Below are 62,977 nucleotides of genomic sequence, written 5' to 3' on the forward strand. Positions count from 1 at the left end.
CTGCAGGAAATGAATTTTAAGTCAATATAATGTCCTCTGAAGTCATGGAAACCAGACTGTGTGTGTGTGTGTGTCCATATTCAAAGCCAAACAATCAAAAAACACATATTTTACTTCTTTGATTTGACTTTAATGTGATACGGGAAAGGCTAAAAAGAACATTTAAATTGTTACAGTTAAACTGACGTGCAGTTCAGTTTAAAACCAGATTCACCGCAGGTTCCTGTTTTTCAGAACATTAAAGCAAAGACATACAATAATAAAACAGAGAATAAAAAAGCCAATAAAACAAATGAACGAGAACAAAAACAGAAAACACACACACACACGACACAAAGACAAGGTCACATTCACGATAACAAAAGATATAAACTCATAAGATTCATTTTACTTTCATAGATTATAACGTGAAGTTGTTTCTAACATGGTGAAGAACGTCAGTCCAGAGGTTTGATCACATGATCTTTTGTTTGTTTGTCCATGTAGAAAACAAACAATCTGGCTTTTCTGAACCATTTAATTCATAAACCACCAGAGATAAATGTATCTTTTTTTACTATTCGTTCATAGTCATTTGAAATTGTTTTAATTATTATTTTATTATAATACTGTACGTATTTATATTTATTTTGAGAAGTATTTCATGAATTAACATCATTGTTATATTAGTATTATTATTGTTTGATCACATGATCTTTTGTTTGTTTATATAGAACTGGAATGAGAGACACATTTAAAGGTGTAGTCCTGATATTTTGTTGTTGTGTCGCGTAAAGAAGTGAGTTTTTCTGTCTGAAACACACAAAACACGACTGGTGTTTACATTATGTTCTATACATTTGTATAGTGATACATAGCAGTTGGCTCGATAGCTTGGATAGATAGCAGTTGATGGGATAGCTTGGATAGATAGCAGTTGGCTTGTTAGCTTGAATAGTTAGCAGTTGGCTTGTTAGCTTGAATAGTTAGCAGTTGGCTTGTTAGCTTGAATACATAGCAGTTGGCTCGATAGCTTGGATAGATAGCAGTTGATGGATAGCTTGGATAGATAGTATTTAGCTCGGATAGATAGCAGTTAGCTTTTTAGCTGAGATAGAAAGCAGTTGGCTTGGATTTATAGCAGTTGGCTTGTTAGCCAAGATAGATAGTAGTTAGCTCATTAGCTGTAAAATGGCAGTTTTGCCTTGAACAGCTATTGGTGTCAGAAGATTCAGAAACTTGTGAAATCTGTATCAGTTTCAAGAACCAGAAAATGGAATCAAACATCTGTGATGTTGGGGGACGAATGAAATCAGTGAAAAACACAGAGATCACACGTGTGTTAAAACCTGCTTTAACACACGTGACATTTCATCGACGACGTCCTGACGACACGTCGCCAAGAAAACACTTCAGTCGTCTTCAGAAAACACGAGTCCCTGTCCGACCGTCCTTGAGTGGCCCAGACAAAGTCCAGACTTAAGTCCTCGTGTAACATCTGTGGTGGAGACCCGGCGATGGCAGTTCACACACGTTTCCCATTCTAAATCTGACGGAACCAGAGAGAGAGGACGTGCCAGGAGGAAATGAGTACACGTCCGAAACCTGGGCCAGATAAGCTTCCACCTAGGAAGTGAGCGAGAGTTCGGAAGGAACTGGGAGATTTTAGCATCTCATCACGAAAGAATGTAGAAGATGGCAGTTTAAAGAGTAAAGCTGTAGTACGTAACATTTGTCTCTTACATCCAAAACATTGTCAAATGAGTTCAGACATGGCATTTTTATTTTGTTTTCGTGTCTGTGGTGACACGATACGCGATACACGGTTCATAATACCAATAATATCACGATGGACCCAGACGCGGTCCCAAACAGACCTGGACCTACAGTCAATAAATGATTGAAGTATTTTAAATTTTGACCAGCGCAGACTTTACAGTACTGTTGAGCGAATCAGGAAATCCACTGACCAATTGCATTTGAGTTAAGCCATCCCATGTGACGCCACTAAAGCCAATCAAATCTGTTTTACACATCGATGTCACGTTGTCCTGTGTTTTTTACCTCATACATTCCACACATGGAAATCCAATATTTGAACATACATCACATTTGCGTCTGTGTGCTGGCCGCTCTCTCTAATGTTTCAGTCAGAAGATCCAGGGATTTAGACCCGATGATCTTGTTTTTTCCCCCTCTTCTGCTTCTAACTGTCTTCAAACGTTGTTTGGCAAAACTCCACACGTCTTGATTCTCTAACTGTCTCACTGTGCTGCTGCTGCTGCTGCTCTAAAAAAGCTCTGATTGATGGAGTGCTGCTGTGTACATCATAATATAATTCCCTTCAATCCCAGGGTTCCAAATGTTCATGTATATAATGATATAATGGTTTGAGACGCAGCTTTGGAGCTTTTACCTCCAATGTGAGAAACTTAGCTGTGTTTGTTGTTTGCATTTATGTATAGATAGATAGATAGATAGATAGATAGATAGATAGATAGATAGATAGATAGATAGATAGATCGCTCATATGCTGTTAGCTTGGGTAGATAGTTGTTAGCATGGATAGATAGTTGTTAGTGTGTTAGCTTGGATAGATGGTTGTTAGCTTGTATACATAGTTGTTAGCATTTATAGATAGTTGTTAGCATGGATAGATAGTTGTTAGCATGGATAGATAGTTATTAGCTTGGGTAGATAGTTATTAGCTTGGATAGATAGTAGTTAGCATGGATAGATAGTTGTTAGCTTGGATAGAGAGTAGTTTGGGTGGATAGATAGTTATTAGCTTGTTAGCATGGATAGATAGTAATGAGCTTTGATAGATAGTTGTTAGCTTGGATAGATAGTAGTTAGCATGGATAGATAGGTGTTAGCTTGATAGATAATTGTTAACTTGTTAGCTTGGATAGATAGTTGTTAGCTTGGATAGAGAGTAGTTTGGATGGATAAATAGTGGTTAGCTTGTTAGCTTGGATAGATAGTTGGTAGCATGGATATATAGTTGTTAGTATGGATAGATAATTGTTAACTTGTTAGCCTGGATAGATAGTTGTTAGCTTGGATAGAGAGTAGTTTGGGTGGATAGATAGTTATTAGCTTGTTAGCATGGATAGATAGTAATGAGCTTTGATAGATAGTTGTTAGCTTGGATAGATAGTAGTTAGCATGGATAGATAGGTGTTAGCTTGGATAGATAATTGTTAACTTGTTAGCTTGGATAGATAGTTGTTAGCTTGGATAGAGAGTAGTTTGGATGGATAAATAGTGGTTAGCTTGTTAGCTTGGATAGATAGTTGGTAGCATGGATATATAGTTGTTAGTATGGATAGATAATTGTTAACTTGTTAGCCTGGATAGATAGTTGTTAGCTTGTTAGCATGGATAGATAGTTGTAAATTCTTAAATCTATAGACCATAATCAGTGTAAATCTAAAGTGACGTTTTCCAGGGAAAAAAGGTAGACCTTGAATTTCTGTAATCAACATTTGGACAGAATCGATCAAACTGAGGTGATTCAGACATGCTTCATTACTGAAGCTTTCAGGGAATCTGAACGACATTGGCAGGTTCTTGTCAGTGATTCTCTCTGCAGTTGGTCATTTAATCCAAACCAAATGATGATAGAGAGTACAGAGAACAGACTGGATTATTGCGGTGTGGAGCTGGATTAGCAGCTCCTGAGCTGGTCCCCACAGTCAGGACCTGTCGATTCACCACAGATCAGCTGTGTGGAGTTCAAAGGAAACGTTTGTGGTGAAAATCCATTGTGAGGCATCAGCGATGTGAGCTGCACTCGTACGCTGACGTTAGCACAGAGAGACAAGAGCAGACACCGGTGAGCAGCTGTGATGTGTTCTGTCACAGAGGATTCAGCGACGACTCGCACATCAACTTCACTTCATGTTTCATATTTTTCAAATGCTTTGCTTTTTTTCTGCACCTGCGACTTGAAGGACTTGATGATGAAGCTGAGCGAGTTCATCTCACTTAAAGCTGGAGCTGGAGGCAGATTCTCCAACATGTCGCAGTGTCTTTTGTTCTAGTTGAATTCTTCGAATGTTTATTTTTTTCAGTGTTTCATGTCTTTTCCAGGACCTTCTTCATAAATCATTTGCTCTCATATTGAATATATATTGCACATTTTCTAAAAATTCAGTCAAAGAAATCGCACATTTAAGTCGTTGAAACAATACTGGGGTCCATTCAGCAGCAGGAGGTGCAAAAATGAATGGTTTCTTGTGTCATATACACAAGTGTATATAGTATGAGTACATGTATATATACAGTATATATATATATATACATATATATATATATATATATATATATAGAAACCAAACTAGACATTTATATGGAAACTCTTGTGTAAATGTCACCATTTGAAATGTCAGAAAAGGAATAGGAACAAATGGGACTGCTAAGTGGGCTACCAATTTCAGGCTAGCAACATTTTAGCACACAAGTTGCTACGTGAAGCAATTTCCCTGTCCTCAGTCATTGTTTGTGCTTACGTAATAAAGACCTATACTCTCACAAAGCTAAGCTACGACTCATACTGGGCGCTATTTTTCTCCTTTTTACCCTCCTTTTTGTTAAGATAGCATCTTAGCTTACCGCGCTCTCTCTCCCTCTGTATTGAAGGCTAAAGATCACATTGAGTATGACAGAGTGAGACATCATTCCACAGCTGCTCAACACATGGAGGAAGCTGATACACATTTTCTCATGTCTGTAGGCTATATACATATGTATATATATATATACATATATACGCATATGTATATACTGTATATATATATACATATATATATATATATATATATATATAGTATATACACCTCCTTACAGCTAGCAGCTGAGTGAGCCACCGGTTGCTTAGAAATGTCTGATTATCGCATGGTGCGTTGTTCTGTTCACGTCGCCACAGAGAAAATCTAAACACACACACACACACACACACACACACACACACACACACGTGTTAATGTGTTTTTGATCACCTGCTTTTGTTTGATCTGGTCACGTCATCGCTCATGTGTGGCACTTTAAGGGAAAGTTGAGGGGTTTTTCAAGAGTACGTCGCGGACTGCTAAACATGTGTCCCACGCCGAGAACCAGCCACAAAACTTACTTCCTTGACTGAGCTGTGACAGTGATTGTGTACATGAATGAACATTTGTGTACATGTGTTGTTTCACACCTGTGGTCCCTGGAAGTTAACAGAATTAAAACAAGAAAACAACAAAAGTGACGACAAAAGACAAAACAACACTGAGACAACAAGTAAAGACATGAGGACAAACTGGACACTAAAGCTCCAACTGAAGACACGCTAAAGTCTATGATGTCTTAAAATGAATGCACACAACTTTATTGGTTAAAATCAGCATAGTGATGCTGTCGCCGCTTCCTCCTCGTTTTCTGCCTCGCGGCCTCACAGAGGAGCCATTTCTTTTCCCCGTTCACATAATGCTCAGCGCTCACCTCCTTCAATTTCCTCCTTCCTTCCTGTCCGTAATGAAAACATAAGCTCACAGTCGTGTGTGTCTGTCCTGGAGCCGCAGACAGACGAGCAGCAGACAGACGAGCCGAGACGCAGAGAGACAAAACGTCCCACAGTGGTCGTGCTTTTGTGTTTCTTCTGGGCCAATAAATCATCATTGAGTGTGTCTGTGCTCTGCAAGCTGCTGCCGAGTGTCGAACATCATCTGACAAGAGCTGAAACACAGGCGGCATTCTTCTCCTCCTCCTCCTCCTCCTCCTCCTCCTCCTCCTCCTTCTTCTTCAGCCCACAGCAGAACCATCACACACACACACACACACACACACACACACACGGCTGCATGTGGGTTAAAGCTGCTCTGAAGAGTCTGAAGCTGTTTTTTTGTGGTTTCAGGCAAATTATTTTCAATTTGCAAAACAGATTAAAAGAAATCAGATTATACGTTTTATTTTAACAAGAAAATGCTGGATTATATGATCATTCAGTGAATTTGTGTTTCCACTTCAAAGGCCACTGAGTATTTAATAACTGAACAGATTTGGAAATTATGGACATTTTTAATATATGTAAAATTGTTTGATTTTGTTTGTTTAAACTTTCAGAATAAAATTTAAGAAAAAGCGCAAATACGGGACTTTTAATTTGAAATTTCTCTAACACTGCACAGTAAAAATGTCTGGTTTGCAGTATGCCCTTTAAGGTCAGTTTGTTTGTGTTTTATGGGATGGCTGCCGTTGTTTCTTTTAAAAAGACTCCTAATAAACCATAGTTACAAAGTGTCGTCAATAATTCAAACACAGAAGCACAGAAAGAACAAACATAAATCCTTAAAAAGGGTTTGACTTTTGAAGATATTTTGATAGTTGGTTTCATGTGTGATCCACGAGGAGAGAAGATCAACCCTGTTAATCTTTCATTCTCTATATTTTCATGAGCAGTGATTGAAAGAGTTGGGGTTCTGTCTGTGTTTTATTGTGAAAAATTCTGGGACATCCATTTGTCCATATCCTGTAAACAACGATTTGAAATAAACATGCGTGTCATCAGCGTATGAAATGACCTCAACAAAGTGCTTTTTGAGATGATAATTACTCTCGTCGTAAATGTAGAGGCTGATTAAACGAATGACCTCTGACCTTAAGGTGATGAACAGGTGTAATAATGTGCGATGTCGGATGCGATTGTTGGCGTAATAAAAGAGTAAAGAAATCCAAACGGCCAGAATGATTTTGAATTCTTTCCTAAACGCAGCGACTAATCATCATGACAAAATGATATGAGCATTATAACATTATATTTATATTTATTTATTGGACAGTAAAAGCTCCGTCAGGCAAAGGGCTGACAGCAGCGGAGCCAGAGCAACAGAACAGGCCAGAAAGATAGAAAGCAGAGGTGGTGTAAATCCTAATAATGACATCTTTGATTTAACTCACAGTGACAGCGACAGCAGCTCATGGACCAAAGGTGTGTTTGAGATCTATGAGAAATAATCCAACCTTGACTTTCATGCACTCACTGGCCACTTTATTAGGTACACCTAAGGTATGTACGTACACATATATGAGATGCAAGAGAAAAGTTAGGAGGAAAAGGAGAACGTCACAGGAGAATGTGCCAGACAACACTCTGAGGCCGTAGTCTGACTAAGACAACTTGCCAACTCTGTGTATACGTGTTGTATCTCTCAACCGTTTCCTTTGCGTTACACAAAAACTAATTGTGTTGGTTTCGTACCTGCTGTACATGGATGGAGCATGACTCTTGTTGTTGTTGTTGTCCAAAGATCTCATGCACAGAAGTCCGACTCCAGTCCAACTCCAGTCTTACTCCAGTCCGACTCTAGTCCGACTCCAGTCCGACTCCAGTCTTACTCCAGTCCGACTCCAGTCTTACACCAGTCCCACTCCAACCCAGTCTTACTCCACCCCGACTCCAGTCTTACCCAGTCCCACTCCCACTCCAGTTCTACACCAGTCCCACTCCGACTCCAGTCCGACTCCAGTCTTACTACAGTCCGACTCCAGTCTTACACCAACTCCAGTTCTACACCAGTCCCAGTACACTCCACTCCAGTCCTACACCAGTTCCACTGACCCAGTCCGACTACCCAGTTCTACACCAGTCCCACGACTCCAGTCCCACCCAGTCTTACTCCAGTCTTACCCAGTCCCACTCCCAGTTCTACACCAGTCCCACTGACTCCAGTCCCACCCAGTCTTACTACAGTCCGACTCCAGTCTTACACCAACTCCAGTTCTACACCAGTCCCACTCCAGTCTTACTCCAGTCCGACTCACTCCAGTCTTACTACAGTCCCACTCCAGTCTTACTCCAACTCTTCTACACCAGTCCCACTCCGACTCCAGTCCGACTCCAGTCTTACTCCAGTCTTACTCCAGTCTTACTCCACTCCGAATCCAGTCTTACTCCAGTCCCACTCCGAATCCAGTCTTACTCCAGTCCCACTCCGACTCCAGTCCACATTATCTCTTAAGTTTACGCACAAAGCGTCAAACGTTGGAGCAGAGGGAGGTTTTTGAATTTACATGAATTCACAAAACGTGAGAAATGAATGTGAATTCACTTTCACTGTTTCTCAAATACAGAACTTTGAATAGGTTTTGATTCCCTGAGTTTCTTTGGCTGCAATTATTCATGAATGATCAGTTTAATCACAACAAAGGTCATTTATCAGGTTTGAGAAACATGGAATAAACACTCACTTTAATTAACTGACATGTTACTGAGTTATGATGATAATTAATGGTCGCAGTATAAATGTAAGTGTGGATAAATATGTGACGAATCATAATTATTATCAGAGAGTTTCTCATTTTCATACTTTTTATGAAATAAGAAAAATGAGAATTCTACTTTAATTTGAAATAGTCACGTGGTTTCATGTAAATCGATCTGTTTGACATCAGTGTTCATTATTTCTATTATTTTTATTTATTTATTTATTAACAAAAAGAAAAATGCATTGAAAACAAACACAAATCTCCACATTTTTACAGCTCGAATCTTCACTTTCAACCAAAGTCACTTTATATTTATCGATGTTTTTTGATCGATCATCTTTTAACACGATTTACACGTTTATTGACACAGTTTATTCCTTTAAACATAAACACTTTAAGCTCATGTTTTATTCTTTCAATAAAAAATTAAAAATAAATATAGTAAATAGTAACTAATATGTATGGGAGTTATGTTGTGGACTAAGTGGGTTAAAAAATATAAATCCTTTGTGGACAAACCTCAGATATAGTCTCTTATTTGTTTGCTCGCTCCTAATTTGTGTTAAAAAAAACAAACTTCTAAAAATTGTCTTCTGCAGCTGTTTTTATACAGATCAAAAATAAAGAACAAAACAAGAATAATCATTGTAATAATAATAATAATAGTAATAATAATGATAATAATAATAAAACCTGGTCATTGTAATAATAATTCTCTTTCACGTCTGTTTTACGTTTATATTCACGACCATTGATTTGGCTCAACTTATGAAAATAAATTAAATCAAATCTAAACATAAACATCATTCATTTCTTTAGTCACAATTTTGTAAATCAATGAACTCAATGAATGATTTAAAACAGGCAATTCTCTTATTTATTTATTTATTTATTTATAAGCGTTTCCTGTCAGCGGGTGATATAACGAAGCAATAATTGTCTAAAATATAATATATAAGATAAGATCTTCATGATAGAAGTTCTGAACACTTTTCAGTCACATTTAACCTTTGGTTTTGTTATAGTTTGATGTCATTTCTACTTGTTTTTGTGTTTTTCATCAGAATTTCTTCCTGCTGTGTTTCTGGATATTTGGTTAAATTCTCTGCGTCTTCATTTGAACGTCAGCGTTCTTTTCTGCATCATCTTAACTCTGTTCTGTGACAGACACACATATTAATATATGTATACTGCATATATATATATATATATGCATATATAATGTGAATGTAGACATTTGTTGTCCCTCTATCTGCTATTAATGTCTTCATAACTATGAAGACATTAATAAGTTGCTTTTTTCATTAAACTACTAACATATTATATCTATTTTGAATTTTGCAACACTGGGATATTATAAAGAGACAGACAAAACATTAAAAAGCAAGCTTAATTGTAAATAATAAACATTCTTTATTACAACATTTACGTTTCTGTTCAAATGAAAGTTTTTAGAAATCAATGTGACTTCTTTAACATTTTAATAATTAATATAAAGGTTTCTCCAATTAACTTTTTATATAAATACATACAATAATGTGTCAACTAACTTCATGTTTAAATTAAATTAAATTAAATTAAATTAAATTAAATTAAATTAAATTAAATTAAAGACCTTTTAACAGCATTTATATTTGAAAACTCTTTGAAATGCTTTAAATTATTTTAGTATTTTATAATATAATAATTAAATATTAGTGTTAAAAAAACTTGTGCTTCACTTTACTTCTTTTTTAAATGATTGTGCTTTTATTAATTATCAATGTAAATGTCTGTATTTAACAAAAGAAAAACTAATGGTTAAAAAAGTCATTGACAACCTCAGAAATGTTTAATTTCTACTTATATATCTATTTATTTATTATGTTAATTTATATTCAGACACGTGAATATTTGTAAATAAAGTGCTTGTGTAAAAATAACAAAAATTTAATTTTGTGTGTGTGCGCATGTGTGTGCGTGCGCGTGTGTGTGCGTGCGCGTGTGCGTGTGTGTGTGTGTGCGCGCGCGCATGTGTGTGTGTGCGCATGTGTGTGTGTGTGTGTGTGTGTGTGTGTGTGTGTGCGCATGTGTGTGTGTGTGTGTGTGTGTGTGTGTGTGTGTGTGTGTGTGTGTGTGTGCGCATGTGTGTGTGTGTGTGTGTGTGTGTGTGTGTGTGTGTGCATGTGTGTGTGTGTGTGTGTGTGTGTGTGTGTGTGTGTGTGTGTACTGCCTGCTGCAGTGGCTGCTCCTGCTGATGAAGTGCAGAGGCTCTGGAGCTCAGGAGGACATCCATCATCTTCATCAGGCTTAGGTGAGTCGCTCTCTCTCTCTCTCTCTCTGCCTCTCTCTCGCTCTCTCTGTGTCTCTCTCTCTGCGTCTCTCTCCCTCTCTCTGTGTCTCTCTCTCTGCGTCTCTCTGCCTCTCTCTGTGTGTGTGTCTCTCTCTCTTGCTGAACTCAACAGTCTGAGCTGGAACATATAAATACCAGCCCCTGCCTTCACCCACTCAAACCCACTCAGCATCATCAGCAGCATCAGCAGCAGAAGGAAAAGTGTGAATGTGTGAATGTGTCATTACTTATCAACATATTTCATTCAACTTAATAAAATGAAATAAAAAAGAATAATAATAAACGTATGTATATAGTACAAAGAAAATAGTGAAATACACAAATACATAAAAATGCAGTCAAGACTGGTTATTCTACTTTATTCTATATTAACTCATTTGATTGTCTTCTTTATTTTATTCTTTTACATTTTGCCCATTTTTATATATATATATATCCATGTATTTATATGTATCTTTCATGTTGTGTGCGTCTCATTTATATATTTATTACACTTGATAATGACCAGATCACACCTGTCCCTGGTTAGGCCTTTAAAATAAGATCTTTCCTGTTATTATGTTATAAAAAGTGAGTCACGTGTCACCACAGATTAACATGAACACGTGTGTGGCTTCACTGCTGATAACAGAAGAGCACAGACTCTTTATCGTTCTGCGTGGAAAAGGATGTAAAGTGTATTTTATCTACAGAATACAGAATCTGTGCTACAGAATAGCACAGAATCTTTACGGACAATGACATTAAATAGAATTTAATGTCACACAAGTCAGTGCAAGTAATAAACAAGTAAAGAGAGCTCATAAATAAATAAAGAAAAAGTTGAAACACTGCAACCCATCTATCTCTCTGAACTAGTTAGCATCTATCTATCGATCTGAGCTAGTTAGCATCTATCGATCTGAGCAAATTAGCATCATTCTCTATCTATCTTTCTGAGCTAGTTTGCTTCTATCTCTCTGAACTAGTTAGCATCTATCTATCGATCTGAGCTAGTTAGCATCTGCAGAGCTAGTTAATTAGCATCATTATCTCTATCTATGAGCTTTCTGAGATAGCATTTCTCTATCTATCTTTCTGAGCTAGTTTGCTTTTCTCTCTGAACTAGTTAGCATCTATCTATCTAGCATCTATCTGAGCAAATTAGCATCATCTCTCTATCTATCTTTCTGAGCTAGTTTGCTTCTATCTTCTATCTATCTATCTGAGCTTAGCATCTATCGCTATCTTTATGAGCTAGTTAGCATCTATCTCTATCTATCTTTCTGAGCTAGTTAGCATCTATCTATCTATCTCTGAGCTAGTTAGCATCTATCTTCTGAGCTATTTAGCTATCTAGCTATCTAGCTGAGATAGTAGCTATCATTCATCTTTCTAGTCTGGCTCTATCTAGCTAGTTAGCATCTATCCCATCTTTCTGAGCTAGTTAGCATCTATCTATCTGAGCTAGTTAGCATCTATCTTTCTGAGATAGTTAGCATCTATCTAGCTGAGCTAGTTAGCATCTATCGCTATCTATCTTTCTGAGCTAGTTAGCATCTATATCTGAGCTAGTTAGCATCTATCTAGCTGAGATAGTTAGCATCTATCTATCGATCTGAGCTAGTTAGCATCTATCTATCTGAGCTAGTTAGCATCTATCTATCTGAGCTAGTTAGCATCTATCTAGCTGAGATAGTTAGCATCTATCCATCTATATGAAATTTTCAAAGGATTAAAATGAAACGTTTTTACTTCTGTACGTGTGTGTGTGTGTGTGTGTTTCAGGACACAAACACATAATACACACACACACAGGTTGAATGTCAAAGGTCATATTGTGTATGGAGAGGATATAGGTTTTTTTTTTCTTTGCCTGTTTGTTCTCAAACATGCACAACACTCTCTCTCTCTCTCTCTCTCTGTCTCACACACACACACACATTGGTTTGTTTCACTGTCATTGTGGGGACCCCCCCAACCGTAATAACCCCCGAGTTTTAATCATCAGAACTAAATGGCTTACCCTAACATTACTTTAACCTGAGTGACCTGAGTTTGTCACCAGGAGTGACCTTTGACCTCGTGGTGAGTGTATTAATGAGAATATTAAAGAAGAGCGCGCACGCACACACACACACAGCTAACTGTGAGTAACTGTGACGTGTTTACGTTCGGGTGACAAAGATCTTTTTATGAGCTGTAGTTATTGAGTCTAAGAAAACAAAGGTGTGTGTGTGCGCGCGTGTGTGTGAGTGAGGTGAATCCTTGAATCCTTATGGTCTGACCGCTGCTGGAAACTGGAAATTAGACGTCACCTGCGACCAGACTCCGAGTGGACAATTCCAGCTGTCAATCATCTGGGTGTCCACTCCGTGCTATTTTCCTCTAAACGCGATCGTAATTTACAAAACTGAAATCACAACCATTCACGCTTCAGCAAAACGTTTCAATCAGGTGACAAGTGGAAGAGTTACTTTCTGCAACAACAGTATCGCCCCCTGGTGGCTATTCAATCATTTTTTACATGTTTTACATTAACTATATATATTCAGCTCCTTTGTTTGTTTTTCAAAAACTATACGACAACCCACGACAGCTTTGTGACGATGTTTCTAACTGATCGCAGTTCCTGTTTTTCAACCTAAGATGGCTGCTACTTTTACAGTTAACTGTACTGTTGTCTTTGTCGTTCACGGTCACATGTTGCTGTGACGTTTTTGTTAGCATTATTCCTTGTAGAGCGCTATTATCGGCTGGTATTGCTAACGAGCCAGAGGATTTTTTTCTCGGACTTCTCAACTGGAACGTGGTATTTTTCGTATTTTTCAGATTTTACACGCGGCCCCTTTGACCACAAAGCTAAAACAGGTTGGTGTTAAACAAAACTAATTTCTCTGTTTACCCGCGACTGTGCTCCATTAGTTAGCCCTCAGTGCTAAACGGAACAATGTTAACAATCAGGTCTCCTTGTTGAGTTATGAAGAATGAGTCTGCAGTGGTCGCAGCGCATGTCGTTATGCGTGTATAAAAACTGCATGTCTAATTTAAATTGATGGATTGAGCTATTATGTCATGGCAGCTGTGGCGGCGTGTTCTGTTTTCATGAGCTGATTTGCAGGAGCGGGAAAAACTGTGCTTTTGTTGACTTCTGTGCCACAGATGAGCTTTGTGCAAAAGTATTAAATATTTGGAATACAATCACACAACGTCGTAAACTTCATACGAGTGCTTTGAGTTGTTTTTCAAGGACCAAAATCTCGTCCGTCTTCTTTTTTACTACGATTCACCGCCGATTCTGTTACCTGTTAAACTCGTGCCCTCTTTGCCCACTTTCCAGATCACCTGGCCAGCACAGGTGCAGCAACATTTCCACGGATACAATTTTTTCACCGGTTCAAATGTACGAATGATTTACCGTGAAACAAGTATGATAAAAGTAGGCGGGTTTGTTTGAGCGTTTCGTTGATGACTTTTCTAGCTGGAAATCAAAGTTGAGGGGGCGTTCCAGTTGAAGCAACCCCCCCTAAACTCGGAAATGCTGACTTCCGACTACAAATGGAATGCACCACTAAGCCGTTTGAGAACCAACAACCACAGAATGGAAACTTAGCATTGACTTTTCCTGCAAGTGACTGCAGCCATTTCCACTAAATCACGTACACTCTTCAAATCTCCAACCCTGTCACATCCCAGCAGCAACTGAAAAATTCCATTTTTCCTGCAGCAAAGAAATGTTTTGACAGTGTGAAATAATCAAGTTGGAAGTATGAATGTATTAAGAGTCAGGATTTATTGAACAGCTTGTATGACAATTAACCATTTTTAGAAATAGAAAAATTCCCTAAAAAGGTCCAGGAGTCGTATGAGACTACAGACAGTTTGTCATTTTTCACAGGAAAAGAAAAGAAAAACCCTGACAATTTGTACACGGTCGCAATTAAGGTGAATTTGCAGCTTAAATATTATTACAAAATTAAATACAATAAAAAATACACAACTAAAACATGGGAGGCAAAAAAGCCACTTTCCATTAGTCTTGTCATATTAGTCAGCGTCATTTTCCACATTCAACGATTCCTTCTTGATTTGTGAGTGCACAGCTCGGTCTTTTTTATCTCATATATTTGTGAATTAAAGGTCCAGTGTGTAACATTTAGGCAGATTTATTGGCAAACATTGAATATCCTACCTGTAACTATAGTTCATATCATGGCGTGATTTTTGTGCTGCATAATTCTTTGTTTTTGCACGCGCTCGAGTCGTCTCTTCTCAGACTCTGTTGTGTCCTCAACAGCGCCCCCGTCTGTGCACATGCACAACTCAACACAGCATTATAAAATTAAAAAAAAAAGTTTGTTAGTCTAACAACTCTACAACCGGCAAAGTGCAATTAACGATAAAGTAGCACAGTGTTTTTACGATTAACGTGAGTGGCGGCCATCTTGGAATCCTACATTGGGGGGTTTTGGTGAGTTGGAAAATCCGACTTGAGGGGCCGTGCCAGCTGAAGAAATGCCTCCTCAGCGTGGAAATTCCGATTCATGAGTACAACTGGAACGCACCACGGAACTACGTCAAGGTTTGTGAGGTTTTTTCGACTTTCCAAGTTGGAAATCCGACTTGAGGGGGCGTTCCATTTGAAACTTGCAACTAGGAAAAATCGTAAATTTCTGGCTCCTGAGTACAAGTGGAATGGACCACTAGCCATTGTTAGCATTAGTCGATAATAATGCTCTACAAAATAGAACGGTACTATTTCAAGGTTTGTGAGGTTTCTTCAACTTCCCATGTTGGAAATCCGACTTCAGGGGGCGTTCCAGTTCGGAAATTCCGACTTCTAACAACAACAGGAATGTACCTTTATTCAGCATCTGTCTTCAACTTCCTCTCCACTTTCAGTGTGTGTATTTGATCTCATCTCCACTGGAAACCATTTGTTTTTCTTCTTCAGTGGTTGAGACGAGTAGTAGACGAGTGTTTTAGTTTTTTTTGGTTTGCTAACATTCGGTCGTCCTGACTCCGCAGCTGCAGCTCGCTGCGTTCGAGTGACTCTCACGAGTGCTAAAGTGTTGCGAGCTGCGTTACTGAGTGGTTGACAGTGGGTGGCGCAACAGACAAAAAAACATCAAACACAGGTCCAGAGTTTTCTAAGGACAACAGAGCCAGCAGCAGCATTTTTAAAACTTCCAAAAATGCCAGGGACGTGTGGACGACAGGCGAATCCGAAGCAGAATTGAGGCGTTGTTGACATGAATATAACCTGACACCTTATTCGTGATTTATGTAACTTTGTAAATCTGACTTGGTACACACGCAAGAAAAATAAAGAGTAACATTTAGGAAGAAAAACACAAGGTTTGAACGCTGATACTTGGACATTGTGGCTTTTAACGCAGGGTTTAGCGCCGGTGTAGCTTTGTCAGTAGTTGCACTGGTAAATACTATAGTAGTGTGTGGTGTGATCTTCAGCTAGCCTCGGTGCCTTGCGTCAGGTCTTTATCCGACAGGTCAAAGTTCAACAGGAAATCAGACAAGCTCGTCCCCGTCTGTCAGTGCAGTGTCGGACCTTGTCTTCATAACTCCGCCTCCTTCTTTTGCTTTCACAGCCGAGTCCACGTCGACTCAATGAAAACAAACATTTGGTAGCACAGTCGGCGTCAGAGCAGTGGATTTTTTATCGTTCTATTCCTCGACTTGACTCATTTTTTTTCTCTCCCCCAGAGTTCTGGATACTTCGCGGACTTCAGTGCAGTGCGAGGACGCCAGCGGGGTCAAAGTGCAGCTCATGCAGCGACGTGGCCGATCAGGTAAATGTTGTCGTAGAGGTGACCCACAAAGTCGTCCGAGACGTTGTGTGCAGCCCTGCGAGTGTTCCTGATGAACTCGCGCTTGGACATTTTGTTCTTGACGTGAGGACTGGTCAGGTCAATGGACAGCAGGATCAGACTGTAGCACAGCACGTACACGGCATCTGCACACAGGAAGTGGAGGCGGTGGTTAAAAACAGGACCAGAAAACCCCATTTGTTCTACGCGAAGTGTGCGGAGTGCGGCTACGTCCTGTCGTCACAATTTGGGGCAGTTTGAGGGATTTTAGCAGGAACTTGGTTCTTAAATGTCTTCGTTTGTCCAAAAACACAGAATCAGTTTTCATGATTTCTTTGTCACATGACACTGAAAACACGGAAGCGCTTGTTTTAATGATCAAAACTCTCAAGCCAATTATTGATCGGATCGATATTTTGTGTGTCGTAAAACAGCAGCGGTAACATTTAAGCATTTAGGTAACAGGAAGTAGCCTCACACCTGCCTGTACCTGTGCAGAGACAAATCGGGTTTCCAGGAAAATAGAAAAGTTTAACCCAAAAAACGACATAAATAAGGAATAAATATAGATTTTATTACACATTATTACAGCGATTTCCACTTTTCTGTGAAGGATTATTTAGTTTTTATGTTTTATGGTTGTGGTAGTGTTTTTATTCTTCTTTTTCTTTTGCATTTCCATTTGTTAATTATTAATACATCATTTTACATTAAAGGGTTTTAAATGAAATTAATAACATAGTTTCAACTAATCAAACGGCCAATATTTAACACACAAAGTTACTTGAGATTTGTATTTTAAATTTGGTTAAATTCAATTAAAGTTACTTATTAATCTCTTTTAATGTTTTAGGGTTCCCCCTTTCTGTTTTACATTTAAATATTATTATCATTTAACTATTGACATATTTGGAGGTTTCAAACTGAAATAACTGCATGTGTGTGAGTCTTAATAAGTGATGGAGCAGGTTCACTGTTTTTGACTGTGACCTCATTTTAGTTCATTTGTCGCTGATATTCAAGTAGAAAATGTTAATTGATAAATAAAATGTGACGCAAAGCCATGAAACGTGAAAACTAGAGCCACAGCAGCCAATAAGAGAAGAAAAGGAACATTTAGTGCACCGTGCTTCTATCTCCGGTATAATATGATACAGTGCGACTAATAAAAGGAGTCTGACTTGTGTGCATGTGCAGCCTCCGGCCTGGAACCATTACTCTAATCCTTCCAGTGCCACTCATCATCGGAGCAGGTTGTAGGATTTACTAGCAACAGGCTCAGGGATTGGTTTCCCGTACGCTCGGCTGACACTGGCAAAGCCCTCGGTTGATAAATGAATGGTCCACTGACTGAAGTGAAGCCAGGGATTACGGCAGAGTCGAGCGTCCCTGACGCTTATTATTCTGTGGTTCAGTAAAAATGCGTCGCACAAAGTGTAGACCGCTTCTACTGCAGCGGCGGCTAATGGTTATTTAGCTACAGGGGCTTAGAGGAGTGTGGCAGTGGCTGTGGATCAGTGGGTACAGGGGGGGTCAATCTTCCAGCCATATTGTTGGCGGTTTGATCCCAACTGGCTCTTCTAATCCCACCTGAATTAACCCCTAATCCGTCTCTGTGTGTGTGATGTCCTCAAACAAGACATTTGAGGAAACAAGTTTCGACAAGTTTTATTTGATTCATGGAGAAAAAATTTACAGAATCATCGAGTAATCTGCAGCCCCACTGAATATAATAGATTACATTCAAAAATATTGGATTTTATTGTTTGAAAATACACGTTGTGTTTTTTTTGTTTGTGGGCGGGCCTTAGGAAGCTGCCTGCTGATTGGTTACTGAGTTTTTGAGTGACAGCTCAATTGTCACTCCAAAACTCTTAAAACAGCTCAAAGTGAGGGAGCACAAAGAACAAGTGAGGGAGCATAAAGAACAAGTGAGGGAGCGTAAAGAACAAGTGAGGGTGTGTAACACAGTCAAGTGAGGGAGCCAGCTAAAGAACAAGTGAGGAGCATAAAGAACAAGTGAGGGAGTGAAGAGCAGCGGGAACAAGTGAGCGTGAAAGAACAAGTGCGGAGCCGAAAGAACAAGCAAGGGAGTGTAAAGCACAAGGAGGGAGCGTAAGAACAAGTGAGGGAGCGTAAAGAACAAGTGAGGGAGCGTAAAGAACAAGTGCAGGAGCGTGAAGAACAAGTGAGGGAGTAAAGCACAAGTGAGGGAGCAAAGAACAAGTGAGGGAGCATAAAGAAAAAGTGAGGGCGTAAAGAACAAGTAAGTGGAGCGTAAAGAACAAAGAAAAGTGAGGGAGTGTAAAGCACAAGTGAGGGAGCGAGAACAAGTGAGGGAGCATAAAGAACAAGTGAGGGAGCCGTAAAGAACAAGTGGAGGCGTGAAGAACAAGCAAGGGAGCGGAGAAACAAGTGAGGAGTGAAAGAACAAGTGCAAGAGCCAAGTGAAGAACAAGTGAGGGAGAAAGAACAAGTGAGGGAGCATAAAGAACAAGTGAGGGAGCGTAAAGAACAAGTGAGGGTGTAAGAACAAGTGAGGAGCATAAAAGTGAGGGAGCGTAAAGAACAAGTGCAGGAGCGTAAAGAACAAGCAAGGGAGCGTGAAGAACAAGTGCGAGAGCGTGAAGAACAAGTGAGTGAGGGGAAGACAAGGGAGAAAAGAACAAGTGAGGGTGCATAAAGAACAAGTGAGGGAGCATAAAGGGAAAAAGAACAAGTGAGGTGTGTAAAGAACAAGTGAGGGAGCATAAAGAAAAGTGAGGGAGCGTAAAGAACAAGTGCAGGAGCGTGAAAAGAAGCAAAGCAAGGAGGAAGAACAAGTTGAAGAACAAGTGAGGGAGTGTAAAGCACAAGTGAGGGAGGCGTAAGAACAAGTGAGGGAGCATAAAGAACAAGTGAGGGGCAGGAGGGTGTGAACAAAGAACAAGTGAGGGTGCGTAAAGAACAAGTGAGGGTGTGTAAAGAACAAGTGAGGTGTGTGAAGAACAAGTGAGAGTGTAACAAGTGAGAGAACAAGTGAGGGTGTGTAAGAACAAGTGAGAGTGAAAAGAACAAGTGAGAGTGTAAATAACAAGTGAGTGAGTGTAAAGAACAAGTGAGGGTGTGTAAAGAACAAGTGTGAGAGTGTAAATAACAAGTGAGTGTAAAGAATAAGAAAAGAACAGGAGTGTGAAGAAGTGAAGCACAAGTGAGGGAGCGTGAAAGCACAAGTGAGGGAGCAAGTGAAAGCAGCTACACAGTGAAGTGAAGCGTGAAGAACAAGTGAGGGTGTAAAGAACAAGTGAGGGAGAATAAGTGAGGAGTGTAAAGAACAAGTGAGGGAGCATAAAGAATAAGTGAGGGAAAAAAGAACAAGTGAGGGAGTGAAGAATAAGTGAGGGAGCATAAAGAACAAGTAAAGAACAAGTGAGGGGAGCATAAAGAATAAGTGAGGGAAAGAACAAGTGAGGACAAGTGAGGGAGCATAAAGAATAAGTGAGGGAGGGAGCAAGTAAGAACAAGCAAGGGAGCGAACAAGTGAACAAGTGAGGGAGCCGTAAGAACAAGTGAGGGAAGCAAGTGAGGGAGTAAGAACAAGTGAGGGAGTGTAAAGAACAAGTGAGGGAGCATAAAGAATAAGTGAGGAGTGAAAGAACAAGGGAGCGTAAAGAACAAGTGAGGGAGCATAAAGAACAAGTGAGGGAGCATAAAGAACAAGCGAGGGAGTGTAAATATTTTAGAATGATTGAATCAATATTTTTGGATTTGTTTGAAAATATTGACACAAATCTAATTCCATAGCAGCCTCTTTCATTTGGGACAATCCATTAGCTTGTCCTCTAGCACCTCCTTGAGGACAAACTCTTACCCTGCACCACTGTGAATCACAGCAGAATTGAATCAACATGGATGACTGATGCTGAGTGCACACACAATAAATGATTTTAAATTCAAATATTCAATATTCTATGTTCATTATGAATTTGTGTTTTATAAGAAATGTCAAATTTTTGCTCTCAGAAACTTGAGAAATGTCACCAAGTCACTACAACTTCCTTCTTTTTATCCAAAGGTTTCTTTTTCATGTATTTTATATTATTTCATACAACGTTTTTATTATAAATACTGTATATAATATATAATCATGCATTTTATCCCCAGTGCTGAAAACTGGGATGGTAAAAATCATTGTATATGCCGATATATCACGAGTGCTTGGGCCGATAACGATACCAATACCGATAAATACGTTTGTTTCGGTTTAGCGTCTTCTTTAGTGAAATGAACATAATATTTTTCATACTCTTATTGTTGCAGATGTAGATATAAACATTCTTCATTGACATGATCATGCATTCAGGGTTGACATGAAATTCAAGGACTTTCCAGGACACAATTCCCTCAAATTCAAGGACAGAATGTGCCGACACAGCTTCAGATGAGAGGACACCTTGTCTTCGTCCACAGGCTCCGTCCATGATTATGGATTTGCTCTGCGTCTGGTGTTAAAATGTGTGTGAACTCACCAGGACTGAGACCCAGATCTCTGACCAGACCTGGATTACAGGCGCAGAACCTGTGGCTGAACTTGGTGATGAGTGTTTCCAGATACTCTCCTCTCTCCTCTGGAGCGTGGATGTGTCTGAAGAAATCCCGCAGTGCGTTGGGGAGGAACTGGTTACTGAAGTTGTGCAGGGTCACCAGCTCGTCCAGGACGTCCCGCCTGCACACACACACATCATAGAGGTCATGTTTTTATTTGAAGTTATACGGGATATTTTTGATGCATGGTAAAACGATCATGATTCAGTACATTAAAAAAAATCTGATATTAAGCTTAATAGTCTCAGTTTGTAAATCCTGTCTGACGTGTTAAATTAATAAATAAGTGAGATACGTAGAAATGTACATCCCTTATTTTGTCATTTGCGGTTTTATTTCAGTGTTTTTTTCAGCTTCAGTGGCAGCAAATGTAGAGTGTGTGCGAGAGTGCGTGCACCTCTCATCCAGGTAAATCCTCAGCATCTTCCAGTTGAGGCGCCTGGTATAGAAGATGAACTTGGCCAGCTCAGTCGGGTGATCGACGAGTATTCCTTTGGACATAAAATAACTGATACCCTGCACACGCACACACACGCACACACACACAGTAATAAACATCCAAGATCTCACAAGTCTTGTTGTATAAAGACACACTGACTCAGATCTACTACTCCGTGTGTGTGTGTGTGTGTGTGTGTGTGTGTGTGTGTGTGTGTGGGTGTTACCTCCTGTGCGTTGGCGTTGAACGTCAGGCAGCCTTCATCGAGCTGTAGGTAGAGTCTTCTGTATGAGAAACCAGCAGGAAGTCTTCTGTTGTAGAGGGAACAGTGCCCCCATGTGGACTTACACAGTCTGGCGGATTTCCATAACATCATGTGAAGATAAAAGAAGAAGAAGAAAAACAGAAACAAGGATGTATTTAGTACCTTAAAGGGATAATTAAAGTAGGGGTGGGCGATAGCTCAATATTTTAATTATATATATATATATATATATATATATATATATATATATATATATATATATATATATATATATATACATATGTATGTATATATATATATATATATATATATATATTTCTAAACGAGATATAACACGGGACAATATCGCTTGTATCGATATAGTTCATTTTATGTTAAAATGACAATACTTGGGCTCAAGTTCGCACCTATTTCTCCTCTCGCTCTCCCTGCGTCCCCACACACACACGCACGCCGGGGCGTCGCACCCGTGGGAGATGTGGGTGTTATAACACCCACACTTTTCCCAGTGAGAGGGTTCAACACCCACACTTTTTCTGCAGTTTTTCCGCAGTTTTGCGCCTCACTACAGTCACTCCGTTTCTCTGGCCGCTCGCTCCAGCTGCCTCTCTTTTTAAAAGGTTTGCCTCTGGAAAACATTTGATCTAATATGCTATAATGCTATTATATTATTATTATTATTATTATATTATCCCCAATGACATCACATAAAACTATCGAGATATATATCGAGTATCGCCATTCAGCTAAAAAATATCGAGATATAACTTTTAGTCCATATCACCCAGCCCTGAGTACAAGTGTGTTTTTCAGATTTTAGCCACTTAACCAAAGACTCACCTAAGAAAACGTACGCCTGCTTAAGTCTGTGTCGTAAGAACCTAAGAACTGTTGCTCTCCCACACCAAAGTCCACAGAGAAATCATCCAGTTTTTTTTAGTTTGCAGGAAACAGGAGCTGCTGCTCTGCTGCCTCGTGTGGAACGTTTGTGTCACTGAGGGCAATCCAAACAAAGGATTCCAAACACCAACGTCGCAAAATAACACATTTAAACTGACCGATGGAGGCAGAAGAATCGAAAAGACTGCGTGTGCCGTGTTGTAAAATCACTGTTTTTCTGGATGGACTTTGGTGTGGGAGAATGAGTCTGTTTGTCCTTGTGTCCTGTTTTTAAAGAAAGTGAGTGTCTTGTCTTTCAGGCCGATCTCAGCCACAGCGAAAAACACTGGCACCACATTCACACCGACGAGCACCAGCGTGGCTCTGGTTCAGCAGAACCCAAACCAAAACATGAGTAACCAGAGCCAGAGGCGGCGATGCTCCTTACCCCTGCCACAGATACTCGTCATGTCCCAGATCCTGCCACACACAGCCGGCCAGGCACAGGTCAGTGGCGTTCAAGTACGACAATATGGTGATGCCCAACTCGGGCGGCAGCATCTCCAAATCTATACAGCCACGCTGCACATGACCTGCAGCCACAGACAGAGCGGAAATGAACAAACATGACTGGAGATTTGTGAACAAAATACATCATAAGTGTGAATGGAGGGCTGACACGGCGAGTTAGAAGTCCCTGTAGATGAACTATTATTCACCTTTCAATAGAGGTCGACTGATCAGTCGGGCTGATTTTTTACATTTTTAAATCATCTGCATAATTATTATGGATTCATCGTATCTTATGTTTAGCTTATACATTAGTTTTACTATATTTACCCATATGTATATATATATATATATATATATATATATATATATATATATATATTTATTTATATATATATATGTATATATATATATACATATATATATATATATATATGTATATATATATATATTTATATAAATATATATATATGTAGATCTCTCTCTCTTCTTTTCTGCATTATTCTGTATCATTTATTAGTTATATTTAAAACATTAAATTGGTTACAAATATGGGCCAAAAAACAACTTAAAGGTAAAATCTTAAAGGTGTGTGTGTGTCTCTACAAAAATATAAAGTAGCTCATGTTTGTACAGCGGCACGTGGTCGCACTCAATTATTATTACACAGTACAGTATATATATTAAAATGAACCTGAACTTATTATAGAGCATGATAGTGTGTGTTTCAGTGTGTGTTCATGCCTCCTCGTCGTGTTCTCAGTAGATGGTAGATGTCAGGACCGTGACAGTGCTGAGGAGGAGCTCTCCTCTCTGCTCCATCTTTACAAAGAAAGAAAAACAAAATATATTCAGTCCAGAAGTAGCAAGATCCACCGATGTGACTGATGACTCAAACTGTGAAAACTGAAAATGCTGCCACCTCCCCGACTTGTGCCTTCTCCATTTTTTTTATTTAAAAATATGACTTTAAAATGTTGTAAAGTGTAAGTATGACCTTGCTCTTGTCCTCTGCCTCGTTGGTCAGACAGTCGGTCGGCCAGCTCTTCCTGAAGCTGCTGCTGTTGTCTGGGAGGCAGCCTCCAAAGTGCCTGACCCATCTGCGTGTAAACAACACACACGTTACCTAGGCAACAAGGGATACAGCTGTCTTAACGGTAAGAGTCTGACTCCTGAAGTATGGTACAGGCTTTTTTACTGCTTGATTATTATGCCATTATGTGTGTCTAATGATATACAGTATATGTATATGTATACATATATATGTATATATATATATATACACACACATATATATATACATATATAGCTATATATATATTTATAAACACATATATACACATACACAAATATACTATATATATACATATATATGTGTATGTATATACATATATATATACAGTAACATCTAATCTAATCTGCGTACGGCTGTGATTATAACTGTCATGACTGACTCATCGGTTGATTTTCTTAATTAATCCGGTGCTTGTTTGGTCCATAAAATGTTGATCAGTGTTGGTCAAACCTGGAAATGACGATGTTTCTCAAATGTCTTGTTTTTGTCCACAAACCAAAAACAATTCAGTTTTAATAATGATTTCTTTGTTTCTATGGAGCAAAGAAACCAGAAAATGTTCATATTTAAGAAGCAGTCAAATCAGAAAACGTATACATATAACAAAGAAATCTTTAAAACTGAAGAACTTCCAGTCTGGGGACACAAACAAGACATTTGGGAGAACGTCATCATTTCCAGGTTTGGGAAACACTGATTAGTTCTAGGCCTATTAATATTTATAGGGTTTTTTCCACTTTGTATTGATTTATTTTACATCGGCCTCTGTAAAGCACTTCGAAACGAAAGGCGCTTTATTCATAAAACAATAAAGTAATAAACGTTTGAAGTGACATTCCTTCCTGAGTTTTCGCTTTTATGACTAGCGTTAAACACGTTTTTAAAGTGTCTGTGAGCAACCTTTTATAACTGAAATGCATTATTGTTATTATGTTGACGATAATAATCTGCACAGATGAATAATCCGGTCAATCCAGCGCTGGCTGTCAGACTCTCTCGTCTCAGCTGTGTTACGTAAACAAACCCATTACTCCGTCATTAACATCACAGTTGGAACTTCCAGCTAAGCAAGCTAGGTTGACCGGAAGCCCCGCCCACCGTGTAATGCTATTGGTCGATCACCAAACGCCAACCACGAGGACTGAATCTCACTGGACGAGCTGGCTGTCACTCATAAACACCCCGTGTTAGCTTCCTGAGCTGCTTAAGAGTTGTGACGATTACTGTGATGACACGTAAAATTAGACTTTTTTTTAAAGCACTTTTACTTTCACTAACATGCTGAAATGTTGTCCGTTTAGCGCGGTTTATATGTTTACGTACCTGAATGTAGTGAACCCCGTGACGGACGGACAGACAGGACAGGACAGGAGAGTCCAGCCCGCAGCGCGAGCGCACGTCGCTGCTAACTAACACACGATTGCTGACGTCATTTCACTTCGCCGCGTCCGAACAAGAAAGAGAAATAAATACAGAGCCGATGTTGTCACTTTGGGTTCAGACGGAACCCCCTTTTAACACCGCGGTTCCTTCTTGCGAACACGGTTCTCATGTGGGGTTAACCTTCCTCCTCCTCCTCCTCCTCCTCCTCCTCCTGCTGCTCCCACCTCTGCCCCTCCTCCTCCTCCTCCTTCTCCTCCTCCTCCCGCCATCACACAAACTGTTGAACCGAGGGGAAATTTAAAAATGTATATAAATCATTAAACGTAAATTCTACTACACATGTTACACAGGCTGTGACGCAACAACAAAGCCAAAGCTAATTATTAACAGGTGACGTCATGACGTACGACGACGTACGTGTCCTGCCGTCCAAACATGGATTTCAGACCTAATGAACTTTTTCTCAAAAATAACTGAATAAATACAAATAAATAAGCGTTCACTTAGCCCACATCCTGTCATTCCACACACACAAACTCTACATACGTCACCACTGAAGAAGTTTTGTTTTTAATTGAATGTTATATGTTTGTTCATTTTAAATATATGTGCAGTCAATATATATATATATATATATATATATATATATATATATATATATATATATATATATATATATATATATATATATATATATATATATATATAATATTTTCACATTTTTGGATACTTTGCAAGTGAGATATTTTATTATTTAGATTTTTGATTATTATTAGTAGTAGTAGTATTAGTAGTAGGAGTAGTGTAGTATTTTAGTCATTATTTTTGCCCTGTTGACTGTCCTGTCCGACATGCAATTTATAATTTATAATTAGTAAAAATCTTATTATTGTATTTTCAATCTAAATATTATGTTACATTATTATATTATATTATATTATATTTTGTTATATTATATTATATTATATTATATTATATTATATTATATTATACTATATTATTTATCGATTCACACTACAGTCCAGTAGGTGGCGGTAATTTATTTACTACTCTGATTGTCAAAAAGAAGAAGAACGAGCAGAGGGAAAGTCAGGAAGTAAAAGGAGAAGCGGGATTTTAGAAAGAATTAGCGGCGACTACAGATTAGAAAACAAGTTTGTGTTGTTATGTCATTTAATCTCATTACGTCCTCCTTTTATTAGCTGAACAGACAAACTCGTTCCTCTTTTTGTCGCCACCTCAGTAAAGTAAAAATATAGCGAGGTAATAATACCTGTGTCCTCGGGTTCTAAGATGCTGTCCACTGGAGACGTCCACGGTTGTCTCCGTAAACTGGAAAGTCTCTTGCGGACGATTAAGTTTCCAGGACACGTCGACTACGACAGGTGAGTCAGAAAGTCCCGCATTTACCACGTTTTACCTGCAAAATTCGGTAAAAAGCTGAGTCTCAAACTTCAACTTTAAAGCTACAGTATGTGACATTAAAAACAACAAGGCTAATTAATGTTTATATGTTAGCCAAAGCATTTCCTACACTTTTCAAAGACATATTTATTTATTTATATTGTATTGAAAGTGTTCACATTTTAATGTCGTCATCTTCACCCAACATGATAAATAATCCGTTGGTTATTTTATCCATCGCTTCATCAGTAGTTTGTTTGGTCCATAAAATGTTGAAAAAATGTAATATTCACATTTTAAAAACAGCAAAAGCTGAGAGTTGTTTTAATTATTAAAATCAATGATCGAGATAACATTCATGGGGGCATTCATGGATTTGCTGTTGTGTCTCTTGTTGCTGTCCCTGATATTTTGCCTTGTTTCTTAAGGTGCTTTATAATTAAACATATTATTATTGTGTGTGTGGTTTTATGTCAGTCTTTCTAAGGGAGATCCTTCGGCTTTTCTTCCCATCGTGAGCTTCACCCTCACATCGTTGTCTCCGCCTCTTACTGAGCATCTAATTGCGGCCGGATTCGAGCTCACGGGCAAAACTGACCTCCGCTTCACAGACACACTTTATAAGGTACAATAACTGCACGCGCGCGCACACACACACACTGGCGTTATGTGACGGGTACATGGTTACTAATGGAAAAACACACTTAACTAAAGACTTACCTAAAATCTTACTCCTTACTCCTCGTTTTATCAAGAGATGAAGTTTGTGTGACCTTGCTCACTCCCTGCACCAAACCTCATAGAGAAAATCAGTGATTTAGTGATTTCACGTCACTGCCTGACTGGCAGGAGTTGTCCGTCCTCTGACGTCTTCATCAGTGTGTCAGCGTTTGTTTCAAACTTCTGTTTTTGAAATCTGGTTTTTCGTCTTAATCAAAGTGACACAAACGTATGAGACGACCAGCAGCTCCTGTGTCCACGTCAGCTTAGAAACGCACATTTTCTCTGTGGACTTTGGTGCAGGAGAGTGAGCGGCGATCAGAGTAGGTGATGTGTGCCCCCTGCTGGTATGAAATGTAATTAAACAGCATGTGAGGTCCAGGGAAAAACAACAATTAAACAATCAGTGATTCATTTTGAACGTCCCTAACATAAGTGTGTGTGCGTGTGTGCGTGCGTGTGTGTGTGTGTAGGTTCTGCGGGACATCTTCCAGTATAAGCCCATATTGACGAAACAGCAGTTCCTCCAGTTCGGTTTTTCTCAAAGGAAAATCTCCGTCACCTGCGACGTCATTAACTTGGTCATGCAGAAACATAACCGACTGAAGAAGGTACGGTCAGTGCTTTTTAAACCATTTATATTTCTTTAAACTTAAATCCAGACGATGTCATCCTATCCTGTGTGTGTGTGTGTGTGTGTGTGTCTTCAGGTGCCTGGAAAACCATTTGTCGTGAAACACAAAGAAAGTTGTGCGACCTTTGCCACAGACTCTTGCCACACACTGACGTCTCCGTCTCTCAGTGACGACGTCCCCTCCCCGCCCTCTCCTGAAAATGGGGCGTCATCAAAGTCGTCAGAATGGCGAGACGAGCAGGTTAACGCGCACAAAGACACGACGTGTGCGGCTCTGGGGGAATTGTTTTATTGCCTCTGTCGCTCATATTTTCTTTGTTTTTTCAGTTGTCTGAGGTGAAGGAGAGACTCTCGGCAGTTGAAGCTCAGCTGGAGGATCTTCAATCCGGACCGGATCGACTCCGGGTCCTGGAGAAACGCCTGCAGGACCTGGAAGAGCAGAGATGGCGGAACACAGACGAGGTTGATGACGAAGTTTTATTTCACAGAGAACGGCGGCAATTTAATAAGTGCCATCGCCATGACGACCGTATTCCGTTCCAGGACGAAGGAGGTGGCGACATCGTCACCGTTTCCAGACAGAGCTGGGAAAATCTGACGAGCAGAGTTCTCTTACTGGAGACTAAACTGGAATTAAGCAGCACACGGGTGTTCTCAGCCGTTGTTTTCAGTTCTTTACTTAGTCCTTGAAGTCAGTGCTCTGTCTTCTTCTTCTTCTTCAGGTAAACGCTGCACCGTCGTGTTCGTCGTGTTCGTTGTGCGGCTGTGGCGCCGTCAGCTCCTCGCCTCAGCCTTCAGCGGTGCCACAGAACCAAGAACCCGACTCTCCTCACTCGTCACCGTCGGTAAATAAATCTGTGAAACTTCAGCGTTGTGGTTACAGACTCACAACAGACTTTATTTGCGTGGTGTCGGCGTCCTCCAGAGTAGAACGAGGGAAAGTTCATCAGAAATGCTGTAGTTTCTGGAATCATGTCAGACTTGTGAGAAGCACCAGGGGGCAGTATACGGGTCAGACATATCCAGTCTGGATTCTATAGTGAACTTTAAAAGCTTGAAACAGATTATTGTTTCACCACCGCGCTCTCTCTCTCTCTCTCTCTCTCTCTCTCTGTGTGTGTGTTTGCTTTGTTTAGGAGCTAAAAACCTTTATTATTATTGTAATGTTTTCCTCTTGTCTCTTTGTCCAGGACGACCTCAGGGAACGACTCGAGAGCATCACCAACATGTAAGTCCTTCCTAAGCCTCCAAAGAATGTTATATTACGTTCATATCTTTGTCTTGATGAGTGCGCTCTTTCTTTTGTCCAGAAACTGTTGAAAATGATTGAGTAAGTAAGAAAATGGAAAATATTCACATTTAGAATATGTGCATAATGGAAAACTTTCGACTACAGTGCCTGACAAAAGTCTTGTCACTTATCCATTTTGTAGAAAAAACAACTCATAACCTACCTTTAAATTAATCCATTGGTTTTAGAAATGGCTCATATGAAAGCTAAAACCCTCCCAAATCATGTTCAATATACTAAAATAAATTTGCTTCACTGAAGAAAGATTGATCATTTAATGAACACAGAAAGGTCAGATTTTGGCAAGACAAAAGTTTTGTCACCTACAGAGAGTAATGTGAAAATTGAACAAATAATTTCCTCCAAATACAAAAATATGCTGCATAACATCAGCAAATTAAGCAGTGGTGCTGTGAGATCCATATTTAATATCTTGTATGACTTCCATGAGCTTGAAGGACTGCATCCATGCGGTTCGATAATGATTCATACAAGTCATCAGGAATAGCAAAGAAAGCAGTCTTACATGCCTCCCAGAGTTCATCAAGATTCTTTGGTATTGTCTTCCATGCTTCCTCTTTCATTCTACCCCAGACATGCTCAATGATGTTCATGTCTGGTGACTGGGCTGGCCAGTCCTGGAGCACCTTGATCTTCATCACCTTGAGGAACTTTGACGTAGAGGTGGAAGTATGCGATGGAGCACCATCCTGCTGCAAAATTTGACCCCTTTTATGTTTGGGAATGTAAGAGGTAGCTAATACTTCTTGAAATTTTAGGCTATTGATATTGCCTTCCACCCTGCAAATCTCTCACACACCCCTTTACTGGATGTAACCCCAGACCATGATTTTTCCACCACCAAACTTAACTGTTTTCTGGGTGAATCTCGGATCTATGCGGGCTCCACTAGGTCTCCTGCAATATTTACGGCAGCTGTGATGTAATTCAACCGAAGATTCATCTGAGAAATCCACCTTCTGCCACTTTTCCAGCGTCCATCCTTTTAGCAGGCTGTGGGCCTTGGCAAATGCTGCACGTTTTTTTAATTGCCTTTTGTTTAGTGATGGTTTCTGGGCACAGAGGCCATTTCGAGACAGAATTCTACGAACTGTTCTGGTTGACATGGGGACTTGAGGTGACCAGGCCTGGTGAAGCTCTGCTGCAGTGGAAAAGGGGCTGGCCTTGGATTTTCGAGCAGTTGTCTTGCAGGGTCTGCCGGACCTGGGCTTGTCAAAAACATCTCCAGTCTTTTCTAATCTTTTTCTTACACTTTGTATTTGACGCTGAGACACATTGAAGGTGTCAGCCACCTCAGCAGTGGATCTGGTCTTCAGCCTCTTGATAATCAACGCTTTGGTCTCAGGGTGAATCTTAGGCATGTTGTCAGAGGTCAAGTTGCAGTTGAAGTGAATGTCTGGTGTGATGGGGTTCTTTTTATACACACCCGCTTATTGATTGATCAATTATTGATCACAGGAGAGGCTGTAATCTAGGATTGGGTGCATCATATGACAAGGCGACAAGACTTTTGTCTTTGCAAAAACTGAATCAGTGGGCTTTACCAAGCTGTGAACGTTAGAATGCTTTTCAGAAGTTTCATTTGGCACCAAAACATTACTTCAAAAACTGTTGGGATTAAAATTAGCCATTTTTTGTAAAAAAAAAATTGATTAGACATATATTTAAGGGGCACTTAAGGTCAACTTGTACCCAGGCGACAAGACTTTTGTCAGGGACTGTATTGTGATAAATTGACTTGAATGTTTTTTATTGATTTTCCCGCTTCTTTCATGTGAATATTTTCCAGTTTCTTTGCTCCATTTAACAAAGAAATCATGAAAACTCCACCGTTTTCAAATGGATTCACTGATTGTCAAAATCTAGTAACCTAGTAACCATGTTTTTCATGGTTCTGGCACATTAGTGTGGACCTTGTTGTGTTTTGCTAGTCAGTGTGAAGGTTCTTTTGAAGTGTCGCTGTAAAAGTGACTGGTACGAGGTTCCTAATGTAAACACACTAAAAAAATCTTACTCCTTATTAAGTTTTATCATGAGATGAAGTTTGTGTGACCTTGCTCACTCCCTGCACCAAACCTCATAGAGAAAATCAGTGATTTAGTGATTTCACGTCACTGCCTGACTGGCAGGAGTTGTCCGTCCTGTGACATCTTCATCAGTGTGTCGCCGTTTGTTTCAAACTTCTGTTTTTGAAATCCAGTTTTTCGTCTTAATCAAAGTGACACAAACGTATGAGGCGAGGCAGCAGACGACCAGCAGCTCCTGTGTCCACGTCAGCTTAGAAACACACATTTTCTCTGTGGACTTTGGTGCAGGAGAGTGAGCGGCGATCAGAGTTCAGTCACATCGCGACGCTCCAGTGCATGTGCACCTCAGTGGTTACTCCTCACTTCTTCTTCTAAATACTGTCAGCGCCCCCTGCTGGTATGAAATGTAATTACATAGCATGTGAGCTCCAGAAAAACAGACTTTTTTGGTTAGTCAGTAACATTGTAAACAATGAGTGATTAAGTTTGAACGTCCCTAACATAAATGTGCACGTGTGTGTGTGTGTGTCTGTGTGTGTTAAAGGCTGAAGAGCACTTCCAGTCTGTTGAAAAACACTGAATCCTCCTCTTCCTCCTTCCTTCAAATGAACGACGAATGATTTCCTGGAAGTGAGAAACTTAATTTAATTTAATCCAAGAGAAACAATCAACACATTCTGCTTTTTTCTTCACAATAAAATGTTTTATTCTCACAACAGAGTCATATTTTATTTGTCTTACGTTCACTACACGCACACGCGGTGGAAATCGGCTTCAATGGGAAGTTAGTTTTGAGCGTAGAAACAGGAAAATGGAATTTTAGTGTTTTTGGTGCCGAACTGTGAGGAATCCATTGCAACTAGGACGGCACACAGTCATGATAGTGTGACGGCGTCATGCACAAGTCGGGGAGTGCAGCAGTTCCCATGTCACTCACAGCGAGTGTGGACAATGCCCTCTTGTGGTCATAGATGACATAGCATATATTTTTGATATATGGGTCACATGGCCAGACAAACGACTAAAAAAGCACGACTTACTCTGGAAAATACGGTAGTTCTGAACACATGGACCGAGTTTGACACAGCTAGCTCAAACGCGCTAGGAGGAGTTTGTTCAAATGCGTAGACTAGCCATTTTTTGTTTTTACAAAATGGCCGACTTCTGAGTGGGTGGAGATAATGGAAGTACATTAGAAATTTCTTTGGAATCATGAGAGCAATGAGTTTACTAAGTTTGGGTAAAATCGGAACAACTATGTGCGACTTGGCCACTTTCTCGAGTAAACCCTTCACGCTCACCAAATTTCATCCTGATCCGACCACTTTTGTCTGAACATGACCCGACTTCTGGGGGCGCTATAGAGCCCTGGGGCTACAAACAGATTCATGGTTGATGCCACAATCGCATTTTCGCGTTAACGCCCTCAAAAATGAGCGGGAAGCCGCGGAATAATAATAATAATCTGAAGGATAACGACAGGCTCTTGACACACTCTTCAATAACTGGAGGATCCTGTGCTTCACCAGAGGAGGCGCTGCTGCGCTCAGCTGTGAGGAGCGACAACTTTGAAGGTGAAGAATGAAAACTTTCTGGTCCTAGTTTTAGTGAGGCAGGAAGTTAAGGTCAGGGTTAGACTTTAACGGGTTTGTTAAAGGTTGTCTTTTAAAGTCCTTTAAAAGACAACAGATGTGCTTATTGTTATTTATTTACAGGTTTATTTTGTTTGTACACTTAATAATTGTTAGAGCCATACTTACCTGAAGGCCACAGTAGGTGGCGCTCTGCACTGTGCAGGAAGGTGTTAAATAGAGCAACAGGTAATTCGGTAAATTCGACGCGTCAACTACTGCGAGTACCAGTACAGCAGCCCCCTCAAGTGGCTTAGTCACTATAATAATTGTTGACTTTTTAAATGTTATTTTTTTGACGACTGCTCTATGAAACATGGTTTTATTGTTACTTTGTTATACTGCTTTTCTTTTTTCCATCCATTTGATCAAATATAACTCATCCGTGATGACAAAAATGTGCGTAACTCCTTATTGAACAACCGCTGTGCAATTATATGCAATATTTTCTTTTTATAGACCAAAGATACGATAAGATAATCCTCTGTTAGTCATATGATGGGGAAACTTAATGATTCAATATGAAACTGGTCATCAAAAAAGTCAAGTTTTAGTGACTTTAACAACGTTTATTTAGTCTTTGAGGGCAAAAACACGTCATTTTCAGTCTGTGTATAAAGTACCTTTAAAGGGATATTTGAATAAAAGTACAAGGATCTTAACCAGAAAAAGACTTTTTATAATATGACTTAAGTAAAAGTCATAAAGTAAATGACTTGTGAGGAGTTAGGATTGATCCATGGTGGATCAGTGGTAGGGTGAGATGTCTCACAACTGGAAGGGTGTGGGTTCAATTCTAGTCTATATGTGTCCTTGAGCAAATACACTTAAGCCCATGATGCAGCGTGTGAACGGGTGAAAACTGTAAAAGCAGCTCATCAAAGACTAGAAAAGCTCGATATAAATACAGACCATAATACCAGAGCCGTTTCTTGCTATTTGCGGACTATGTAGCTGCATAGGGCCCCGCAGCCACCAGGGGGCCCCCAAAAGTTCAGACTCATATTTTATTATATTTTTGAGAATTAAAAGTACCTGTCTTTATTTGCATGTATTGCATGCATTCATTATGCATATATTTGCAAAGCATGTAAGGGTTCGTGGGCTAATCAGGTAAATGTGCTAACTTACGTCTGCCGACAAGTCTGTCAGGATGATTGACAGCCGCCCACCTTCCACTGAAGTGATGTGAATAACGGGAGACGCTAATTACAATGTCATCAAAACGGACGTATCAGAATCCTTTACTGTCATTGTACATCGAAATTATAGCAGCAACCGAGTGTCAAAATACACGTAAAAAAGTACAAGTAATAAAAAACAAAAGGAACAAGGTATTCAGTAGATAAATAGATAATATGTGCAGTGTTTTATTACAATATATGCACATTGTCCTTGGGTGGTGTGTGTGTGTGTGTGTCAGTGTTTGTGTTCAGTGTAGTGATGGCTTGTGGGTAGAAGCTGTTCCTCAGTCTGTTTGTTCTAGTTTTGGACCTGTAGCGTCTGCCAGAGGGTAACAGGTCGAAGAGGTGATGTGCGGGATGGGAACTGTCTTCTGTGATTGCCTCAGCTCTGCTGAGCGAGCGGGAAGAGTAGACGTCTCTGAGGGAAGGGAGGGGGCATCCGATGATCCTTGTCTTGACCACTTGCTGTAGCCGCTTCCTTTCCGCCTCGGTGCAGTGGGAGAACCACACCGTGATGCAGTAGGTTAAGATGCTCTCGATGGTAGAGCGGTAGAAGGCCACCAGCAGCTTTTGGCAGATGTTACTTTTCCTGAGCACTCTCAGGAAGTGCAGACGCTGTTGTGCCTTCTTGATGACAGCTGAGGTGTTAGCAGACCAGGAAAGGTTTGCAGAGATCACGGGATCACAGACCTCGTCCCTGTTGGCAGACCCGTCTCCCCCCGTGATCAGTCCCACCACCGCCGTGTCGTCTGTGAACTTATAGCAGGCGATGATGGTGTTACTGGAGTAGGTGGGTCTGCAGTCAGTGGTGTAGGGGGTGTAGAGCAGTGGACTCAGCACACACCCTTGTGGGGAGCCTGTGCTCAGTGTCCGGGTGGAGGAAAGGTGGTGACCCAGTTTGACAGTCTGGGGTCGGTTTGTGAGAAACTCCTTGATCCAGGAGCAGGTGGGTGGGGGGAGTCCCAGGTCAGACAGTTTGCTGACCAGGATGTTGGGGATGATTGTGTTAAAGGCTGAGCTGAAGTCGATGAAGAGCAACCTGATGTAGCTCTCCCGGTGTTCCAGGTGGCTCAGCGCGGTGTGGAGTGTGTTGGGTATTGCATCCTCTGTCGACCTGTTTGCTCTGTAGGCGAACTGGTGAGGGTCGAGGGAGGGAGGCGGGTTCTTGTGTCTTGATGTGGGTTAGGACCAGCCGTTCCAGGCACTTGGTGATGATGGGTGTGAGTGCGACTGGGCGGTAGTCCTTGTGGGTGGTGGCGGTTGATTTCTTAGGGATTGGGATGATGGTGGACGATTTCAGGTAAACTGGGATGATAGATTGTGTCAGGGAGAGGTTGAAGATTGTGGTGAAGACCTGCGAGAATTGTGCGGTGCAGGCCTTGAGCACCTTCCCTGGAACACCGTCCGGTCCAGAAGGTTTCCTGGGGTTCACCCTGCTTAGCATCTGTTCCACTTCATGTGCCTGCACAGTCAGTGGTTGGGGGCTGGGGTGGTGTGGCTGCAGACTATTGGGCATGGGTCTCGAAGCGTGCGAAGAAGGAGTTTAGCTCCTCCGCTAGTGCGATGCTCGAGTCCACTCCTGTGTTGGTCTGTCCTCTGAAGTTGGTGATCTGCTGGATTTCCTGCGACACCTGTCGGGGGTTGTTGTTAGAGAGGTGGTTTTCAATCCTCTCTGTGCTCTGCTTTTGCTTTCCTGATTCCTCTCTTCAGGTCAGCTCTTGCAGCGTTGTAGAGTTCTCTGTTTCCAGACCTAAAGGCAGTGTTTCTGTCTTTGAGGAGTGTCTTGACCTGGCTGTTCATCCAGGGCTTCTGATTGGGCAATACTCGGATATGTTTATCCACTGTTACATTCCCCATACAGAACTTGATATAGGAAAGTACGGACTCTGTGTGTACGATCAGGTCCTGATGTTCGAAGACACTCCAGTCAGTGTGCTGGAAACAGTGCTGTAGTTGAGGAAGCGCATCTTCAGGCCAGGTTGTGATAGTCTTGGTTACTGGAGTTTTGCTTCTGTTAGCTCTCTGGACAGGAAAAAAGGACGGGCTTTAATACAAATGAACTCTATGTCCAGTGAACAATGTGTGTGCGTGACTACGTTGTTTTTAGACCAGTCGTGTGCGTCTGGTGCAGAGAAACGCAAAAAGAAGACAACGTTCACAGGACAAAGGTAAGGCATTTGATGTGGGGTGGAGGGGGACACACATAATGCCAACTTTTTAACAAGTGACTTTTGTATGCTGGCTAGCTCCTCAGCTAGGCTCAGATAAATGTGAGCTACTTCAGCTAACGGGCTATGATTGTTTGTTTGTATGCAAATAAAGTCGGTTTTATCCACCGTTTGCTTTACAAAAAGGCTCAAATAAATGTGTTTCAAAATAAAAGCAGTTATTATCAGACTGATTATTGTTACTTGTAACAGTGAGGGTCTGTCCTAGGTTCCTGCCTTTTAACAGGCAGTTTTTCCTTGCCCCTGTCGCCAAGTGCTTGCTCATGGTGGTACTGTTGGGTCTCTGTAAATAATGTTAGAAGGAGTTCAGTCTAGACCTGCTCTATTTGAAAAGTGTCCTGAGATAACTTCTGTTATGAATTGGTGCTTTACAAATACAACTGAATTGAATTGAAAAAAAGTATAGCAGTGGATTATTCATATAGTACTATGAATTTTAAATGATCACTGGGCTATGAAATATTATCCAATTATTTGCTCTATTGTATTTGTATTTACTGTTACTGGACACATCTGCTGATTGAGTTGAATTCCACTTGCCAAATTATTAGAATATATTTTGCTGTTTGTGTAGATTACTAATTTGAACAAACCTGTACATTTAAAGTGTCCTGTACTGCATAGTCCACTTTGTAATGCACTGCAAGATATATGCAAATATATTCCTTCATTTTTATTAATTAACTAGTGCAACACAGCTGCAGTTATATGATATGAATATATGCTTCTGATTGCTTGGTGACCTAAGGAGCTTTGTCTTTGCAGGAGCAATTTTGAAATATTTTGGAGGTCCAGTTCAAGGAGAGCCAGGGGGACCTTCATCAGCTTCTGATGAGCAAGCATAGTTATTAGTTATTTATTTTTTACTGTTTTTGAATGGTGGGTTAAAACTGTTTTATGTTATGCCACCTTGTTATGCTACCTTGTTATGCCAACTTGTTATGCCACCTAGTTATGCTACCTTGTTATGCCAACTTGTTATGCTACCTCAAAGTTTATATTAATCATTTTTCAAGAACATACTGTATCTGTTGCATTTGTTAATGTACTCTAGCCTGCTTTCCTCTTAAAATGTGAACTGCTGCATCGTCACAGAATATATGAAAAAGTTGAAAAAGTGAAAAAAATAGGGGCCCCCAAACAGTATCTCGCATAGGGCCCCCAAACAGGTAGAAACGGCTCTGCATAATACCAACTCTGCTTCTCCCGATATATAAATGAAGTAGTAGTTAGTGTAGATACCTGTTGGAGCGTTAGTTCATGTAGATGTCGCACACTCAGCCCAGCAGGGGGCGCGCGCACGCACACACACACACACACACACACACCCACTCAGTTGTTCCACATCCTGTTGGAAAAAGTTGCTCGCGCTTCCTTCTCTGCTGAATCTTCTCTTCTTCACTTTGTCTCACCGTGTCTCCTCTTCCTCTCACCGTGTCTCCTCTTCCTCTCACCATGTCTCCTCTTCCTCTCCTCTCCACGCTCGTGCTGCTGCCGCTGTTTTGCGCGGTCGTTGCGGCGCAGTCAGACGCCGAGAGCCGCACCGGGCTCATCCAGGAGCTGCGGGCGGCGCTGGCGGAGCTGGCCGCGGAGGGGAGGACCTACCTGGGCAGACTGGCCGGGGAGCAGACGGTGCTGTCGGTGCAGAAGGTCAGGACCTGGAGATACTGCTTTATTTAGGATTATTTGTGTGTGTGTGTGTGTGTGTGTGTGTGTGTGAGAGTGTGTGTGTGTGTGTGTGTGTGTGTGTGTGAGAGTGTGTGTGTGTGTGTGTGTGTGTGTGTGTGAGAGTGTGTGTGTGTGTGTGTGTGTGTGAGAGAGACGCTGAAGACATTTCTATACATTTAATGTGTTACACAAAGGGAAACTATAATTATTACACACTGTACAAAATGTTTTTTTATGTTTGAAGAGACTAGAAAACAGCACTTCTCTTTATATCATAATAACTAAATCAATATATTATTTTAGTTTTACTGTTAATGTTTGAAGCTACGAGAAAGAGACTGGAAAACTGCCTTTTTCATGTATTAGTTGTAATTGTGGAAAAATGTCAGTTTTTTAATGTGTTTTTATTATTTATTGTCCATAATTTATATTCTCAAAGCACTGCATACACTTTTAAATAAATACTCTACTTAATTACTTAACTTTTTGGTATTTTCATGTATTTCCCTACATTTTCATGCCTCTTTTTCTGTCATTTATTCAGCTTTCTCACACCTATGAGCTTTGTACTATGGTACTGTTGTGTAAATAGAAAGATTTTTTTAAAGTTTTTGGCCAAAACAAATCAGTCACATGGAATAATTGACCTTGATAAGAAAGAATCGGGTGAAAATAAGTAAATAAAGACCAGCAGTGCCGCAATTAATGATCATTTTTTATAAACGATATAGTGATACATATTTTTTTTTATTAATGGATTTGTGGTTTGGTTCATAAAATGTTTGAAAATAACGATGTTCTTAAATGTCGACTTCTGTCCACAAACCTAAATGATTCAGTTTGAATAAATGTGTTCATGAAAATGTTCACATTTAAGAAGCTGAACATTCAGAAACGTTGTTTTAAATGTTTAAAAGCACCTTTTGTGCTCATGTCTTCTTCAGTGTTGTGTTTCTTGTCTTTTTCTCAGGCGTTCTCTCAGGTTCTCGGTGTCGTCGCAGAAAACGTGGCCAAAGGTCTGAACCTGCTTCTGCAGCACATCGCACATTTACTGAGAACTGCAGGAATCCAAGGTACAGTCGAGGAAACGCGTCATTATTCTCACAGAAATGACAAGAAATGCACATTTAAAACGGATTAGTCTCTAAAAATACACGTCAAATAACCCGTGTGTCACTGTTGTGAGGGTTTATTGGCAGAAATAGAAAAAAAACACACATCAGTATGACGGTGTGATTGCTTTAACGATAGCCTGGCTGTGCAACTAAGGATTATTCCAATCAAATAATCTGTGGATTATTCTCTCGATGAATCGAGATTTATTTTCTCTATAAAATTCAGGAAAATGTTGAAAACTGCAGATGAGTGTTTATGAAACCTGGAAATCACATTCAGAGATTAGAAAATATTCACATTCAGAGATTGAAAATGTTCACATTCAGAGATTGAAAATGTTCACATTCAGAGATTAGAAAATATTCACATTCAGAAAATATTCACATTCAGAGATTAGAAAATATTCACATTCAGAGATTGATTGAAAATGTTCACATTCAGAGATTAGAAATATTCATTCAGAGATTGAAAATACATTCAGAGATTGAAAATGTTCACATTCAGAGATTAGAAAATATTCATTCAGAGATTGAAAATGTTCACATTGAGAGATTAGAAAATATTCACATTCAGAGATTGAAAATGTTCACATTCAGAGATTGAAAATGTTCACATTCAGAGATTAGAAAATATTCACATTCAGAGATTGAAAATGTTCATTCAGAGATTGAAAATGTTCACATTCAGAGATTAGAAAATGTTCACATTCAGAGATTAGAAAATGTTCACATTCAGAGATTGAAAATGTTCACATTCAGAGATTAGAAAATATTCACATTCAGAAATTAGAAAATGTTCACATTCTGAAGAAGACGAAAGACAAGATGAAAAACGTATTTTAAAATGTATTTTATTTTAGAAGCGAAAAGATTACGTTATTTTATTCCTAATCCCTAAAATTGAGGATTAGGTGGTGTCGTCACAGTTTCACACAGATTACAACCACAGTGTTGGTGGAAGAACTGGTTCTCATGTCTTGCAGCGTTCATGTTAATGAACTGATGAAGTTCACGTGTGTGGAGAACAGGAACCATGAGGACAAACACACACACACACACACACACACACACTGGGTAGGAAACCAGGAAGTGGAAAATAAAATAACAGTCACAAGTTTATTTGTTGTGCGTTGGATATGAAAAGGACGTGACTGTGGTTTAAGGAGACGTTTGACAGTGTGTTGTTAAAAGTCCAGTTTTAGTCCGACTAAGACAATAATTCAGTTTTCTTAACCCTTCTCGTAGACGTGTCACACGTTTGTGACGTCAGATTTTCAGCACTGTAATTCCTAAACAGTTGAATAACTGCTGGATAAAAAGGAGCAGAAGAACAAATAAAATTCAAATAAATCCTGAATATCATGATGCTCATAAGAGGGTTAATGTCATGTAAACTTGTTAGTCTGACTAAAATCGAGCGAGTCAGACTAACATACCTGGACAATGGATTACTGCTGCATGTGTTTCCACCAGCTCAACTCGCCTCGGCACGGCACAGTTAAGGTGCATTTCCACTAGCATAGAACCTGGTACCTGATACCTGAGGCGACAGATGCATGACGTCGTCAGACTGCTGGCCACTGATTGGTCAGAGAGCGTTGTCACTGAAGAGTCCGACACAAGAATCAAAGCCAACAATGTCCAACTGTTGATGAAAGTTACAAAGACATTGATGAGATGTCTGGTGGATTTAGAGACAGCACCATCGTCACCACGTTCACTGGGATTTCACTTCACTGACTGAAGGACTGAACCATTCTGCTAACGATTCTAACGATTCTAACGATTCTAACGATTCTCTTTCACCCAAAGCAAGTGATTTGCAACTGTGTCGTGTAGAAAACAAAGTTTCCGAGGCGAGCTGGGACCATAGGTCTCAGATCCTGGTGTCAGGATGGTAGTTCTGCACGTGTTCCAAAATGTCCTCCCCGTTCTTTGTCCCGGTCGTAGAAGGAGACGAGGAACTGTCGTTCAGGTCTTAAACAGTGAGTTATTAAAGTCGCAGTTTCACGACAGTTAAGCGTCTTCTCTCCTCCACAGACGTCGTCCCCGTCAAAGTGACTCCAGAGGGCCTCGCCTTCGTGGCTCAGTGGGTCCTCGTGGCCCTCGTCGGGTACTGGCTTTTCTCGCTGGCTTACCGCCTGGTGGCGTCCACCCTGAGACGGGCCCTGTGGCTGCTGAAGGTGGGCGTGGCCCTGACCGCCTTCGCGTTCATCCTGAGGGACCACAGCGCGGGGACGGAGACCATGGCGGTCCGACTGGCCATCCTGGTCTTCGTCTGCGTGCTGCTGGGTGTCGGGTCGTCGCGGGGAGGAGCCGACGCCGCGGATAAGACCGCCCACCTGGAGGAGCAGGTGAAGGTTCTGGAGCGGCGGCTGAGGGACATGGAGAGGTGGACGAAAGCGGAGTGACGTCACGGTAGGACGTGAAGGAACTGTGATGGGATCAACATACCATAATATCCAGGGTTCCCAGGGGTTCAAGGCCCTTGAATTTGGCCCTAAATATAAGTGGGTCGTTCTCAGAATAACTCTTATCGTGATTTATCGCGAACGGAGAAAAATGTTCTATATTTCATGTGAAAAAAAAACAACATTTAACATTAATGCGCCACAAGGGGGAGCTGCAGCATTACGATCTTATTAAAGTAAGAGAGAGAGTCACAGACTGTTGAAAAGACCAAAAAGAAACAGTTTGAGAAATCTCCATGTTTCTCAAGCTGTGGTTCGTGGACCAAAACCAGGAAAAGTGAATATGGCACTTGATGAAAAATAAACGACCAAAAAAAATCCCGTTTATTAAATGAAATAATGACAATGAGTCACCTTCTCAAAGCTCCTCTGAACACTGATGTTTTGATTGTCAATAAGTGTTTTTGTTTTTTTAAGAATTAAAACAAGTTTCTCAGATTTTTCAGCTTCTTCAATGTGAATATTTTCTTTGCTCCATTTTTGACAAAAATCCTTAAAAGTGAAAAACAAAAAGACCTTTGAGAACGTGATCGTCCTCACCTGTTCTCACATATTATGGACCAAACAAGTAGTCGATGAATCGAGAAGATAATCGTCAGATTATCAGATTATGGAATAACAGTTAGGTGTACATCTGTTTCACACTGGAGAAGAAGCACATTTTTAGAAGGTGCCACAAACCATGCGTCTTTCTTCTTTGTGTCACAGTTGGACAGCAGCTATGAAACAGATACAGCGCCACCTACAGAGGCGGAGTCAGATAAATCGATTTCCTCCTCCACAGTTGTCAAAACTGGAACCAAAAATCCTTTTTTTCTTGTTTTCAGCTGCGACGTCTACGGAAACTGATGTTTTTAAACGCTGAAGATCTCAGTTCTGCATATGTCAGGAGTCAGAGTCACAGAGTGGATCATCAGGATGTCACTTTATTCACACATGGATGTTTTGTTGCACACACACAACAAAGAAGAATGACAATAAAACGTCTGTTTCAGTCTCGTCTCTGAGCAGCGAGCGACTACAACTACAGTCAGTCAATAACACACACACACACACTCGTACTTCTATCTTTGTGAGGGAGCTTGTTTGACGTCATCACACACACACAGGTGCTGCTGCTGCTCCGCTGCTGCCCCGTGTGGTGAGATTGTGTCACTTAAATCCAGACACGTGTGAGGCAGAAGTGGAGCAACGACTCCTGTGTGTCGGCACGTTACAATGGCTGCTGTTCACAAAGTGACACAAACCTTCATTTCCAGTCAAACATATTTATAATACATGGTAGACTTGGACTGGCATGGGTTTTGTTATTATTAGAGTGTGAAATCTACGATGCTTTATTGACACAAAGAGAACGTATTCTGATCATGATCAATGTCAGTACGGACATTCAGCTCCTTTACAATGATAAAAGTACACACACACACTAATGTAAACAGTTTGTTGCTCCAGAAAAAACTCAGGTCAAGGACAAACGGAATTTTTGTTTAAAAAAACAAACAAAAAAAAAACATATTTTGTTCTTTATGTAAAAAAACAAATCTATTCAAAGACAGAGGAGGAAACACAGTCACCGTCGCTGCTGAACGTGATTTTTATTTTCTAGGTGTTCCTATTATTTGGACTAAAAGCTACATTGTCTCGCTGTAACCGTAACGCTGAGTGACGGCACACGGGTGTCGAAGGCTGCGGTGGACGAGGAGTCGTGATGTGTTTAAGAAAAGGCAGGATGGCACAGTGAAAGGCAGTCAGAGCTGTGTTTCTCCTGGTTTAGCTGTTTTTTTACTACAAACACGAGCGTCATCACACAGAAAGAGAGAGAGGACGTGATTTCACTTTGACGCCGACGCACAAATTCATCACGTCGTTATACTGCCCCCCGGTGGCAGTGTTAGCACGTCTACTGCAGAGATCGTAAATTAAACTTGATGTTTGGGTTAATTGTGACGCTTTTTCTGTGATACAGTCCCAGCTCGACTCGACTCGACTCGGTTCTTTTACTTTTCCAGACTCCCGACCACTGATCGGTCAGAGAGTGTCGTCACTGAAGAGTCATGAGCACGACGTCAAAGCAACGACGTCCGACTGTAGATCAAAGTTAAAAAGACTTAAAAATCTACTTCCAAATGTCAACATTTTTAGATCATTGTTACCAAACGGAGCCGAGCCGAGCCGTGCTTGAACTGTACATTGGAAAAGCGTTGTTAGCGTTAGCGTTGTTGTCTGCGATGACGTCATGGAGTTTCCCCTTCACTGGCGACGGGGAAGCTAACGTCTCTAGATTCTGTCCCACAGACACTTCCTGCCAACACGCCGTTGGCCGCCGGAGCTCTACGTGAGAATGTGTGTCGACATGTGACGAGGTTTTGGATCTAAACAAAGTGAGGTAGTTATCGTTTGATGCATCTGAAGAACTGAGAGGCACCGCTGGACCCAAAACCCGGTTCTGTGTTCTACGTCAGCCGGACTGGGATTAGTTTGTTCCTAATCTGCACCACAGCATCACCTCCAACTCTATCGTCCGACGTTGTCAGATTTGACCGGTTTGTGATATCGTAGAGCAGTGTTTCCCAAAGACTGGGTAGCGGCCCACAGATGGATCTGGAAATTCTGAGATTAGTCGTTATAAATATGGCTGTAAATGAGTCGCTACATTCACGACGGTTTGGTCTCTGTGTAGAACTCCGTTTTTTAGTAACCCAGAGAAGATGATCTGTGTTTGTGGGGCCGCTGTGTCACTTCTGCTGGGTTACTGGTGCGCCCCTCCCCCCTCCCCCCTCCCCCCGAGGTCAGTAAGTAACAGTGCATGTGCGATGGCAGCCATTTTAGAATCCAAGTCTGAGTCTGAAGTCCAAGGCGAATTTTCCGGCTTCCGACTACAAATGGAGCACAACATGTAGTATCCCACTTCGCCATCAAGAGAACGATGGCGCTCACAGTGGAGTCGCGGTGTCGGCTGGTTCAAGGCTCGGACGACTTTCCTCGGCCATGTGGGCGACGTATACCGACGGGAAAAGTTCGCATTTGGTGAGAACGCAGCACAACATACGAGGTCGGTGTTTATTCTGATCCAAGACGTGTTTTTATGCTTGTTATCTGAGTGGTTTTCTAACCAGAATCCGACTTCTGAATGAATCTCATGTTGTTCCAGATCCGTTCCTTGACACATAACATCACATAGATATCGGATATAGAGGAAAAAAAGAAAAGAAAAACAAACGTATTGAACACAAGTGAAAAAGACAATTGTGTCTTTGTGACGTCGCTCAACACTCGGTGAAGTGTACACAAACTCACCGAATGTTGACATTACACTTTTCTACTTCACATGCTAACATTTAAAAACTCTTCCTTTGACTCGTCGCCTCAAGAAATTTGATCCGGAAACAGGAAGTGAAACTCTAGATGTCGGACCACGAGGCGACGAGGCAAAGAAAAACATCCCTGACTTAATAAAAGGCTCTGACCGAGGGATGGACGACAGAGCGGCTCCGTGAGGTCAGAGGAAGGGAGGCGCCTGAAGAGACGGCGACCCCTACAGGAAGTTGGACGAGTTGTCCCCTACGTCGAACTTGTAGGCCCCGTCAGAGGACAGTGTGGTGGTGGTGGGAGGAACTGCAGGAACAGGTGAGGACACGGCGTCTCCCTGAGAGAAGGACAACAACAGGGACAGGAAAGACTGTCAGCTGACCTCTTACAACCGTTTAGCAGAATAACTACAGGCTGTGATGATGTCTACGTGGACGTGATGATGTCTACGATGTGCATGGAGGAATATTTGGTACGCTCCGCTGGTTAATGCGACAGGACTTTCTCCTGGGGATGAAACTCAGTGTTTGCTCACTGGTTCCTGAACGATCTGAGAGTAAGGCTCAGTGTTCTCAGTGTTCAGTTCTCATGACAAACTTTCTGGATCCTGGTTCTGGTTCCTTTGCAGGGTGGAACGGTTTGATTTGGTACAGTACGGTATGCTTTGGCACCGTTAGTGTAACTTCAGGTACGAGGAGTAAAATGGAACACGTTTGTTGTCATTGTGCGACACAGCCCCGGCCCTGGCCCCGCCTACCAAGTAAAGGTACTGTTCTCAGTCTAAACTCTGGCCGGGGCTGTAACCAAACCGAACCGAACTTAACCAAACTGAACACAGCACACAGCACAAGTGTCTCTACTCTACCTGTGATGTGACAGTCAGCAGGGGGTCGGCCGGAGAGGAGGCGCTGTTGTCCAACTTGAGCTCCTCTTTCACAGGTTCACTGGCTGCTGGAGGAGGCGCGCTGTACATGACTGGAGCATAGCCCTACACACACACACACACACATCATTACAGCTGCTTTCTACAACAGTGAAATCAAAACTACTGTCACTTAACTAGCAAACATGTCTGATATGAAGTCAGGGTTACAGACAGACAGACGGACAGACAAATTTATTAGACGTTCCCTCTGGGAAATTAAAAACAGTGATTAAAGGAGAGGACACTTCTTCTTCTAAGCACAAACTACAAACATAAACATGTTTAGGGGAATCGGCTTTTTTTATCCACATGGAACACATTGAATGAACTGATGAACTCTAAACTGATAATTTGACACAACTATTATACATATATATATACATGTATATACATATACACATATATATATATATATACAAGAATAGAATATATACTTTATTATTAATTTATTTCTCTGCATTTGACCCAATCCTAGAATTAGGAGCAGTGGGCTGCCACACTGAGTAGCGCCGGGGGAGCAATGGGGGTTGGGTACCTTGCTCAGGGGTACCCCTGGTGGGGACTTGAACCGGCAACAAGCCAAGTTCTCTTTCCACTTGGCCACGGGCTGCCCTATCATATACATATAGATGTATCTATTATATATTATATAGGTATTGAGTTGAGGATGGCGCCACGGATGACTGAAGCTCAGACAGTGGGGTTTTCGTCAATAAATCTGGTGAATGTCCGCTCCCTGAAAATGGCGGCGCGCATGAGTGCATGAGTGCAGTGGCTTCTCTAGCTCCCGGGGCTATGCCCAAATTAGTTGGTTTCACAGCCGATTGTAATTATTTTGCTTGTATAAACGAGCGTGCGAACTGACGGTTTATATACAGCCGAACAGTACTTATCGAGATTAGGAACTGTTTGGCTACAATTACAACTACAACAACAACCTCAGCTCCAGAGCTCAGAGCTAAGCTAGCTAAGCTACGGCTCGGGAGGACACCGGACTGGCGTAGCAGATTGCAGCGGGGAGACGGCAAGAGGAAGCAGCATGAGCGGAAACAGAAGCGGGGCAAGCGGGGAGGCCTTCTAGCTAGGCCAAGGGCTAACGCCAATAGACCACCGATCCCGTCCATGTTCCTGGCTAATGTCCGCACACTGGACAATAAAATTGACCTTCTTCGACTGAGGCTGGGGGTCTCCAGAGAGATGGGGATTTGTGATGTATTATGCTTCACGGAAACGTGGCTTAATAACAACATGCCGGACTCAGCCTTCCAGATCGACGGCTTGCTACTCTTCCGTGCCGACCGCAACCAGCTAACGGGAAAGACCCGCAGGGGTGGACTCTGCGCCTATGTTAACAAAGGTTGGTGCACAAACTGTACTTTGGTGCAAAGCCACTGCTCCGAGGCAATAGAGCATATGACTGTTAAGTGCCGGCCACACTATCTTCCTCGGGAGTTTACGGCGGTGTTCGTCATGGTTGTTTACATCCCACTGGATGCTAAACCTAACGATGCGTTAGCGGAGCTGCACAACAACATCAGCTCGCTACAGAACAAGCACACGGAGGCTTTTTACGTGGCAGCTGGAGACTTTAACCACATACACATGACAGACATCCTGCCCAAATTCCACCAGCACGTCACCATTCCAACACGGGGAGACAACACATTAGACCGTGTATACTCCAACATTCGACGTGCATACAGAGCCGTGCGCAGCCGCCCGGGCTTTCTGATCACATCTCCATCATGCTGGTCCCTGCTTACCAGCCACTGCGTAGACGAAACAGACCTGCACAGAGGACCGGTGTGGCCCAGCGATGCCAACGCCGAACTGCAGGACTGCTTTGAGTGCACAGACTGGCATGTCTTCAGGGAAGCAACTGATCGTCAGGGGGACATTGACCTGGAGGAGTACACATCAGCTGTCCTGGGCTACATCAGCAAGTGCGTGGAGGACGTTACAACCACCAGGACAGTGACAACGTACTCAAACCAGAAACCCTGGCTCAACAAAGAGGTCCGGTCTCTGCTCAAGGTTAGGGATGCAGCTTTCAGGTCAGGAGATGCACTGGCTCTCAGGGCAGCCAGGAGGGAGCTGATTGCAGGGGTCAAGAGGGCAAAATCCACCTATGCCCAGAAGGTCCAGGATCACTTCTCCTCCAATGACCCACGGAGCATGTGGAGGGGCATAAAATGCATCACGGAGATGCACAGTGCCCCCGGGTCCCTCTCTGCCAGATGCTCTGAACAGCTTCTACGCTTGCTTTGAGAATCCCAGAAGCTCTACCAGCACCAGACTCACCCCAACACCAGGTGATGCGCCCCTCAGTGTGACCACGGCAGAGGTGAGGAATATCCTCAGGAGGATCAACCCCCGCAAAGCCGCTGGTCCCAGTAACACCCCTGGACGGGTGCTGAAAGGCTGTGCTGACCAGCTGTCGGAGGTGTTCACAGACATCTTCAACACCTCCCTCAGGCAGTCAGTTGTTCCCACCTGTCTGAAGACTGCCACCATCATCCCCATCCCCAAAGGCTCCACAGTGACAGGCCTGAATGACTATCGGCCAGTAGCTCTCACCCACATCACAGGACAGCATCGACATCACTGTGGACCCCCACCAATATGCATACAGGAAACACGGATCCACAGAGGACGCCATCTCTTCTGTGGTCCACACAGCCCTCACTCACCTGGAGAGCAAAGACTCCTATGTCCGCCTGCTCTTCCTCGACTTCACATCTGCTTTCAACACCATCATACCACAGACCCACATCCATAAATTCTTTTCACTCGGATTGAGCCCCCCCCTCTGCAACTGGGTCCTGGACTTCCTGACAGACAGGCTGCAGTCAGTGATGATCCACGACATCTCCTCCACCTCCATCACCCTCAGCACTGGCTCCCCCCAGGGCTGCGTGCTGAGCCCTCTTCTGTTCACCCTGCTCACTCATGACTGCTCACCTAAACATCCGAGCTATCACATTGTGAAGTTTGCTGATGACACAGCAGTGGTTGGACGCATCAGCAACAACGATGAGTCCAGCTACAGGCGGGAAGTGGAACACCTGGAGGGTTGGTGCCTCTACTTCCTGCCAATAAAGATCGTACAGGGAGAGTTCTCCGCCTTTTTGTTCACACTGCTACAGTTTCAGGCGGGAACACACGTCTCCCCCCCCCGATGTTCATCAACCAAAAAAAAGGTCAAAGTTGAGGAACATACCATTGGAGCTCCAGGTCCTGGAGGGTACTGGCCTGGTGGAGCGTTCCAGTGTGGGGGCTGGGCAGGGACGCCCATGCCGGGGCCTGCAGTAGGGTAGCCGGGATTGGTGGGAGGGTAGCCGGGGTTGGTGGAAGGGTACCCGGGGTTGGTGGAAGGGTACCCGGGGTTGGTGGGAGGGTAGCCAGGGTTATATCCCTGCAGAGATGGACACAACTTAACAGGAAATCTGGTGACCACCAACGCCCTCATTTCCACCAAATGGTAAAGCTCGGTTAATTTTGGTACGTTACACGATTACTTGCCGAAAGTTGTTTATCGTAGCAAAGTAACTGATCCTTCTTTTAATGAGGCTAACACTTCGTAAAGTCCCCGTCGCTGTCCGAATTGTACCAGAAATGGGATTCTGTTCTGCGCATGTGCGAAGTGTGGCCACTTCCTGTCCAAACAACTTATGTCGGGTTCAGGGATTTTAAGTAAAATAATGTTTTCTTAAGTTTTTAGTTATTCATGAAATAACTCTATTACATAACTTTCGTTTTAGTAGTTAGTAAACTACTTCAAAATAAGAGCCACTGTTGTGGCTTATTACTACTTCCTGTGTAAACCTTTTACATTACAGTTCTTATTCTTATGAAATACACGTTTTTATGATCTTCTTCATAAAAGAAGATCATAAAATAACTTTTTTAAAGTCATTTTAGTTTTAGTTGTCACTTCACAACTGTTGTAATACATTAAACAGGAAGTACTTCTAGTAACGGGTGACATTAAAAATCAACATTTTACATTACATTACATTACATTACATGTCATTTAGCAGACGCTTTTATCCAAAGCGACTTACAAAAGTGCATTTAAACATTTGGGTACAAATAAGAGCTAGAAGTAAGTAAGAGCTTCAAGTAGAACAAACTATGAAGTGCTAGTCATAAGTGCGATGTACAAGTTTTTTTTTTTGTCGTCTTAGTCGAGGTAGAGTCGGAAGAAATGTGTTTTTAGTCGGCGTCGGAAGATGTGGAGGCTTTCAGCTGTCCGGATGTCGATGGGGAGATCGTTCCACCATTTGGGAGCGAGGACAGTGAACAGTCTCGAGTTCTGCGAGTGCCTCTGCGATCCTCTCAGTGAGGGGGCAGCGAGCCGCTTTTAGTGCGTAATGCTTAATTAAGCATTTTTAAAAAATTTTACGACTCATGTGATTGGATGAATGTGGATGAAGACACTCACTGGGGATGGTGGAGGACCGTTCCATTGTCCAGGGCCGGCAGGTGGAGGGTGGCCCGCAGGACCCTGAGCAGCGTAACACACACACACACACAGGAAGAAATACCTCAGGAATAAACATCATCAACTCAGCAATAATATTCTTATTTATATCCAGTGTGTGTGTGTGTGTGTGTGTGTGTGTGTGTGTGTACCATGCCAGGACTGGGTCCGTGGTAGTAAACCTGAAACACAGAACAATGTTGCGTTCAGTGAGCGTCAGACAAATCACAACCACACTCTGTGAAGAATCTGTTTTTTTGTGCTTTCACAGTGATTCAGCGTGTTCAGTCTGCAACCAGTGCATTGACCCGGCGACAGTGAATACTATTTTCTGATTCGCTGATAGGTCACCCAGGTTTTTTAGATTTTCATAATCAGACGTTGGGCGGAGTTAGCCTCAGCCCAGGGGGTTTAGTTACTCTTTAAATATGTGTTTGCTGCTTATACGCACATAGGTCTCGGGGTTGTATATTCAAAACAATAATTTGTCACTTCAATGTTTGAAATGCTTTGTTCATAACTCGGCAAACATGTATTTAAAGGATCGCAGACCTGAGCAGGTTAAGCAGGTTCCTGTTTTACTGTCTCTCTGCAGACGTGTCTGTGTCTCTCTGCAGACGTGTCTGTGTCTGTCTGCAGAAGTGTCTGTGTCTCTCTGCAGACGTGTCTGTGTCTCTCTGCAGACGTATATTCAATGTTTCAAATGTTTTGTTCATAACTCGGCAAACTAAAATAGACAGATCTCAGGATCGCAGACCTAAGCAGGCAGCAGTGTTACTGTTCTCTGCAGATGTGTCTCTCTGCAGACGTCAGGCCTCTGCAGACATCTGTGTCTCGCTGCAGAAGTGTCGTAGTTCTCTGCTCTGCAGTTCGCTCCCAGCGTGTCTGTCTCTGCAGACGGTGTCTCTGCAGACTCCGTGTCTCTCAGAAGTGTCTGTGTCTCTCTGCAGACGGTCTTGTCTCTCTCTGCAGGCGTCTGTGTTCGTCTCTCTGCAGACGGTTCGTGTCTCTGCAGATGTGTTCTGTCTCTCTGCAGGCGATGTTCTGCAGCGGTTCAGGTCTGCAGAGGTCTGCTCGTGTCTCTCTGCACGTGTCTGTGTGTCTCTCTCTGTCTGGTCTGTCTGCTCTCTGCAGATGTGTCTGTGTCTCTCTGCAGAGACGCAGTCTGTTCCCTCTCCTGCAGACGGTTCGTGTTCCCTCTGTCTGTGTTCTCTGCGTGTCTGTGTCTCTGCAGACGGCAGGTGTCTCTGCAGACTCCAGGCTCCTCTGCAACGTTCGTTCTGTGACGTGTCTCGTGTCTCTGCAGCACGGTCTCCTGTTCTCTGCAGATGTTCTGTGTCTCTCTGCAGACGCATGTCTGTGTCTCGCAGCATCTGTCTCTCAGATGTGTTCAGGTTCGTCTCTCTGCAGAAGTCTCAGGTGTCTGTGTCTCCAGACGCTCTCTGCAGAGCAGTTGTGTCTCTGCAGCTGCGTTCGTGCCTCCTCTCTCCAGATGTGTCTGTGTCTCTCTGCAGATGTGTGTCTGGTGTTCGTCTCTCTGCAGACGGTTCGTGTCTCTCTCTGCAGACGTTCAGTGTCTCTGCAGACGCAGGTTCAGTGTCTCTGCTCTCTGTCTGTCTGCAGAAGTGTCTGTGTCTCTGTGTGTCTCTGCAGACGGTTCAGTCTCTCAGATGTGTCTCTGTGTCTGTCTCTCTCTGCGTCTCTGCGTGCCCGTCTGCAGAAGTGTCTGTGTCTCTGCAGACGCGTCTGTCCTTCTGCAGACGGTTCGTGTCCTCAGATGTGTCTGCTCTCTGCTGTGTCTCCCCTGCAGACGGTTCTCTCTCTCTGAGTCATGCTCCGTCTCTCTGCAGTCACTGTGCCCCTGCAGACGGTTCGTGTTCTCAGCAGTCGTGTTGTGCAGACTGTGTCTCTCTCAGCATGTCTGGTGTCTCTGCAGATCGTGTCTCTGCAGACGGTCTCTCTGCAGACGGTTCGTGTCTGTAGTTCGTCTCTCTGCAGACGGTTCTGTCTCTGCAGACTCTGTCTGTTCTCTGCAGACGCGGTGCTGTCTCTCTGCAGACGTGTCTGCAGACGGAATCTCTCTCAGACGGTTCGTGTCTCTCTGCAGACGGTTCGTGTTCTGTGTCAGCGTCTCTCTGCAGACGTGTCTGCGTCTCTCTGCAGACGTGTCTGCGTAACTCTACTGTGTGACCAGGTTGGACTCTGTGAAGACGTGTGAGGTAAAAAAGAGAGTTTTCTGACCGTTCCCGGTTGTCCTGGAGCGCTGTACGGAGGCGAGGGTCCGACGGGGCCACTGGGAGGAGGATGGACGGCGTCTGGTGTCGTCTGCAGACAAGAAGCACAGATAATGAATCACTCAAGTTATTGAGTGAAGTCTAAATGTTACACACTGAGCTTGAACGTGAACCACATGATGGTTCATCTGTGTGGGCGTGTCTTACTGTACCTGAAGCGTCGCGGCAGTGGTGGCCTTCTTCTTGAAGATCTTCTTGCGACAGCAGCAGCAGATTCCGGCCGGGATGCCCAGCAGTAAGAGCAGAGCCATGAGCGGGTTCCCGTCTGTGGTCTCATGATGGTCTGCGGTGAGGAAAAAGACCGAGGGTGAGGACCGAGGCGCAAAATCCCACTGACGAGAAATCAGATCATGAGCGTTGATTTTAAAGCTTTTCTGAGGAACCCACCCGTCAGGTCCATCTTGGTTATAGACACCTCCCGGCCCTTCCTGTCTTTCAGTAAGTAACGTCCCTCATCGGTGGTGTTCACGGATTTGATCTCCAGCCTCAGACTGTGGGTCTCAACCCGGTTCCAGTAATCTGGGAGGTTTTGGCCTACTGGAGCACCATCATGCACCTGAAGAAGACAAGACCAAGTTGTTGGTAAGCTGCTGCTTGACATTTAATTCTTCCAGGACAGGTTATTAAAAACCATCTCAATCCCTCACTCGTTCATCTCACCAGCGTCACGTTGGCGCTCTGTCCGGTGAAGATGAGTTCAGCGTCGGCCAGGTCGAGGCCCTCAAGTGGGATGTAGAGACTCTCTCCTGCGACGCACTTCTCAAAGTTCAGTCTGGCTACAGACGAGACGAGAGGAATGAAGCCTGTGAGTTTACCTAACCACACCAAAGTCCAGAATCCAGAAAACCTGCGGAAGCTAACGATCCACCGCGGCATCCGTCAGTACATTCAAACATCAACCTGAGTGACACACACTCACCACACGAGGCAGCATAGAGCAGCAGATCCACACAAGCTTAAAACGCACTTTTCTCAATGGGTTTTGGTGTGGGAGAGTTACATTTAAAATGTCAGTTTCCAGCTGTGATGAAGCGGCAAATTTAAGCTGGGATTGATTCATGACAGGATTCTGGAAACTTACTCGTCACAGCCACTTTGATAGTGGAGACCTCTTTATTCCAGAAGTCTCTCTGAACGTATGTCCCCTGGTCCTCATAAGTCACCTGAGACAGACGGATACAAACACATGTCATCACGAACAATTATTTGCATAATTCATGAATCTGTCCATGTTTTAAATGTATTTATTAACATTTAAGAAGCTGAAAACTCAGGACAGGAAATTCTGACATTAAAGTCAGAAATTCTAAGACTAAAGTCAGAAATCTGAGATTAAAGTCAGAAATTATAAGATTAAAGTTAGAAATTCTGAGATATGAGATTAAAGTCAGAAATCTGAGATTGAAGTCAAAATCTGAGATTAAAAGTCAAATTTGAGATTAAAGTGCGAAATCTGAGATTAAAGTCAGAAATTATGAGATTAAAGTCAGAAATTCTAAGATTAAAGTCAGAAATTCTAAAATTAAAGTCAGAAATCTGAGATTAAAGTCAGACATTCTGAGATTAAAGTCAGACATTCTGAGATTAAAGTCAGAAATTCTGAGATGCATGCAGTTTTTTGTTGTTACTCTTCCGTGAACATTACATCTACATATACTGAACCAGTTATATTGAAGTTGAAGAAAATGATACTTCCTGCTTCACAAATCCACAATGCAGCGAGATTCAACACAGATCATTGTTTGACACGAGTGCGAGTCAACGCAATACTCGTTTATCAAGCTTCCCGTCTCTCCTGTGAAACATTCCATTGGTACTCAACGTTCACGAGGCTGGAAAATACTCAGCGTCACATAAAGTAGGTCGTGATTGGAGTCGTTCAAGTTTCTAAATACATGCTTTAAACATCTATTAATCACATAAGTGGATTGGATTTGAACAACTACATTAGAACAACATTAGCGGTGGGACTCACGGGATAACCTCACCATACACGACACACGATACCAATAATATCACCACATATTGAGAACCGTGGCCCTAATCCATTCACAGCAGCTCTACAGACGTGTCAGGCCCAGGTGTGCACGCGTCTGTGTTTACCTTGTCGATGAACCATCGTCGGTCAGAGCCCGTGCCCGACACGCGACCCTTCCTCGCCCTGCAGAGACATCGTATCATAATGTAAGTGCGTGAACGTCACCCTGCGACTGATGGACATCGACCTTGTCCTTCAGCTGTTTCCTCACCTGCCCATGAGTCGGTCCCAGTACAGGATGGAGTTGTAGGGATCATCCGCTGGGATGAACTCCAGCTTATCACAGTTCTTGTTCAAGTAGATCTTCAGCTGGCGACCGTGGAATAAACGCTCCTGACCGTGCATCCCATAAGATTCTACAGGCAGGAGGAGAAGAACACTGGGACTGTGACCAGAGGCTTCCTTCTTATTTCTTTACAATATTCATTAAAACCAAGGTTCCTTCAGACAAGGACTTAAGGACTGGGCCAGAAGACCCGGGGATCTGGTAAATGGGTTACAGGTGTGAATGTGAGAGTGAATAGTTGAGGATGAAGCGTAGATCATGGACAGACTTGAGAACTTTCAAGAAAAATCCAGAGTTACAGACATTCTAGGTGTATTTTCAGAGAGGAGAAGGTTCCTACAGACAAAACCAAAGAGTCCACAACTTTGCAAGGGTACACACACATTCTACAGAATCCAAGTCTATTCTCTATTCTATTATTTTCTGATTTAATCAATTATTTAATTTCTAGCCCTAAACATGGCAATACAATCTAGATGAGTAAGTGAAACCAGTTGATTCACTTCAAACAGCAAAGAAAGAATTCTGATCTTAAAGTCAGAAATTCTGAGATTATAGTCAGAGATCTGAGATTAAAGTCAGAAGTTCGAGATTAAAGTCAGAAATTCTGAGATTAAAGTCAGAAACCTGAGTATAAAGTCAAAAATTCCGAGATTAAAGTCAGAACCTCTGAGATTAAAGTAAGAAATTGATGACGATGATGATGATGATGACACTCACCCACATGTAGAGCAGCAGCCAGCAGGATCACAACGGTCCACATCATCTGCAGACACACAGAGAGTCAGTCAGTCAGTCATCATCTACCGCTTTATCCTCCACCAGAGGGTCGCGGGGGGTGCTGTGCCAATCTCAGCTACATCGGGCGATAGGCGGGGTACACCCTGGACAGTTCGCCAGTCCATCGCAGGGCCACACACACAGCTAGAGACAAACAACCATTCACTCTCACACTCACTCCTACAATTTAGAGTGTCCAATTCACCTAATCCCCACATTGCATGTGTTTGGACCCGGAGAAAACCCACGCATACACGGGGAGAACATGCAAACTCCATGCAGGAATCTGAACAAGGCCAACCCTAATGGTGCGTTCCATTTGTAGAGTGAACTTGGACTTTCCAACTTGGAAACTCGGAACAGCCTCAGCAACCACGGCAGGGGATCGCCAACACACAACCACTGCTGCGTTTAATGACAATCGTCACCTCGACAAAAAACTCGAGAGTTGAAATGTCGGGGGGGCGGGGCTTGTGGGATTTTTACATGTATCTGTGAATTACATTTTGTCTTTGAAGTTGTTACACATTCAAATAAACATCCTACACAGATGAAGATCCTGCACTCTGGTGGATAATCTGCGGGTTTCTGCTGCTGTTTCTGCTGCTGCTGTTACTGCTGCTCTTGTAACTGCTGCTGTTTCTGCTGCTACAGTTATTGCTGCTACTGTTACTGCTGCTACTGTTACTGCTGCTGTTACTGCTGCTACTGCTGCTACTTGCTGCTACTCTGCTGTTACTGCTGTTGCTGCTTGTTGCTGTTGCTTGCTGTTGTTGCTGCTTGTTTTGCTACTGGTGTTACTGCTGCTACTGCTGCTACTGTTACTACGTTACTGCTCGCTGCCGCTTACTGTGATTACTTGCTCTGCTTACTGTCGCTGCCACTGTGCTGCGCTGCTGCTGTTTCTGCTGCTGTTACCTTGCTGCTGCCTGCTGCCGCTGTTTCTGCTGCTACTGTTACTGCTGCTGCTGTTTCTGCTGCTGTTACTGCTGCTGCCGTTTCTGCTGCTGTTACTTTCACTGTAACGCTTTTCCATGGTCCTGGCACGACTCGCCTGGGCACGGCTTTTCCAACAGCGCTGGTACCTGGTACTTTTTTTTACTACTTTATGGCGTGTTTCCACCAACTCGCGTCGACTCCACGCCACTTGGTACGGCATGGCAGGCAACAGTTATTTTGTGTTTCCATTAGCAATAGTAGCTGGTACCTGGTCCTTTTTTTTAGTACCTGCTCTGTCGAGGACTGCCGGCCACTGATTGGTCAGAGTGCCGTCACAGGAAGAGGCGTGAGCGCGACATCCGTCACAAGAAACAAGCAGTGGAAAAATCGACCTATGCCGTGCCGAGGCGAGGCGAGCTGGGACCATACGTGTAAATGGGTCTTTAGGCTTTTTTTTTCCGATTTCCTTTTATTCAGTAAAAACCTCCTGTGGTTGTGAATCATCAGACACACATTGTGTTCTTCTCTTTCTCCTCTGACGCTGACCTCTCTCACTAAAGGCCAGTGATAAAGTGCGACGTTCAAACACTCACACACGCGACACTCGTGTGATAAGCGATAACCCCGCGTGACGTCTCACTGACGACTCTGTTCGATTCCTGCACAGCAGAATCCGACTCACTCTAGATAACTGAGTGACAAAGTATATTCAAACATCACATGTTTGTCTTCCGTGACCTTTAGTGACCCCAACCCAACACTTACCAAACGTATTGAGCTGACTGGAAGTTAAATCGGTGCCTTATATGTTATGATTGTTGTCAGCAGTCTGTGATACAGTACAAGAATGTGACCAGAAAATGACTTTGGTAGAAAGTTGAAGTCACTTTTTTATAATGTAGTAAAACAATTTACTGTACGACTGTCATTTTCTGGTGAAAATGTTCTAAAGTATTAAAAAAGTGAGGAGTTAGGATTGAGCCACGGTGGTTCAGTGGTAGGTAGCTCGTACAGCTGAAACAATGACTCGATGAATCGGTTATGAATCGATTACTAAATGAATCGTCAACTATTCTGATCATCGATTCGTCAGTTTTTGATGTTTTTTTAGCTTCTTAAATGTTTCTTTGCTCCATAAAACACAGAAATCATTCAAACTGAATCATTTTTGGTTTCTGGACAAAAAAACAAGACATTTGAGAACATCATCCGTTCACATCACTGATCAACATTTTTCTGGACCAAGCGATTCCTCGATTGATGGAGAAAATAACCGACAGATGATGACGATGGAATGCATTCGTCTAAAATTGGAGCCAAAGAAAACTTCCGACTTTATTCATAATTTAGTTCTACTTTATTCATTCTAATGACATTATTTAATAGTTGTTATTTTTGTTATTTCATTGTCCTGGAACAAGTGAGTCTCAGCACATTTGCACCTGTCTGCATTTCAGCTGCTCCTTTTCTATTCTGAGACAGCGCCGGGAGCTTAATTTAGCAGAACTGCACCAACAACGTTACACACAGCAACTCATCAACTCATCAACGAGCTCATACCAATGACAGCAAATCCAGTGGCAATATAAGAATGTGGAAATTTGAATCCCTCTAACCTGGCGTGTCATGAAATATTAACGTTTACACTAAAAAAATATAAAATATAATGAACCTTAATGCACTTTTAATGTTAAATGATATTAATTCAAACTCATACACTCAAAATATATATACTGTACAGCCTCGAACCACATCAGACTGTTTGGGTAAATGCCAAATTGTGTGACAGAGGGCGCTGTGAACGCAGCTCAGCCTGCGTCCATGTCGGGTTCGTTCATCAGAAGAAGAGAAGTGATGTTACGCTGTTTTTCAGAGACAATGAAGTGAATGTGAATTGATTTTTTATATATTAAGTGTTATTGTTGTTCTGTTTTCAGTTATTCTGAGGTTATTTTTTGCTGATATTCTGGGTTATTCTGTAAATTAGGCCAAAATGAGCTATGAGCTTTGGTCTATTCCTTTTTCGGTCCTTGATTTTGATTCTTTCATACAATGAAGAACACATAATGAATGAATGAATGAATGAATGAATGAATTTCAGATTGACAAAGTAGGTCTGTGCAGAGGACACAGGAAATGGCACGTGTTACAAGTTACTTTAGGTAACGGCAGGTTTTGTAAGTGATTTCACGAGCATGAAAGAAAAATACTGCTCCCTCCATGACTTGGCAGGTGATCGAGTGCAATGCCCGGAACCTCCCAACCTTCGTATTTTTCTGACAGAGCCTGAAAGCATCACCGGCTCCCTGACCAGCAGAGGGAGGGGGAGGAGCAGGAGGTTCACCCTGATGGTATGTCAGATACACAGAAGAAACAAAAGGCGCAGGAACAGAGCAGCATGGCCACTGGTGCAAACCTCTGTGTGCATGTTTGTATTCAGTTGCATGGAGACCAAAACCTGGTCCTCATTTTGCTCTTGGATCTGCTTAAATGAAGGGCTGAGATGTTTTGTGTCCGCACATGTGTTTATACGTATCCACTTTTTTATTTTTTTTACCTCTTTAGGACCAAAACCTGGTTCTAATGACACAGACCGCAGCAGCTTTAATGGTTAGGGTACAGGGTTAGGAAATGTCTTATGTCCAACAGTTCAGTGTGTTCCAGTTGTAGTCGGAGGTCAGAATTTCCAAGTTACTTGTCAGAAGTTTCCTTCTGGAAAACTTCTTTAAAATCAGAGTTCCGACTCACATTTATATATAGTTAATGTTAATAGTTCATGTATAGTAATATGTAATATATAGTAATATATAGTTAATGTATAGTTAATGAGTGTTGTTCTTAAATGGTATTGCTAACAATGTGTTCCAGTTACAGTCGGAATATCTGAGTTTGAGGGGGCATTTCCTATGTTGCTACACTGTTTGCATGCGCTAACTACCCTGTGGAGCGTCATTGACTGCTTTCGCTAACAACGGCTAATGTGGTGTGTTCCAGTTACAGTCGGAATATCCGAGTTTGAGTGGACATTCCAATGTTGCTACCTATGCTATTTGAATGTGTAAAATAGCGTGTATAGCGCTGTTATCCGCTGCTATCGCTATCAGTGACTAATGCTGCTTTCCCGGTATTGGTCGAAAAGTCCGAATTTCCAAGTTCCAGTCGGAGCAAACTCACATACCCCGACAAAGAATAAAAATGTTTACATACATGTAAACATAGCACTGTCTAATGACATTTTATCCTTAAATATGCTAAGCTGTTAACATGTGCAAAAATACCATGTAGAGGACTATTGATTATTATTGCTAACAACAGGTAGCTAGCCCAAGACACATTTGCCTGGTTCACACAACGCCCCTGAGAGCGGTGTGTCCGCGCGCACACGCGTTAACGTTTACAAAAAAAAAGGTCTAGCGCGCGCAGCAGTGGTATGGAGGGCGTCTCCTCTTCGTCACTCATTCACACCGGAGGGAAAAAAACAAATAAACAAACATTCACTTCAACTTAAACCGAGTCCAAACGGTGTGTTTGATTTTTTTCCACCGTAAACAACGTTTACAGTCAAAACCTACGTTAAATTCAAAGCTGAATCCTTAATTAATTACGTAAAAACCGCACCCCGCTCCCCACCCACCACCACACCCCCCGCGGCGAGGTCTTCGTCCCCGCTCACTCACCTTCTCTGCGGACGGTCCGTGTGTGCAAGGGCTCGGCGTCTGGTTCGGTCCGCGGGTTCCGAGCTCTGTTGTGGGTTAGTATGTCAGTGAAGGCGGCACCACCGCTGTTTCTCCACAAACATCCACAGAGGGAGTGAAGGACGACGACGCCTTCAGGGACTGTCGGAAATCTGAGTGATACCACTTCTGTGAACATTAGAGTTAAATATTAGATATATCGATATCGATTATACGGAAGAGCATTAGGGCCACATGTAAAAAAAAAAAAAAGTTTGAAAGAAATTAGAAGAAAATATACAACAGCATGAATTCTGAGATTAGAATAGATTTTTTACTCTCTTTAAAAATATTTTGTCACATGTGGCCCTAATACTCTTCCATACGGTTGTTATCGCAGTAAATGTCCAATAATTTTAATAAAAAGGTTAATATGTTTTAAAACAGAGAACCATTTAATAACAAAAATCTGTGTGCATTAACATTATAATTATATTAATCTCAAACCAAACATCACATATGTTTGATTTGATTTTCTGCCATATGAGCAGGTGTTTGAGTTAAAAAAGCACGAAATAATAAACAGGTGTAAAGTGACCAATTCATGTAAACACAATAGTTTGAAGTCACACATAATATACACTTATTATGTCACAAATGATCTCCACTTAAAGGAAACTGTTTCTTTAACTGAAAGCTGAAGTTTGTAACCTGCTCACTCTGCTGCACCAAAGTCCATTGAGAAAATCATCGTTTTTTTTTTTTTAAGCTCACAAAATACATGAACTGCTTTTGTATTGACTGCCTCATTCGGTCAGTTTGTGCCACGTACAGTAGATACCTCAGAATGAATGATTTTAATCACTGAAGTGACAAAATAAGACATTTGAACTTAGTGATGGAGGCAGCAGTGACTCCTGCGTGCTGTCATGTTAAAATCACTGATTTTCTCTGTGGGCTTTGGTGCAGGAGCAAGCGGTTTTCAGAGTGACTCAAACTTCAGCTTTTTTTGTTTTTTTTAATGATGCACTTCCACAAACATCCTTATGAGACATTTTCTGCAATACATTCACAACTCTGTCCTGACTGATGTGTGTGGTATTGTAAAAGGCTCTGTGCAGTGTGCAGCAGTGGGAGGTGACAGGAAGAGCGGTTTATCATCCTGAGTACTATTGTCCTAATCCGTCCTTAGAGGCTTACTGGAGCCTCAGGTTGGTTGACCACACATATTAGCTCAGAGAGGAGCAGCCAAGCAGCTACAGAGCCTTGTGGTCTGCTACTCTTGAATAATATTATCATTAATATTTGATGTATTTTACCTCACTTTGCCACCTAGGTGTGGGCTCCCTGTCTGTCTGTCTGTCTGTCTGTCTGTCTGTCTGGCTTTGACGGCTGACCCCAGGTCAGATCTCCTGGATTAATTGAAGGAGCTGTTCATATCCACTGGGCTCAATTTGAAGCCATTTTAAAAGCTGCTGTAGTCTGGACTGAGACTTCTTCTCCGGGAACTGCGAGGTCGTCGTAATCGTCGGTCAGATTGAGCAGATAATCTGTGTTTCTCTTCAAACTCGTCAAGATGAAGGACCGACTGGCTCAGCTGAAGGAGGTGGGCACAGTGTGTGTGTGTGTGTGTGTGTGTGTACTACTATACACAGTGGATTTCTGTATGTATGGAAACTGATATAATGAACTTTATAATTTCACATAACACACTCTGCATATCATTTTTTTTTCCATTTGATAAAAACAATGTAAAAGCTGATGTTCCATTATTATATTAAGGAACTTGTGTAAGTTGACCTGTATTGTTAAAATGAGCATGATTTTCAGTTTGTTTGTTTTTTTCAACCCTTTTATTTGCCAATCTAGTTCAGAAAATACAAACATTAACAGGACATAGATCATCTAAATATGGCAAAATTGTATAAAATAAAGCAAATCAACAGAGGAAACACAAAAGGAGATCATATCAGCTTTCATTTTTCATATTGTGTGGCATTAACTCTCGTTTTATTGTCATAATAATAACGATAACAATAACAGTGTTTAATTGTGCAGCACTGAGCTGTTTGGTAACGTGAGGTTCATGTGAGGCGTGCGGAGCGGTGCACTTATTTAACCTGCAGGTGGTGTCACGTGACCACAGCACGCAGCCACCTGCAGGTGAACTGAGGCTCGGAGAAGAGGAATTTCTCCTTATACAGGGGTATAGGCCTGGGCCTTTGCCTGGGCCTTTGCCTGGGCCCCCCAAGGCAAAGGCCTTACAGTGGTTACAGAGGTTACAGAGGTTACAGTGGTTACAGAGGTTACGTCTTCTGTTCTGTGTGTGTGTGTGTGTGTGTGTGTGTTTCA

General features: G+C 42.0%; 4 protein-coding genes across 7 annotated transcripts; 2 read left to right on the top strand and 2 right to left on the bottom strand.

Moving 5' to 3' along the window:
• Positions 1–14,314: 14,314 nt before the first annotated feature.
• On the bottom strand, positions 14,315–25,700 carry fbxo8 (F-box protein 8). Of its 2 annotated transcripts, none has more exons than XM_044017064.1 (8): positions 25,444–25,700; positions 24,043–24,145; positions 23,790–23,867; positions 22,984–23,128; positions 21,618–21,744; positions 21,350–21,468; positions 20,877–21,073; positions 14,315–16,514 (listed from the first exon to the last, which is right to left on the bottom strand). In XM_044017064.1, exons 2-8 carry the CDS (start codon positions 24,143–24,145, stop codon positions 16,327–16,329), a joined length of 957 nt encoding a protein of 318 aa, XP_043872999.1. In that variant the 5' UTR covers positions 25,444–25,700; the 3' UTR covers positions 14,315–16,326. The 2 variants fall into 2 exon arrangements, with proteins under 2 accessions (XP_043872999.1, XP_043873000.1); XM_044017065.1 differs by having other exon boundaries at positions 24,043–24,171.
• Positions 25,701–26,585: 885 nt separating this feature from the next.
• cep44 (centrosomal protein 44) lies at positions 26,586–32,316 on the top strand. 2 transcript variants are annotated; one of them, XM_044017051.1, is made up of 9 exons: positions 26,586–26,888; positions 27,385–27,532; positions 28,101–28,238; positions 28,338–28,502; positions 28,589–28,723; positions 28,805–28,909; positions 28,984–29,106; positions 29,452–29,489; positions 32,145–32,316. In XM_044017051.1, exons 1-9 carry the CDS (start codon positions 26,797–26,799, stop codon positions 32,218–32,220), a joined length of 1,020 nt encoding a protein of 339 aa, XP_043872986.1. In that variant the 5' UTR covers positions 26,586–26,796; the 3' UTR covers positions 32,221–32,316. The 2 variants fall into 2 exon arrangements, with proteins under 2 accessions (XP_043872986.1, XP_043872984.1); XM_044017049.1 differs by having other exon boundaries at positions 28,589–28,909.
• Positions 32,317–37,965: 5,649 nt separating this feature from the next.
• LOC122761811 lies at positions 37,966–42,335 on the top strand. The gene is made up of 3 exons (XM_044017053.1): positions 37,966–38,293; positions 39,282–39,384; positions 41,467–42,335. The coding sequence occupies exons 1-3, from the start codon at positions 38,099–38,101 to the stop codon at positions 41,835–41,837; spliced, it is 669 nt and encodes a 222-aa protein (XP_043872988.1). The 5' UTR covers positions 37,966–38,098; the 3' UTR covers positions 41,838–42,335.
• A 468-nt stretch (positions 42,336–42,803) lies between these two features.
• On the bottom strand, positions 42,804–60,747 carry LOC122761820 (ATP-dependent helicase brm-like). Of its 2 annotated transcripts, XM_044017067.1 has the most exons (14): positions 60,629–60,747; positions 55,953–55,998; positions 55,158–55,302; positions 55,012–55,069; positions 53,990–54,071; positions 53,569–53,684; positions 53,296–53,464; positions 53,061–53,191; positions 52,856–52,939; positions 50,767–50,796; positions 50,576–50,638; positions 49,352–49,546; positions 46,072–46,194; positions 42,804–45,543 (listed from the first exon to the last, which is right to left on the bottom strand). In XM_044017067.1, exons 2-14 carry the CDS (start codon positions 55,996–55,998, stop codon positions 45,433–45,435), a joined length of 1,353 nt encoding a protein of 450 aa, XP_043873002.1. In that variant the 5' UTR covers positions 60,629–60,747; the 3' UTR covers positions 42,804–45,432. The 2 variants fall into 2 exon arrangements, with proteins under 2 accessions (XP_043873002.1, XP_043873003.1); XM_044017068.1 differs by lacking the exon at positions 49,352–49,546.
• Between the last annotated feature and the right edge of the window lie 2,230 nt (positions 60,748–62,977).

The sequence above is a fragment of the Solea senegalensis genome, unplaced genomic scaffold, assembly GCF_019176455.1.
Source record: "Solea senegalensis isolate Sse05_10M unplaced genomic scaffold, IFAPA_SoseM_1 scf7180000015033, whole genome shotgun sequence".
Classification (NCBI taxonomy): domain Eukaryota; kingdom Metazoa; phylum Chordata; class Actinopteri; order Pleuronectiformes; family Soleidae; genus Solea; species Solea senegalensis.

What these genes read in the sequence shown, in the direction of transcription:
- fbxo8 (XM_044017064.1), bottom strand. Translation starts at nt 24,145, where the DNA reads ATGGGTCAGGCACTTTGGAGGCTGCCTCCCAGACAACAGCAGCAGCTT. An exon ending in TCAACGCCAACGCACAGGAG is followed by an intron (nt 21,469 to 21,617) that starts GTAACACCCACA and finishes GTGCGTGTGCAG; the next exon opens with GGTATCAGTTATTTTATGTC. An exon ending in AGGATTTACCTGGATGAGAG is followed by an intron (nt 21,074 to 21,349) that starts GTGCACGCACTC and finishes GTGTGTGTGCAG; the next exon opens with GCGGGACGTCCTGGACGAGC.
- LOC122761811 (XM_044017053.1), top strand. Translation starts at nt 38,099, where the DNA reads ATGTCTCCTCTTCCTCTCCTCTCCACGCTCGTGCTGCTGCCGCTGTTT. An exon ending in CGGTGCTGTCGGTGCAGAAG is followed by an intron (nt 38,294 to 39,281) that starts GTCAGGACCTGG and finishes TCTTTTTCTCAG; the next exon opens with GCGTTCTCTCAGGTTCTCGG. An exon ending in GAGAACTGCAGGAATCCAAG is followed by an intron (nt 39,385 to 41,466) that starts GTACAGTCGAGG and finishes TCTCCTCCACAG; the next exon opens with ACGTCGTCCCCGTCAAAGTG.
- LOC122761820 (XM_044017067.1), bottom strand. Translation starts at nt 55,998, where the DNA reads ATGATGTGGACCGTTGTGATCCTGCTGGCTGCTGCTCTACATGTGG. An exon ending in GGCTGCTGCTCTACATGTGG is followed by an intron (nt 55,303 to 55,952) that starts GTGAGTGTCATC and finishes TCCTGCCTGTAG; the next exon opens with AATCTTATGGGATGCACGGT. An exon ending in CCACTGCCGCGACGCTTCAG is followed by an intron (nt 52,940 to 53,060) that starts GTACAGTAAGAC and finishes TCTTGTCTGCAG; the next exon opens with ACGACACCAGACGCCGTCCA.
- cep44 (XM_044017049.1), top strand. Translation starts at nt 26,797, where the DNA reads ATGCTGTCCACTGGAGACGTCCACGGTTGTCTCCGTAAACTGGAAAGT. An exon ending in TCACAGACACACTTTATAAG is followed by an intron (nt 27,533 to 28,100) that starts GTACAATAACTG and finishes GTGTGTGTGTAG; the next exon opens with GTTCTGCGGGACATCTTCCA. An exon ending in AACATAACCGACTGAAGAAG is followed by an intron (nt 28,239 to 28,337) that starts GTACGGTCAGTG and finishes GTGTGTCTTCAG; the next exon opens with GTGCCTGGAAAACCATTTGT.